The sequence below is a fragment of the Lates calcarifer genome, linkage group LG11 (assembly GCF_001640805.2).
Source record: "Lates calcarifer isolate ASB-BC8 linkage group LG11, TLL_Latcal_v3, whole genome shotgun sequence".
NCBI classification, from domain to species: domain Eukaryota; kingdom Metazoa; phylum Chordata; class Actinopteri; family Centropomidae; genus Lates; species Lates calcarifer.
This window is the reverse complement of record NC_066843.1, coordinates 21,618,682-21,670,957: the sequence shown is the minus strand read 5'-3', so window position 1 is coordinate 21,670,957 and position 52,276 is coordinate 21,618,682. Positions and strand designations below refer to the sequence as shown.

The window sequence follows — 52,276 nt, the reverse complement described above, 5'->3', positions numbered from 1 at the left end:
CCGACTTTCTGAGGAGTAATTGCCGCAGTATTTTTCCAATTTATTACCTAGAATATGATCCTATTGAAACTTCACAGCGCCGTGTTTTACACTTCCAATAAAGAGTTTTCTTCTGTCATCTGTTGTCTGCGTGGTGAGATGTGAAAAAGTCACATTTTTCCACCAGCTTCCATTCGCTCTGGACAAGTGTCCACACATCCCCGCTGTCAAAGCCAGACCACTAAATTAGAAAGCCGTGAAGGCCTGTTATCGGGTCATTCCTGCAGAATACACACACCGCACAAAACAACACGCTGCCTCAATGAACGTTAGAGACGCACGCGGCAGTGAACCACACCGACAACGACGCATCAAAAAGTGGACCTCACCTCTTAATGCATCACGTCCTCTGCGTAAAATCTACACTGATGAAAACATCTAAAGACTGGAGAGAATGGATTTGACAGTAGAGCTCGTGCACACTAAGGCCTCTGTGTATATGCGATGTTCACGTTCTACTTAAGGAGAAATCTTCTTGCACCGAGTACTCGAGTATTTATACTCACACATTCTTTTCACCTATACAGGCCTGAGCCACAAAAAGGTTAATGTCCTTAATGTGAATTTTGCACCAGGAAAAATAAACATTTCCTGGCAACCTATAGATATCCTGCACGCCTGTGGGTTGTTATTTTCCAAGGCCTCAACCCTTCCTCTTCATCCCCTGTGCGCTGTGAAAACGACAACTGCTTCACATGTCAGGATGTTCTACAGCCGAGTCAAAAAGTGCCCTAATCACCTCACTTTTTCCTCAAAAAATACTCAATTTAAATACAATAAGAAGAGAAACATGGCGAGTTTCTCCCCCCTGAAAGAGCCCCTGCATGTCAGTCTTCCATGAATGCCTGCAAAAGCCTCGGGCGAGCCCTGGTTTATCGGTGGAGCAAGTCCGCCATCAAGCGGTCGGCCGCAGTAAGTCCACGGAGAGGGGGAGTCGGCCTCGCAACTTGATGGTTATTAAAGTCCGCACATAAAGCTAAATAAGCTGTTTTAAAATGAAACTGCATGTTGTAATTGGAGGCGGGATGAGAGGATGTGAGGGCTGGTTTGGGACCTGTGGGACAAAAAACAGTGAAATGACGGGGGTACAGGTCTGTTACATCGAAATGTCTGGCTGGAAATGGAATGGGAAAACAACCCAAACTCTTCTTTTGCTGATACATTTAATGCGTTTTAAACGGCCGACTGTAAGACAGGCCAGTCCGAGCTGTGCTTTAGAAGCTTTAAAACAGCTAATTAGTGGACAAAGAATGGAGCCTCCTCTAAAACTTCCTGTTCTTTCTATAATATCAAGCAAATTAAACCAACCGCATGAAACTACCATGTAACAATAGTAGTAGTGTTAGAAGGTCAGTTTATACTCTTGCTTGTAAATTGTAGTCTGTGTAAATACACAGGGCCAACACTGATAAAAGACTATTGTATAACGCTTTTTATATTTCAAGTATTAATATGACTATACTGTGGGCTATAATAAATATTCTCGCGAGAAGTGTTTTTGTGTTTGTTTGTTTGTTGTCATTTTTTGTGTTAGTTTTAAACCATGTTTGTTAGCTACCCTGCTTTTATTGTTATATTGTTATTAATATTTTTATCATGTAATACCAGGGACGTGGCGCCCATCGGGTATTTTTATACAGATTTTTATAGAATAGCATTATTTAAATGATTACATAGTTTACATATAATAATAATATATATTTTTTATAATTTTATATGTTTATTAATACATTTTATTTTTAGATTAAATATTAAATTATTATACCATTATATATATATATTTTTTTTTTTTGTATATATATATATATATATATATATATATATATGTGTGTGTGTGTGTGTGTGTGTGTATATATATATATATATATATATATATATATATATATATATATAGTAAGCCTACTTTATCTGATGGTAAACTATTGGTCAATATTATAATATATTATAGTGTAACTATGTATATTATTTGCTGCGTGTTTGTTATCACAGATGATCGTTGCTTTTATGTTTTTATGTGTGTGGTGTGTGTGTGTGTGTGTGTGTGGTGTGTGTGCAGGCTGCATAGTTGCAGGCTGTAAACAGTCTGAAAAAACGGTTGTTACCATCATGAGAAGACACTCCAGCTCAGATCCTCCGTGTCACCCCTGTGGATATATGAACCCCTGTCAGGCACCATAACGGTGAAAACGCAGAAAGCAAAGAGCGCGAGATTTGAACGGTTTTAACTCTAAAACTTGCAGACAGCCGCTCCGGAGGAAAAACCCTGCTTCAAGGTTCCTCCGTCTTTCCACAGAAAGATCCTCCATATTTCAGCAGAAGGTTCAACATCATGTGAACATGATGTCTTCATGAGAGGACCCCCGCTGTGCCCTGTAGGCCGGAAGGACAGCACACCCTGTTCGACGGAGTCTGCTGTCTGGGTGTTTTTTGGATGTTTTTGGGGAGGAGGAGTTGGGGCCCCGGCTGTAAGGATGCATCTGAGAGAGACAAAGGGAGTTCGGAGAGGAGACAACAAACACACATACAGGGACACACAGACACACACACACACACACAACCGCCCGGCAAAATTACCCCCATAGAGCCAAACGGCTACAAAACCATAAAACTCCCAAAGCTGAAAAGAACAGGAGGAGGAGGAGAGACTCGTCCTCTCTTCCCTGCTGCCACAAGTAACACAAAATAAAACGAGTCCCACCACGTTTTTTAAAAAAATCTCTAAACACACATTTCTGTCAGTTCTCTGCAGATTCCGGCCTTCCCATCACCCCGCTGCCTCTCTCTAGTCTAAAACGTCCATACTTTTGTAAAGCTATTTGGAGCTTTCCGCTAATATTTGCCTTCTCACTCTGTCTTCATCTCCTATCAATCCCATTATAACCTCCAAATAAATTATCAGGCAGGGGAATTTGAAACTTTTCCTCCAATATTTCCTCTCTGAGTGTATCTTTGCTCGCTCCCCCTTTCTCTTTCTCTCGGCGTGTTTGCTTTACAGCCGTTTAGTTCTTAACCTTCAGAAATTTATACGCTATAAACTTTTATTGCCGTCATATTCTTTTATTGCGCCGCACCGCATTGAATCCTCTTTCTCTCCCCTCTCCTCTTTTTTCCGTCTTCCTCTTTGCTGTTTTTACGACAGTCGGCGGCGGCTTCTTTCAACCCGCGTGCATCCGCTCCCGCATCCCTCATCACCCCCCCCCCCCGTTTTTTGTGTCTTTTACCCGTTAGCTCGAGACACCCAGTGCGTGCAGTACATCCTGCTCCTCTCGTGCTGTTTGTTTCCTTGTTTCAAAGTAGGCTACGAAGTGTGCAAAACAACTGACGTGAGAAAGAAGAAGAGGAGGAGGAGGAGGAAAGAAAGCAACTGGAGCTTTATTGGCCCAAAGGGAGAAATACTATCAGATTTTTTTTTTTTTTCACAGCAGAATAAAATAAAATAAACCAAACAAACCCCGGCGGCCTGTTCTGACCGGCAGATTCCACTTGTGGTTTTACAATCACAGAAGAAATAAATGCAGGAAGCCTCATCTCTCCTGTGAAGCTCCACCGGGCGATTCACTGCGAGAAATCAAACGTGCCTGAGATTTGTGGCTTTGAAACACAACTACTGTGAATGCAGATGGATGTGAATCATTTGGAAGAAACGGAGCGATCGGTTGTTGTATACGCTGCTGCCTTAACCGTTTTCAAAGTAATGGGCCAACGGGGGCGAACTTCACGCCAAACAAATAATATGAGTCTCTTACAAGCTATATATATATATATATATATATATATATATATATATATATATATTATATATATATATATATATTATTTTTGCCACCAGTAACAAGTGCACATAGCGTTATTAGTTGTGGATTTCTGGATTTGATGTTATTATTATTTTTCTGCCCAGTCAGAGGCAGCTGTAACATGTGCAGAGCAGCCAGCAGCATTTGGCTTGCCGTCCAACTGTTAATGAGTCCAGAATGGCTGATGTGATCTGATCCATACAGCCGTTTGTATCAGCGGGACCATAACTCTCTTTGAGAAAATTTATGAATATGAATGATATTCTCTGCTGCTTGATGAATTATAGAAGCTGTGCTGTGTAAAACAGCTCATTCAGTGTGGGGGACAGGGGAGAGCTGCTCTGTGCCTGCTGCACTCTAACATCCACCCTGAGTGTGTCAGTGAAGCCAGTTATTATCTGTGGACTCGGTTTTAATATGAGAGGATAAAGTGAAGACATATTGAATTGGCCACATTTGTCTGGTTTGAAATATGAATTTTGCCAGCAGCAGCACGTGGTTTGTCTTGTGCAGCCAATTTAGTTTTCGGAAATATCACTGAAAGGATGAGACCTGCACCTACTTCAACTCCTCAGCTAAATCACTGCGCAATGAGACAACTTGTATTTTTCCATTGCTTCACAGTTGGGATATCCTTACAGAGAAAGGGAGATGGGAGTTGGGGGGTAGGGTGCAGTGGCTTGTGTGTCTGTGTTTCGGTGACTGTTTCTGCAACATAGCCACCTCCAACAACTGACTCCAGACCAGTGATCTGCACATTTCAGGAATGTTATTAGAAACAGACATAATAGAAAAGGAGTTTTTTCCTGATCCAGGTTTCTGATGGTGCAAGCTCCAGATCATATTACTGACAGATGGCAATTTTAGATTTGTTTAATATGTAGATTAGCAATATATGGATCATTAAAGCAACACTGGGCAGCGAAGCTCAGCATGATTTCTTTAAAGAGAGCCATTGGAATCCGAGGAAATGCTTTTCTCTTTTTAAATGACTTTATCTTATTTGTATGCATAGATTATGTCTGACAGATATTCACAAATCTTTCCAATGCATATAAGAGTTTAATATTTTTTTTTGTTTGTTTGTTTTACAAGCATAAATCTCCCCCTCTGTACTACACCTATAACTGGTTCTGTATCTGGCTCACACTTGCAAAAAGTAGAAATACTACTAGCTCTCACTTTACCCATAATAACAGCACCTCATTCTTCCCACTCCTTTAGATATGACCATGATGTCCCCCTGGTGTTTCTCTGCTTCCTTAACCACACATCTATAACCTGATGTGAACGTGTGTTGTTGTGTGAGGCTCCCGCTCACAACATTCTCCTCTCCTCCTTCCCTGGGACAGCAGGCTGAGGCTGGAGGGAGGCCTGCAGCAGAGAGCAGGGCTTCTGGATTTAATGAAGCTCCAGCCCTGCTAGACCTTAAAGACATATCACAATCATCTGCCGTAATTCCACAGATGGTTTATGGGATGGCTTTGTTGGGGCCTGAGCCTAAATCTGCTTAAATCCTGTGGCCTCATTGGTTGGGCCCAGCACAGCAGGGTGAAGGAAAGAGGCAGTGCTGAGACTTTGTTTGTCATCACATTTCTACCTCTTTATACCGAGGCTGTTTACACTGCTTTCACTGTCAGCACACTTTGTTTTTTCTACTAGTACTGCTACTGCTACACATACAGTTACAAAAAATGTATTCTAACCTTACATGTTACATTTCAAATCTAAAAGGATTATAAACTGAACTAACCATTGGTTTATAATACGTATATTGAACTTTTACATAGTTAGCATCTATGGTGTAGTTGTAAGCAGCACTTATCAGTGTCTGTACATGTCAACAACTTTAACCCATCATGCAACAGTAACAGTTAATGAATGACTGACAACTTAATAAATCATAGTTGTGATCACATATGATGATTTGCTTTGAATGATTTGTTAAGGTGTGGAAACTGTTAATAAATGCTTTATAACACACAATCATTATTTATTTATGTGTAAGTGCATGCTGTTAACTGTTTACTGATGCTTGATGGTAGGTGTCATAATTGTTGATTATTACACATGTGTACATTAATAAAGACTTGCATTTGTTTACAACTTTGTAGTGTATTACAAGCTTTTTGACTGTACTGCTCATAAATTCTTAATAGGGCTGTTAAGATTGAGTGTTACAGAGAGAAGTGTTAGTGCCAGTCTTACTCTATTCATCCAGTTTACACTACTACTCCTGCTACTGAAAATACATGCTTGATTTTTACAGCTGTGCTGCACTGATACTGAAAAATGTATCACAACTAGTCTTGCAACAAGGGCCAGTATAATCACTAAGGTCATGTCCTCAGGAGATTTCACTTGAATTACAAATTCTCCAATCACACATGGCAGTGTTTTAGGCTGACTCTGATTTTTAAATGTAATTTATTTTGAGAGGAAAATAAAAAGTGGAGACAAAGTCTGCAGAAAATATATGTTAAAGGTTTAATGAATTTAATTTGACAAATAAATAAATACCAGAAAATTTTCAGACATTTTGGTGGCTAGGCAAAAACATTTTTAGGGGGGGGGTGGAGTTGCACCATGAGGAATTTGGACCCATGACCTCAACAATTCTAAAATGCTAGCTACAACCCTGCCTGCAACCACAACTATGGCAGCAGCAGCAATTGTTGAAAACTCAAATAATGTTCTACTCGCAGTATTTGCAAATGATAACACCACAAATTTCACTAGGATTTTTACTATTAGTGTTACTAGAAATACTTTGATACTAGTATAAAAACAATGATCCTCTGCAATGGCAAGCAGTTACTGAAACTTCCTCTGCTTCTGTGACTGCACAGTTTAGAAGACTGGGCTTCTTTTGCATTGATAGCAACAAAAGGCAACTTTTACCACTTGTACTACTACAACTTTATTAGAACTGCATTATTATAAATGTTTCCACATCATGTGAGAAGCCGGGGAGGAAATAGAGATCCTGCAGACTCTGTGTCTATCAGAGTCATTTGGTGCAGAGACAAACACAGGAACCTCAGCGGCTTCACAAGCTCCTAATGGACGGATGACGACGCCTCTAATGAATGCACTCATCATCTGTGTGTGGGGGGTGGTGGTGGTGGGTGTTTAGGGGTTTATGACAGTCTTTTGGTGTTGCAGCCAAACAGACGCCCTTCTCCTTTAAGCATCAGTGTACAACTGAAGAGACACATATTTTAAACACATGCTGGCTCCTCCGTCTCCTCCTCTCCCCTCTGCGCCTTTATAGCGACCAAATTCAATCTGGAGAAGTATGAAAAGAAGAAACCAAAAGGAAAGCTGCGCTGCTCTCCCTCAACTTTCCCATGGAAGCCAAACTGACACCAGAGAACAACAGAAAAGTTCTGTCTATAAAAGAAATCATGTAAATGGCGATTTCGATAATAAATCACAAAAAATCCCCCGCCATTTCTCCCAGATAGCCTTCTATTTAATTAGCAGTGTGAAGCGGCAATGCATTCAAATGAAGCATGGTTGTACTGTAAAGTCAGTTCTTTAATAGGAATCCAGCATCAGCAGTGCCATCGCACAAAGAAGAAAAAAAGAGACAACAACACAGAAGAAAGAAGAGAGCAAAACATACAAGAAGGGACTGGAACATCTCACATGGAAGAGCGGATCAGAGTGACTGGAGCTCGCCCGCTCGTCAATAAGCAATGAGACCTTTACTGCGGCCACATGGCTTAGATTTGTCTCATTAAAAAGCGGAGGGAAAATAAAAAGTCTTGTGGAGCTGTATCCATATTTATATCAGAGACAAGAACTCCAGAAACTTTGCCCCCCCACCCAGTCAGGAGAGTCAATACTGAGACAGGAAGGAGGTGAAAGTCATAAGAGCAGAAAATAACACATTCAATAATTAAAATAAAAATGATAATTTATATAGAAACATTGCTTCGTTTTAGTCGAACCTTTTCGTCCTCTCTGCGTCGATGCTTAGCGGCATTTCGGCTACATCAGCAAAGTCCAACTCATTACTGTTCACTATTAAACAAATCATAGACAAAAAGAGCTCATCGGACTGACATCAGAACAGATCATTCAGACAGTCGGCACAACATGGAGAACAGAATCTAAAGAACATGACAAAAAGAAAATTCATCTAGCCTATATTACAGTAAAGATGCCATGTCCCAACAAGACAAAACAATATTCAGCATATTTAACTCATTCCAATAAGAAAGACGAGGTTACTAACATTATATACAATAAATTAGAAATACTTCCTATTAAGAACTTCTACTTAATCTTTTTTTTTTTCCATGAGCATTCCCCCCAACAGATTTAACACACAAAGAGCTAAACGACGAAATAACGTCTTCAGAATGACGACTGACTTGAGGCATGCGAAAACTATGTAAACATTTTTACTCCTAAATAGAGGATTTGATGCCGCTTATCGAGAAATTGTAGCGCTTCTCTGTTAAAGACTTTGCAAAAGAGGCTGGTTGCAGACCCGTTCACTTCTGCTTGTAAATTCAAAACGAAAATAATAGGAACTAAACTTGTGTGTGTGTGTGTGTGTGTGTGTGTGTGCAAAATATATACATATACGAGTGTTTAATTCTTTAAATGTTGCAAAAGCAGCCTTTGAGTTTGCAAGCCGCAACGTCCACACACACACACACACACACACATGCACACACACACACACACACAACGTTGTAAACGCTGTAAAGCCAATGTGTTGTTTATGATCTGCCAATAAAACTGCCATCGGACGCCATTTAACTACGCCGACACTTCAAATAATGCCACGGCCGCTCGGCCTTCCAACACGGCCTTTTTAACACCCACGTCAGTAAAACTCTGTATAAACTCAACCTCTGATCAGATAATACCCAGAACTATTAACTGTAGACACGATTCCTAAAACATTTGGCGAATAAATCTGATGCTGTTGTGTCTGCTGATATAAAATTGTAACAAAAACTTTCGTCAAAAATAAAATTAATCCTGAACAGGAGTTCGAAAAACTTGTCAGTAAATATGGGAGCACATCCAGGAATTTCGCTCTAAATTCAGTCACAGGTTATATTTGGACACCGTCGTTGCGCAAACTATCTGTAGCCTATATTTCCTGAAATGAGAGAGAAAACCGCCTTGCATAGCAGATAATACACAATATACTGTATCTATAAAAATAGAGCTGATTCATTAATAAAATGCAACACAAGTTCCACACTGGATAAAGACTGGAAGATGGTGCCAGTGAAGATGTTGTTCAGTTTTCTTTGTTGCGCACCAGAATCTGAAATGAAGATGTAAAAATAGCAGCTATGAAAGATTGGTTCCGGTTGACCAGTCTACTAAGACTAAGACGCGTATAGAAGTATTTTAATGTTGTCTGGGAGTGTGTGGTGCGGAAGCATGCAGGGTCAGGCAATTTGAGAAGAAGCAAGCGAACCTGTATCTGGGTAATTTACCGACTAATTCAGGTCAGAGTAGTGGCTGATCAAGACCGCCTTCGCCTGAATAAATCTGACTTGGATTCACCCAAAAACAAGTCTTGCTTGAAGCCTAATTGAAAGACTGATGGACATGATTAAAAAACCAGGTGCTTTGTGCTGTGTCTCCTCTCAGATAAACCCTTCTAGCTCCAGGCTCATGTGACGCGGGAGGGACGACTATCGATAACCGATACAAGTCGTAGATGAGCCGCCGCCGCCGCAGCATATAAAGCATCTGGAGACGTAGCTGAAGGGTTGGGATCCACAATATCGACAGCAGCCTAATCGGATCCCCGGTTGCTGAGTCGGGTTAAACACCCCTGCCACCCCGTGTCTTCCCACCCTCCTCCTCCTCCTCCTCCTCCTCCTCTCCCGGTATCTTCTCATTACTTGGGCCGACACCCGGGAAACAAACGGCGGCTTGCTGTTTGTATCAACGAAGACCATCAGGCGCCTTCTAATCAAATTCGGCCATCAATGAGAGAAACAAGAGAAGAGGAGAAGGAGAAAAAGAAAGATGAACATGTGTGTGTGTGTGTGTGTGTGTGCATGTGGGTAGCCCCCACCCCGCTCCCCGTGCTTATTAATGGCCGTGTGAAACCCCGGTTTCAGCACCTTTGCGCGCCTCCGAAGTGACGGAACAATAAATAACTAATAAAAGGAAGAGCAGTGCTTGAGAAAAAAGAAAAACCTCTCTCTGTGTCTGTCTGCAGTTTGCAGCCTTCTTTCCTTTCATAAAGTGGCCAAATATCAAAGCCCCATTAATAGCACGATATAAAACTATGAATAGATAGGACACACAACAGCTATCATTTCATCAAACACACAGTACAGTCCACTGTTTTATATGGAGTCCGAACCGTTTCATGTAGAGGAAGTCCAGGAAGAGAAGTGATGTTGGTCTGTGAGATTTACGCATCGTTCTCCATTAACGCAAAATCAAATGATTCCAAAGTCCCAGCCTCTTTCAGTCTTACTGAACACCGTTCGCTCTTAAGACCTCAGTGTTGACGTGGCAGCGCCCTCGCCATTTGCTCGTGATCAATAAAGCAATTGATCAGTTGTACAGATCGGTGTGATTGGACTGAAGCTCCCATGGTAGTGCCTTGAGGGTTAAAAGAAATTTGAAATAGCGGATCTGTGTGTATATTTTTGCAGTTCTTGGGAAGGCCATTTTGTGTAATAGGAGACTGTATGTTGGATACACGAAGTGAGCGTGCGCGCGTGTGCGTCTGAGTGTGTGTGCGCTCGCGAGTGAGAGCTCCGCTAGTCCTTGGGTTGTTCCTTGCTTTGTTTCTTCATTTTCATCCTCCGGTTCTGGAACCAAATCTTCACCTGCCGTTCCGTCAGATTGAGCGCGCGCGCCACCTCATGTCGCCGGTCCCGCGTGAGGTACATGTTGAACAGGAACTCCTTCTCCAGCTCCAGAGTCTGGTATTTGGTGTACGGACATCGCTTCTTCCTGGAGGAGCGAGCGTGTAGCCAGTTAGCCGAGGGGTCATCTGGAGAAAAAGAGAAGAGGAGGAAGTGATTAATTAGAAAATAAAAACAAAACCACGCGCACTCTCTCTAATTCTCTTTTGACGTGATTCAAAACATTAAAATGACAGAGCCGACCACTGATATGTCTGTGCGTAAAAGTTGTGCATTAAAGCTTTGCTCGAAAACATCTGACTGCAATTGACACTTTGGTGCGTAAACTGGGTTTATGGCGTCAGCAGGACCGCAATTTTGACTCAAGTGGATCCATGGCGGTCTTATTTGACACCACGCGAAAGACAGACGGCCCGATCCATCCAATCTGCAGAAGGCAGAATGGACAAATGTAAAATGTAGAATTTAAAAAAGTGGAGGAAAACATGATATAAACAGTCTGATCCGAATAAAGATGATTGGTATTTTTGAGCTTGTAGGGTCATTCTATTGGAGAACCGGCCCAGACCTAGCTTTAATAAGCCCTAAACCAGTTTAAGTATCAATTTAAGCAAAAGTATTTAAAAACGTAATAATTCATTTTAAATTCGCCAGTGAGTCAGCTGTTAATGACTGTTACAGTAATAGAAGACAGGGAGATATTTCTGGGGGGGTTTCCATCTGAAGGTGACCTTCAGCGGAAAATTAGAAGATGCTGTGATCAAGGGGGGACATTGGTAATAGGAAAGTAATGACAGAAGATAAAGCGAGGCTACAGCTGAGAGTTATGGGTGACAGGATTGGGTGCGTTCAGTATCTGTAGCTAAATTCCACTTTGTGACCAAAAACGGAAGCAGAAATTTCTCCCACGTGATGACAGCAAACAAACAAAAACACATCAGAGGGGATGTTTTACATGGCCGGTGCGTCTTCTTCTTCTTTTGCCTCTCTTTCTTCTTCGTCTTTTTTTGTTTTATTTTTTTCTTTTTTGTTCGCGTGAGAACGATGGTCACGTTGCAGCTCAGCACGCTGTCACTGCGTCTCTCCTGATTGCTCCTAAATTAATAAGCGTCTGGAAATTTATGGCCCTGATGGGATTAGAGAAAAAATATTTCTTGTGTTCATCCCTCGCATTTCATCACGCTTACACAGAGTCAATATGAATTTAACACAGTCCACACAATAGGTTGCATGAACACTTATGGAACAGCACATTTTTCATAAATAGATACATAAATTAACTGATAAACACCCAAATTCTCATTACACAAAGTTTTGCAACGTTTTGTAGTCGACGTTAATGAGAAGTTGGTGTTAGGATAAAAATAAAGAATCTCTCTCGACATTCTGCTCCATTTTACCACTTCGGAGCCGTGGTGAGCTTCTTTCACTGTGGAAACACGTCTGAAATTCTTAAATGGGATGTTCTTCATTTTCAAGCGACAGAAAATTATATATTGTCTCGATTTTTTTCTCTTTCTGTTCCTCTTCCTCTTTTGTATCCTTGTTTGCCAGGCCACCCTTACTCCTACACTCTCCTCCCTCACCTCCACCACCCCACCCTCTTTACAGCCTTCAGACCAATGTAATTAGCAGAGACTTTTTGTTTGGGACGCATGGTTCTGGTTTAGGGCTGAAAGCTCTCTGCTTTTTCCCTCTGCAAAGCAGCAGGCATGTCAGCAATGAGGCAGCTTGCTGAGACTCTTAGGGATCTGAAGCTCTTTAAAGGAGAACTCTCTCTTTTAGCTCATTTTGTCCTTTTAACATTGTTTAAGTCCTGTGTCCTGTGAAAGCACAGGACAAAAATAAAACTGATCACAAATACCTTAAGTTAAACATTTCCATTTAAAAACAAAAACAACTATCAAAACACATTCAGTAACGCTATGAGAGGCGAGAGCTGGTTGTGGTTGACTCCCACTTTTACATCTTCTAAATAAAATCTTTGCCCGAGAGCATTCAGGCAGTCAATCACAGCTCAGCTAAAGCTAACAGACTAGAGTCTATAAAATGGAAAAAAGAAGACTATAAACAGAGCAGATAGGACAAATAAAAAATGTGTTAGAAAAGTTTGAAGATCATCTTTGATGATGAAAAGCAGTGAGGAGCAGAAACCAAGAGCACACTGGAACTGCTGTCTTTAAAGCTGCTGTTTCTCCATCGTGTTTTATCAGTGACACCATCTCAGTCAGCAGTGAAATTCTAAGTCTGGTGTACAACCAAAATGTGACTCCAAGAGGAGATTCCAATCTGGATGTATTGATTTGAAAAAAGTCAGTTTAAATAGAGTCACTGTTTTTGTTTCACTAAAGCCTTCCTGAGGCGATGGAAGTCAGACTGAATGAAGCACAGCGCAAATGTAGCCCAACCATCACAATCAGTTTTGGACTAAGCCCCATCTAAATCATTTTGTGCAGCGTTAGGGCCAAAAAGCTTCTCCTTGTTGCTATTTGACTCCAAGAAAAAAAAGGGAGAGATTTATCCTTGCAGCGAGGAACAGATCAGCTCTGCAGGGAGAGAGGTTATGAGGGAGATTTTTTGTCCTCATGTAAAATGTAGCCACAGTCCTTGGGCCTAAAATGGCAGAGGGGATGATCTTATCACTCACAAGTCATGGGGAAAGCCTGTGCTTCAGCACCTTTTGACGCCATGCAGGGAGAATTCGAGAATTTGTGTTTGTCCCTCCCTGACAAGCCAGTCTTTTTCTTAACTGATGCTGGGTGGAGGCTTCGTCTGTCTTCAATTTCACTGGAAATATTTTTTCCCACCATGACAATCATGCCTGCGCTAATTTGCCGAGGCAAATCACACAACAGCATATGACATTCATAATAATCTTCTTTTTTTCCCACTTATGAACAAAGAGCTGTTTAGTGTGGCACCATGGGCAATATTAGTTTATGTTTGATTCAACTGTCCTTTAAAATGAAATGGTTTACATGCAATTATGCAGTTTTGAAATCTTATTGAACATCAATTCAACCAGGGAAAAAAAGATTAATAAAGAAATAGTGTATATGCTCATGATGAGATAATATGTCAACATTTTGTATTAAATTCTAGTCTTCAGTTTACATATTATAATCTAAATTATGTGAAAGTAAGTAACTGTGTTAGTAATTGAAAAGTATGAGGTAATTAGTCAAAATTGTTTTTCACTCAAAAAGTCAATTATGTAACTATCATCATTATTTGAATTGAGAAATGTATAATCCTCCCTTTGTGTATCATCATTTTGAGAGATTAAGTTAGAGTATTTTAGTTTTGTCATTCTTGGTATTTCATTTCTGTTTTCTATTTCCTGGTAGGGCGACCAGTATTCTTTTAAGAAAAGACAGATAAGTAGCAGCAAAGCCATCGGATTACTATGGTAAAATCTAAGTGCACAGTTTACCACCAGTAATTTTATTATTGTAGTTCCTGTAGGTGGTTCAGTGACAAAGAGCAAAGGTTTAGAAAGACATGATTGGAAGTCATATTTTGAAGCCAGAAAATCAAAGCCAATCTACTGTTCATCACAGGAATAGCTGCCTTAATATCAATCAGTTCTCCTCCAGGTTTGCATTTCTGATGAAAAGTAAAAGCTTGTAAACACATCATGAACACTACAAAAGACATTCTCTTGTAAAAACCCTAGAGGTGGTTTCATCACCAAAATCTAATCCACTGATCAGTTGAGCCAACACAACAGTTTCATAACTCTTTTAACTTTAGGCCAACTCAGACAAGAAGTCCCATTTGAAATAATGGATTAAGAACAATGAGATAAACTCTTTTAAACCTCAAAAGGATTTGAGTTTGCTCTTTAAAATGTACAAAAAACAAGCATTGCTGTGAGTAAATTCATGATAAAAGTCTTACCCACTCAAAAATGTAGGAATAGGAACATGTAGGAACATGTGGCTGTTGTTTTGTACTTGTTAGCCAAGACACTGATTTTTGACTTTAAGAATGAGATGAGAATTATTTTGCAAACATTTCTAATTGGTTTGTTGGAATAAACATAGCATATTAGGTGCTATGACTGTCATACAGGCTCGGGGTTTGGAACTCGATTGTGGGGCTGTAAGATGGCTGCCAATGATGTGCACTGCATCACCCAGCCTCTGTCCCTGTGTGAAAAGAAAATAGCCTCTCTTGTGTTGTTCCCACCGAATTAGTCAGCGGCCATCATCAGTAAATACGTCCTTAATACCCTCTGGAATCAATTTCCTTCAACATGGCCAGCATGTAGAGGATCGATTTCATCTCAGAACAAAATAATGCCTGGTAAAGAGGTGAGGAGAGGATGGAGGGCTGAGTGTGGGGTGGGGATGTGCGGTGCTTTTGTCACACTGTAAAGTGGGCGCTTTGCATTCCCTGGGTGTCCAATCACCTCCAAGACCATTCATTACCCGAGAAGCTGTGCCACGACCGTGGCTGTCACCCAGGATGACGAACCAGCCGAGGGGTGGGGGGATGGGGATGAGGGAGGAGGGTGGTGAATTGGGTGATGCTCATGACACTGGGTGGTATACACTCTTTCTCTCAAGGGGTGGGAAGACAGTAAGGATGATGACAGAAAGAAAGAATGTTATTGGCGGTGTAGCTTGTATCGTCCTATCGTGAAGTTCTCTCTCTAGGCTACATTCATGTCACTGCAGAAGCAATGTCTGGCCTGGATGTCACATGGACAGGCACATGGATGAAAAGATAAATATTCCCGTAAAGCTGCCTACTATAGCCTATGGCCCTGCAGCACGATGTGTTCTATTGTTGGCCTATTGTGTGTGTGTGTGTGTGTGTGTGTGTGTGAGAGAGAGAGAGAGAGAGAGAGAGAGAGAGACCACAGTGATGAATGCATGGAAACAGTGACTGAAATGGCTACAAGACTAATATCACATCTCATCTCTTTCTTTCTTTCTCCCTCCCTTTGCAATTTCACCCTAATAGTTCCAGAAACTGACCTCTCATATATCCCAAAGGCACGTTATTACATTTCCCGAAGTCGTATTTTATCCCCCACCCACCTCAACCCTTACACCCCATCTCACCCAGCCACCAACAGCAACACGCCAATTAATGGGGTTGTTCACCCAGCGTTATAACTTAATAAACTTCGGGGGTAATAACTTTCTTGCTCTGCCCGGCAGCAGCAGCACAAAGACTGAAGTGTAACCTTGTAGTTTATTCTGGATGGCCGCCCAGCACCAGTAACACAAAGAGAATCTGTAGCTTGAAGCTGGCTTTAACTGGATGTGATATTTTTAAAGGTAGGATTCTACTGATGTTATCCCCACAGTGGTCATTCTGAATACCTGGGGAAGCAAACTCACACTCGTTCTGTAGTGCTGCCACCTTCCAAGATCATGCAGACACTGATTTCTCAGATTCCCCTGTTTGAAAGTGGAACAGTGACAACTGACTTCAGAGCCCAGGTTAACAGTTTACCATATTTTAGCCACTGACATATGCTGCCACATCCTGCCACAGAGCCAAGTTGGTAATCTTGGAATATGGCCTTTACACTGCCACTATTTGATTGTTTGGACATGGGATAAAAAGACACTTTTAGTGTTAGTGGCATCCTCTTAGGAATGTGTCCATCTTTGGCAATGCATAAGAGGTACCAACTTATTTGACTAGAACTCCTTAAACACCAACTGAAATTCCTTTATATTATCAATAATAGCAAGGACTTCCAGGAATTCTGCCATGTTGTAATATTTATTACAGTCAAATCTCACAAGTCAAAGCTCTCAGAGGAATTTGGCTACTGTTGAATGCAACATTGTGAGGCCACTTATGTGAATATGTCCAGTGGACACACAGTACAAAATATGTCTTTCAGACAATCTAAAACCCAGTGTGCCAACAGTGGACCAAGGCAACGATGATGCGGCTCACATTTTCAGTATGCCAAAAGTTTTCGTTCACTGTTGTATAGGTTTATGTTTCTGTTCAGTCTATATTTAAATTGTCATGCATTCAATTCACAGATATTAGTCACATGGCTGATATCACATAAACTCTGGAGAGGAAGTTTTGAATGAATATTTTACCCAAATTATTTAAATATAGACACATGAGGAAGCCTTTCTGACTTTGACTTAGCAAAACCAAGAACAGAACCTTACTGAAATCCTACCCCAAGTTAATGTATCACACACCTTAAAGGAATAGTTCAACATTTTGGGACAGTGCTTATTCACTTTCTTGCCAAGAGTTAGAAAACAAAACGTGACATTTTTACATTTAGTTTATTGCAAGTGTTAAATGAACAAGATATAATGTGTGAATTGATATGCTTTAGATGTGCTGGAAGGTGGACTTTGTTACATTTGGTGAGAATCAGGTTACCTGTTTTGTCCTGTTTCCAGTTTCTAGGCTAAACTAAGTGGATGCTGGTTGTACATTCATATTTACTGTATGGGCATGAAAGTGATATCAATCTGTACATCTAACTCTGCAAGAATGTGAATAGGTATGAAAGTACTCCTTTAACTTTAACCAGAATAAAACTGCCACAAACATCAACCAGACACCTGTGAGGGCAAGTTAATAATAATTTGAATAAGATACAGCTTGTTATAATAGTTATGTAATGGAAAATAATTATTTGTAATATCAAAACATAAAACTTTTTAGGTGAAGGTAGTGTCACTCTGTCACTGCAACGTAAGAGTATTATATGTATTTCCAATAAAATTCCCTTGATGGTGACATATGTACTCAGGAGACAGGTTCACATTGTCTGATTATACTAGCAGCTACAAACCTGACGCTGCACTGACCATCCTGTATTGAAGCAATGATAGTTATGGCCTGCATAGAGAAATGCATGTACATATTTGCTCCTATATAGTGTTCCAAATGGCTGCCAGGTGAACAATAGAAATAGCATTGCATTGCTCCAGTACAGCTCCCACTACCTGCTAAACTGACCCACTGCAGACAAAAACAAACCACAAGAGAAACTGCTGACGTTCTAAAACAGCTCAGAGACACTTTTTTAAAAAAATCTACAAGACCGAGGTTTGCCAGTTTGAACAAACTATGTTTCACCACCACCCAGCCAGACTGGGACACACAGTGTTACTGGTGGAAAGTCTAATAATTCAGACTGGAGGCTGACGGGCTCCATCCAGCCCTTAACCAGCCCTCCTGTCTGATGGATAGCACACTCAGTTGCAGTAATAAGGTGACTGAGTGTGTTTTCATGCATGTGTGTCTGAGAGAAAAACAGGGAGAACGAACTGTGTGTGTGTGTGTGTGTGTGTGTGGTGCCAGTGCAGTAATACAGTGTGTATATGAATGTGTGTAGTGTTCGTAATATTTTTGAAAATGTCGGTATGGGGGTGGAGGCCTCCCTTATTCTCTTTCTCACCCACGCGCGCACACAATGCACGTACACACGGATAAAACGGTCACGCGCTCAGACACAAGGCTCAGACTCCTCTGGCAGAAATGTAGATTTATCTGGCGGGATTAGAGGCGCGAAACAGAGCCCGTTCACATTCCAGCCTCGGTTAAAAAAATATGAGAAATAAAATGTAAAAAAAAAAAAAAAATCAAATGAGAATCTTTCCAGGGAGCGTTTTCCTGTAACGCCCGAAAATAAGTCAAGAAGCTTTGGAAAAGAGCTTCAGACTGAGCCAACCCCGCCAGCACATGATGGATTAAATGTTGTTGTTAGTGCGAGTGATGATAGAAAAACAGAGCAAACCCGTGTTGTCCTGGCCAAACCCTCGATGGCTTTATATCAAGATGATTGCGATTTCATGACAGGTAAAATATTATTATTATTACAGGGTGAGCAGATGAATAAAACAGCAACTCACATGCGACTGTACGACCAGCAGACTACAGACCATAATAACATCCAAACAGTTGTGCCTGATGTGAAATATTATGGAGTGAATAGTCAATCAGCTGCATTTGCTCAAGGCACTGAGATAGCTTGAATAAATAATCTAGGCTTGCATTTTATAGGCAATAACTTTGAGGGCTGATATACGATTCTTAACAATGATTCTACATTTTGATTGGTAATTTGTTCAAATTAAAAATAATAATAAACACAGGAAATATGGCATAGTTTTTCAGATACACCCTCACAAAGTGGTACTGTTAAAGTGATTCATGTAGTCTACAGATATATGTTCCGTCGCTGAAAGACAAAGCTCACTTCTTTTGTCTCCTGCTCATCTTCTCGTTGGTCTACAGACTGAAATACCATCAGAGGCCGCTGTGGGATTTATATGATTCTATGTAGATTTATACATGCTTTTAGAGTCCAGAGTTCTCGTCGTGACTGTCCGCTCGGATGTGAGGGGTCCTGAGTCCCGCACATCACAGTTAGTCCACGCTGCAGGCTGAGTTATGAGGCGTCTGCTCTATTGAGAACTAATCTAGCTTGCTCTGCGGCTCCGAGCCGCCGGGTCAGTGATGGACGGTCTGACTCCTTTTATGGTTTTTATGATTTTTAGAATCAGGCAGGCCGTGTATATGGCTGACATACAGATGATAATTTCAACTGATGGATAGAGAGAGAGGACGGGGGCGGAAACAATCATTGGATTATCCTTATTATTATGTTTACAAGTCGGATGGTAGAGAAAGGTGAGAGCGATATTTGAACAGAAATATGACAGCAGAGCACCATCACAAGTGCTTTAAAGCTGATGGCTGAGGAATTCATATCAAAGCAAAGTAGACAAGAGTAAGACTCTGTGTGTGACTGGCTTCCCTGAAACATAACACTGCATATCATGTTATATGTAATTATTATGTAATTGGCTACTTTCGCATGTATGGAGCTCATGTTTCGGCAGTGAGGATAGGAGGTGATTGTTGATTAGTGCATCAAAACTGTGCAGTGGGCGGTAGGATACAGAGCAGGTCTACAGTATACACAAGTGTGTAACAGTGCCACATATATATATATATATATATATATTTATGTGTGTGTGTTTTCATTCTTTGGACTGGTCGATCAGTCGGACTTGTTGCATAATGACTGACACGATGAGCTTTAAGACGCAATGGAGCGCAGACGGCAAGACGCGCACGGGCGCCAATGTGAAAAAGACAGAGAGAGATGAGGAGAGCCGTACGATCTAGAAACTACCCTCAGTAAAAAAAAAAAAATGTCCTCCCATTTCCACGGACACAGGATTTGATCATTCTAACCTTATATCTTAAATCTAAAGCACCAGCCACTTGGTCCTGGGCAGAAGTGCGCATGTTTCGACAATTTGTAACATTCAACAACAATCTAGAGGTTATCCAAACTCAGCAACGTTCTCTGATCACTGTCAGAGTGATAGATTTGAGGAGGAAGAACAGCAGGCTAGAAAACAATGAAAAATCTGTCTGCTACATCCCTTTTCTCTTTTCATACTTTGTTTGTCCACTGGAGCGTCTGCTGTTGCTTCATAACCTTACGACTCGCTCACTTAAATTTTAAAGGTTTTCAGAGGCAGTTATAATCTTTCGTTTACAAGCCTCTAAAATAGCTTTTACTTGGGCTATTGTCAGGTAATCCACACTAACAATCCTGAGTACTTTTAGTTACTTTCAAACTATACACAGAGATAAACAGCATCAATGTACATAGACAGATATCATCTAATCGCCCTTTTTGATTAAAGCACTTTCAATTTTTGTTATGACTGTGTGGTGTTAATCCTGCCATGTATTTTTTTATTCCAATTTTATTATAATTATCAAGTTTTTCATACTGTTATTCATATTGTTTTGTAACCTCCTTGGAGGCTATTGGAAGTAAAAAAAAAAAAAAATGGAGAAATTATACATGGCCGTTGGTTTTACGGTAACGTCGCAGAATACAGTTATTAAGCATCTTTGGGCGGGTTAGTAATCCGTTCCTACGGGAGCCGGCTGGTAACACGGGGATGATACGGCTAAAATATCACAGTAAACGTAGAGACGTAGAGAGCAGAAGGTGGGGGCACTTTGGCTCCTCAGCTCTTTGTTCTTGTTTTATGGCGGCATTAAAAGCATTTACAATCTCTCACTCTCCGCTCCCTCTCTCCTCTATCTCGCGCTATTTCCTGCTTTAATAACTTACTTTGATCCATGCTGTCTTTGTCCTCACTCCCTTCACAAATGTCCTTATTTTCTTCGAACCGTGCTCCCGGGATGGTGGCTGGATGGTGGCTTAGCTCGCGCACAGCCGTGGATGTCGACTCCAAGATGTACGTGGTGGTCTCGTGCTGGTGCTGTCCGCCGATTTTGGGTGCGATTTCCCCACCGAGGTGGCCGAGCTGAGGCTCCAGCTTAACCTGCCCTGTCTGGCCCTGCCCCGGGACAGACTCGGAGCCGCGCGGCGCGCAGTCCAACCATGAGCGAAGGTACCGTGTGTCCGCGGCGGGCACGTGCTGGGCCGGGATGTAAGGGTGGTAGACAGTAGGCAGTCCACTGGCACCGTGGTGCGGACTGAAAGGGCTCCAGGACGACGAGAAGACCGGAGGCTTCGGCTGGAAACTGCAGGATGGGTACGACTCGGGATGGGGATGCTCTGCATGCGCAGCGCCGCCAGGCTGCCTCCCGCCCGCGGCTGTAGCGGAGCTCGCGCCGGAATACTGGACGCTGGGAAAGCGCGCCGGGGTTGAGAGTTCATCGCTCTCGTGACTTATGATGGAGTCCACGTAATAGTTGCTCAAAGTCCCAGAAATGGACATTCTCGGACATTATCTGCGAAACGCCGCGAGTTCACAAAATAGAGAACAAGAAGAGAGACATTACGAGATTTTTCTCTCTTCCTCTCTCTTTCTCTTCCTCTGTTCTCTCTTTTGCTAGCTCTCCCCCTCCCTTCCTCTCTCTGCTCTCTGCCTCTCTGCCTCTCTTTCTCTCTCCTCTGTCCCCCTTCCTTCCAAACAACTTGCTCACTATAGTGAAACAAAGTGCTACAGCCTACAGTCTCGCACTGTGCAGGGCTTGTGTGTGTGTGTGTGTGTGTGTGTGTGTGTGGAGTGGGGTGGGGGTGTAGGGCGGGTGGGGTGGGTTGCAGGGACTGTGAGCGAGGCGCAAACTGATTGGCCGGACTTTTTCTTCGAGCCTGATAAAGCGTCAATGGAGCGTAAATCAACCCAGCATACCCCCCGACCTCCACCACCCCCCTCCCCCCACCTCTCCCTCCTTCCCTCTCTCTCTCTCATTAATAGATTGCCCCTCTTCTAAATAAATTGTCTTGTTTATATGCAATATGCAAAATGAACAGTTCGTGCGTATATCGAGTCTGTGTATCTATGGCCGCTGTCAAGCTAGAATTATACAACACCGTATATGCTTTGTCTAGACAGTTTGTTTGAAATGCAGAGCGGAGACAATGGCTGACAAATAAGCACCGCCGTCATTTATATTTATTTATTTATTTATTATTGATTTCCTTGATCAAAATAAATGCGCGTTCATTTCAGTGTGAAGCGCACGAGATGCATTTACTCTTGCTGAACTATGTACAAGTTATCACTTAAATCAATCTCAGCATCAGGGAGTCTGCATTTAAAACACCATTAGTATAAAGGCCAATAGGCTTACACTTGAGGCTGCCAGCAGCAGAGATATTTTCTAGCTAGATAGTGAAATTCACACCTAGGTGTGTTTAATTATTTACCCGCTCTCTAAATCTGCTCGGAAGGTTTTCTGTGAGCTGCAGAGCCGCCTGACACTGTTTTATTGGCAGATTAACAGTCATTTTTGTTAACGAGCGCCATTAAATCGGGTCCTGCGTGGTTATGCCCCTCGTCTTAACAGCGCAAACTACTTCAACTACTTTTTTTGGGGTCCGTTTAATACCATAATAAAATCTTACATGAGGGCGGCTGCTTTGGTTTTATAGGGCTGATATATGGCCTGTGGTGGTGCGGACCGTAAACGCGACTGAGGCTGTTGCAGCCTTGCTCCCGGTCGGGTAAAGGGAGCGTCTCACTCAGCGGTCAGACTGCCAAGGGTGAACACAGCTAGGAACCGGAGTTCGGTGAGGGTAGCGGGGACTAAGGCTGGACGCCGGCAACAGCTTTCTTCCGTGATGGAATAGGAGGGCGCCTGGCTCTGCTGCTGTGTGTTGGAGCTATCCACTTCTGTCCACTTCTGTCCATACAGCAGCTACTGCGCGATACGATCGCTCATTTCGCTTTCAGTGAGGAGAGTGATGAACAGCAGCGGACTGTACTGGCTCTGAGTCCGGACATTGGACTTCCTGCTGACCTTTATCAAAGTCACCGGGATTGCAGGCCGATGTGTTTATTCTTTATAATTATTACACACGTGCAGTCTGAGAGTCTTTGGAGAAGGCATGCTGCCGGTCGAGGCTATAAATCTGCGCTCTGCGTCGCATACACGGCTAACATCGTTATTTATGACAAATAAATATGAACTACGCATTGCTTATAGGGGCTAACGCCGTTATTTACGGGGATGAAGGTAGGCCAGGCGCAGCTTTCAGATCTGCTGAGGAAAAAGGTTGGGTAGGTTGGCCCGGAGACAGACTGGTGCACTTTCAGTTCAGGAGCAGCAACAAAAACCCAAACCAAGAGTCCTCTAGACATGAGTCGCGACTCTGGCGCCCAGCTTTGGCCTTTGAGCTTGAATTCACCACATTCCTCTGTCCTTCCGTCTTAAAGGACCAATTTCCAGCTCATCCGGACAGCTTCCGCTGGATCACTGTGAACTAGTAAGGACCAGACTGAGAAGTACAAACTCCATTAAATGTGTAATCTGTGGTAATGATGTAGGTTTCTGCAGAAACGAACAGCTGGAATTTTTAGATACGACCTGGATGATAATGCTAGTCATCGCCAGATGGATAAATAACAGTAACATTGTTGTGTGCTGTGGAATAGTGTATATCTTCACTTTAGTAATGCAGCATAAAATGTAATCACAATGAAGTGGTCCAAAATCCGGGTATCTCGCATTTGTCAGTTCAAATGATAATGGAACTTGTTTTTCAGTAACATAATCCCAACTCCGTTGGCAGTGTTTCCAATATGTTTAGGGTAGAAACAGACTTTGTTTTTCAGTCAGAGATGCTCGGGATATTTTTCAGTCAAAATGGCCTCTCCTCAGACCGCAGGCTGTGGGAATTTTAATTTTCGGAGGGCCTCCGCCCTGCAGGCTGAGCTGCCAACCAGACAGCGCGTTAATTAGAGACACTGGTGCTGAAAAGGCTTGAAGACATTATCTGCGAACCACCTTCATTTTCTACACGTTGCCTCACTGCTATAACAGAAGTGACTTGGACAAATAACGCTCTCCACACACACACACACACACACACACACACACACACACACATACACACACTTGGTTGAATGTGTGTATGTTCTATGGGGTTAAAACATGTAATATATGTAATCTTGTGAGTATGGTTTTCTTTTTGCGCTTAACACTATCCACATGTTTTTAAGCGTAGCTCCAATATCACGAGGTTAAAATAGTTTTCCATCAGTCCGTACACAGGTTAAGGCAGAGGAATCCCGCCAGTGGGAGGTTATTTATGGCTAAAAACGGTACTTTTGCTGCCAGTAATGAGCACTATAGAGCCCATGTAGATCACAGCCAGGTCAGTTCACTCACTCGCAGTTGTTTTATATCTCCCCAGACTTTTAGCTGGTAAAAATGTAACCATTTAAAGCAACACTAATATAAGTTTATTTAAAGTGAATGATTGTGACCAAATCAGTGGAGTAAGGACGGTTTGGGTTTACAAGCTCCCAATAAAACTGTTTACAGTACAATAAATGGCGTTTATATTAGGCTATCTTCTCTCATTTTCAAGCATGGATGTTAGTTCCTCTAAACTATCTGGGTAATTAAAAACAAAACATAGAGAAGAGCTTACGTTACAGCATTGCATACCCCCCCCCCCCCCCCAACAAGATTTAGAATAACCGAGATAACCCTGTCAGAGAGGATGAACTGAGGCCGCAGTCCTCTCTGCTGATTTGAAATACTGACATGTGAATTCCAGGCGGTAATTTGCTTTTCCTGGAGCGAGAGCCTTCATTTCCACCAGCGGACCTGGATTTAGAAAGCATAAATTTAGACTGTATTTCTAATTACACTTTACGCACATCCACGGTGTATTTTATTTTGAAAGTGAAATATTGTCTACGAGAAATCACAGGATGGAGACACTGCCCTTTAAAAGAATGTATCATGTTATAGTCAGATAAAAATCTCATTTTAGGTTTACAGTTTATTCAGCTGAGCTGTAGCATATTGTTGCAGAGTTCACCTTCATTAAAAGGTAAAACTGGATAAATGCTTCTTAAATATTCCAGTATTTTCACTGACAAAGAAAACTGACAGATTTTCTTCGATAAACAAAATAAATTAAAAACCTTTTTTTAGAATCAGAAGGTGGATCCAGTGTGTGATGACAATTTAAACTAGCTAATTCCCAGACAGTCAAGTCCAGACTCATTCACTGCTGCAAAGGGGACTATTGTAAAGCTGCTGACTTCATTATGCTTTAAACTCAAGGCAGCGTACAAAATGTAATCTATTACAAAACAATGTGTTGTATCCAAAGATTAAGATTGATCAAATACCAGAAAATGACGCTAACACAAAAATACTTCTTAAATACGGAATATTCAGGAAGACAGTCGGAACAATCCCTCTTTTCTATGTGGTGTTTTCAACTTCGATCACTGCAGTGCCTATGAGGTAGAAAGGACTATTATACTAAAACTGACAAAATAGCTCATGTATTTATAATGGGGTGATTTTTGATCACAGTTTTACCAGATTATTTGTTTCATACTGTTATATTTTCTTTTTATATAAAACACACACTTCACTGCTGTTTAAGTTATGAAAAAACATAACGAAAGGCTCCGAAGCTGGTTTTAAAAAAATCCATTATTTTTATTTCATTTATCTAAAATAATGGAGGATGTTTGAGAAAGGTGAAATACAGTCTATATTTAAGGCAATGAAGGACGTGACTTTCTTTGAATGGTATGCGAGTTAATTCCGTTTAACAATACGAGTAAAGCAAAAAACACGAAAGGGCATATGTAGAGTATATTTTAACCTAAACGTTTCATTACAAATGGATATTTTTTAATAAACCTTCAGTACACTAAGACATATCCAAAACTGGACACAGGGATCTTTAAAATACATTACAGACAGGGATGTCAGATACAAGCTCTCTCTTTATTTCTCGAATATAACTGATTATGTATCTGGCAAAGATTCATTCTACCATCCCTATATCTTCAAAATGAACATGCACTCTTGTGTAATCTAGACCGGCACTTAGCGCAACAAATACTAACCGTTCTGTAGTTTAAAAACATATCATAAAACAACATCATTTGAAAAGACTGATTTACATTTATTTCATTCTATTTTGATGAAAACGTGTCAGTAGATACCAACAATAATAGCAACTGAGCACGATAACCTGTTTGATTGATACAAGCTATATATTCTAATAACAGCCACTGCCGGGGCCTCGTAGATCATGTGCAGCAAAACATTTCTCAGCTGAAAATCTTGAGGAGGCTCCAGGCATTCTCCCTAAGCCTCTTTACGGCTTAGATGGTAAAGTTGTCTTTGTAAACGAAGTCAGTAGAGAGTTATTAACTGACTGCCCAAGACAGCAGGGGAAAGTTAAAATGTATCATGATGTGGTATGGGCTCTCAGCAGCAACAAGAAAAGCCCTGAGACACATCTTATTAAGAAAAATCCAGCTGCTGCGGACTGGACTATATATATATATATATATATATATATATATATATATATATGTGTGTGTGTGTGTGTGTGTGTGTGTGTGTGTGTGTATTACCTCCACATCCCTCTTGAATATCTGTTCAAACGTTTTTGCACCACTTTGCTTCAGTAAAGTAATGAAAGAGTCTATTTGCTAAAAATCTGTGAACCTTTTATGTAGAGTGATGTCACTCTCATACAAGAAAATATGAAGATAGCACAGCTACACCTGTCTAACGCGTATGATGACGTTACTGCCGCAGTCCCACCATATTAACCATCAGATACAGTTCAAGATCCTGTCCTCATTTTAATTACTTGTGTCTCTATTTATGTTTCAGACAAGACATGATTTATTCAGTGCATACTGTGGTGTAGACGCAATTGATTGTGTGTGTGTGTGTGTGTGTGTGTGTGTGTGTGTAAGAGAGTTAAATTGACTTTTGAAAGCATGTATGCACTTCTGCATTTGTTCTATGTAACTGCCTTACATAGAACAAATGAAAAAACAGACTCTTGATTACACGATCTTGATACTACTCTCAGATGAGTTCTTCAACATAACGCTGTAAAAACATCACCTGTGGTATAGCGACATTGGGGAATGGGGTGTCAAAAAGGCGAAGGCTATTGTCATTAAAAAATGTTCATATTATTAAAAAAAAAAAACAACTAATTTTAACCTCAATTTGAGTGGCACTGAAAGCCCCGATAAAGGTGTAAGTTTCTTCACAGAAATTTGTTGAAAGCATCTACTGCATTAGATTTAAACAAGTGTTCAGAGAATAAATAGATAACTTGGGACAATCAGACTTTTGCGAAAGAAGTGTACGTTCTTCATTTTGCATTATTTCTCTTCTAATTCAGTTTGGGCTCATTTCATCCTGTAAAAGCTTGACGCTATTTTAATTAGCTGGCAGTTGCAAAGGTTTGAAATGAGCTTCCTTCACCTGTTAGTGTTGTGCTAAATGAAACATTAGAGAACGTAAAGCTAGCACTGCATTGGGTGGTTCAACTTACTGTAAATAGCAACACATTTGATTAATTATCTGCCTTCTCTTTGATATTCGTGAGTTTATATGAGGACCTGTTTAGTTTGGTTTATGTTAAAGGCTGCATTTGTTGATAATAAGGCCATTTTAACCACTTCAGTGTGACTCCTGTGGATTGTACATGTACCTTGGTGTTTTTACATACATAACAGCTTCATTCCGTGTACAAAGATGCAGAAACCAACCAATAGTCATAGGCTGAGAAAACATTACCTGGTCTCATAGTTTCTGTCTGTCAGTTAGTTAGTGTTCTTTTGTACGCATTTGTTTTGGAGTACGCACCATGTGAGCACAATACAAACTACAATAATATAGATCTTAGAACTAGATTTTGACATAAATCTTATAAGATGGCCTCACCATGGTTCATATTAAACTTTTGCAAATTCAAAGCATGTGGTTAATGTTAGAGAAACACCATGGTTGCATACTAAAAATGTCGGTGACATGTTGTCAGCATTTTATGCACTCATCTACCCTGGTGAACAAAGCTCTCGTGATTCCAGGAGGCACACAGCGGTAAAGCAAAGAGAAATGATAATGGGTGGGATGAGCACCTATACTAGTCAATCAGTTTAGGACAGTACATCAGTACAATGACTGTGAACAATGAAGTGGTTCCATCTTTTTCCATCATCTCCAAATATAACTGCTTACACAGGAAAGTTATTTAAAAAATGATGATCTGACACAGTGTTCTTGTGTGCTCCCCTGCACAAAAAGCATGCAGCAATTCTAATGAGTGCTGCACTTATGATTTTGATAACCTAAATCAAGACTATGCAATATTTGCTGAGTAGCAGCAACAGTGTCCTTCTCTGGACTCTGAGTCCAAGCAGTTACTGTAACCCCAAGAAGCTGACAGCCAGTGGACAGAAACAAAGCTTATCAATCACTCAGGAAAGAAAAAAAAAAAGAATTACTGTGCTGGCTTCTCCTGAGTGTATCATCGTGCTGTAAAGCACGACACTCTTGACACAAGCACCTACGCACTTCCCAAGGGAGAATGTACCCTCTCAACCCCAGTTACACTGTGTGTTAAGGATGTGGAGTGGGGATTAAAGAGGAGTCATTCTATTACAAGTCAGGGCATCATCAAAATGATTTTGTTGCTGTTATTGTTTTGTTGTTGTTGTTATAAAGTACAACACATGTAGTCTCATAATGTCACTTTATGCACCTGTACTTTCATTTAAAAACATTTTTGAACGTGGGAATCTTCTTTTGCTGTTGCTTGTCAGTAAAGAGTCTGAATATTTCTTCCTTTAGTGGTCACTGATGACTTTATTTAAGCAAGTACTCCAGCAATTTAGAACTGCACTACCATAAGGTTGAGAGATGTGCAAAGGAAAGATAGCAAAGGAGACTGTGCAGCAGAAACTGAGATATCCCCGACTTTTATTCCCAATGATGGGTCAAGTTCCAGCATACTGGAATCTACATTTCCCATAATGCTACTCAATGGCATCTTTCATTAGACTCTCCCTCTAATACAGGATTTCTGTTGACATCCATGACATTATCAGAGTTGCTCCAGAGCCACAGAAAACATTAAAACTGTTTGGGCAGGCTGACAGTGACCCTACAATATCAGTAAACTGAAGGCTATGTGTTAAATTGGTAGTGTGTTCTTTTAAGTTTATTGTTGTCCTATAATGTTCCTAAGGTTTTCAACTACTCATTGTACAGTCATGGTTCATCTCCTGCAGATGTAATTGAGTTCACAATATTTCTAAGAAAACTGCAGATGATGATTCAGTATGTTATATATGAGGAGGAGATGCTTTAATTTCATGAATTTAAGTGGTGAAACAGGAACTCATGACTGAAGCTCTTACAAACTTATCTACATTTATTGGGGTCATGATTAAACATTGTGGATTTCAATGAAATGCACCATGACTTTTTATAGTGAACTGTGTCATTTACATTCTGTATGTCAACAACAATTGACACCCTGTGTTTGATGTAATGTTGAGAGAATGAGGAGCTCATGCAGGCGGCTGCACCGGTGCCAGACAGTGAGCTGTGGCTGTTAAATGTTAATGTGCTATTAAATGCACTGCAAATTATACAGAAACCCTCTGCCGTTGACACAGGAAAAAAGAGAGAAAAGATTTACAGCTTCATGGCGGCACGCTGAACTTCATAAAACATATTATGTTTGAAAATGAACAGCCAGGGTTCATCATCATAGTACTACAGTGGGTGCACCAGGAGGAACAGGGAAAACCAATTCCATCTAATCCCTCCCTGATACACACACACACACACACACACACACACACACACACACACACACTTTTCTTGGGGAATTTACATGGATTAATTAATTTAATTAATTTACATACATTTCCTCGGAGACTTACTCTAACCATAACCACTATTTCCAAAACCCTAACCCTCATGCTATTGTCAACCTAACCCTGAGCAAAATGTTTAAAATTTGGGTTTTATTGTTGAACTGTGTGCAGACTGACAGTGGAAGACAAATTTTGATATTCTGTTACAAATATAGGTCCTGCATTCAAAATCTTACCATAAGTATTTTTTTTGTAGAGTAAAGTATCAAAAGTAAAAGTACTCATTATGCAGAATGGCCCATTGCAGAACATATGTTATATTACTGAATCATTTATTATTAATGAATTAATGTGTACATCACTTTTATATTATACATTATTTATAACAAACTCAATCTAGGGTAACAGTTCTTGTATTCTTGGGTGACCCTGGTTCCAGAAATAAAAGTTCCATTCATTTTCCATATTGATGATGTTAGATGAATCACAGTTGGAGCGCTTCCACAGTTTGGATCAGCATGAAACTCTCCCACTTAAATCATCAGTCCAAAAGATTAATAAGTGCTCTACAGAATATCAAGTCCTTTGATTAAAAGGTAGAACATACAAGCTTGTGTACATAAAAACTCTGAGGCAGACTTTGAGTGACATGTGCCACAGAAGGGAAAGATCATGCTATTCACAGGCTCATGGGTAATGTGGTATGTGGAGCTGTGTGCCATACCAAAATGAATGGATAAAATAAGATTTATAAATCAGGTGGAATAATTTAAACTGGTGATAAACCTATGTCTGTGATCGTTTGGGACAATCCTATGTTTCTAAGTTATGCAACACTGAGGATATTGTTGAAGGAAAAAGCTCAAATGGGGTAAGAAAATGAAGAAAAACAGTCTCCTACTTTGCAACTGAACTGGTAAAGCAGTTCTATAGGAATAGAACTTGTAGCATGTTTTGCTTTGGAGAGATTGATTAATACTGTATTGTTAAAGGGAAAGAACTGTACTTGTTTATGAAATTTACATGAAATGTACTCTGAAATCAACGCATAGTAACAGTAAAGCAACATTGTTTGGAAAGTTTGCCTCAAGACTGTTGCAGGGGCTCCCATAAATGTATAGCACTTTCACCTTCTGTCCAGTTCATCCCAAACCAGCTCCATGGTGTTAAAGTCTGGAGATCTTCATCTTGTTGATGAGAGAGTTGGATGTGAATGGCCAGACTAGTTAGAGCTGACAGAAGGCTATAGCAACTGTGGTGAGCAGAAAAACAGAGTACACAAGGTGTTGATGGGCTACAACAGCAGAAGACCATGTCAGGTTCCACTCCCATCACCAAGAACAGAAATCTGAGGTTGCAGTGGACACAGTGGTGGTGATGTAATGATGTGGGCAATGATTGGGCCCTTAATACCAATCAATCATTGTTTGAATGCCACAGCCTATCTGAGTATTGTTGTTGACCATGTGCATCCCTTTATAGCCACTGTTTCCTTATCCTCTAACAGCTACTGCAGCATGATAATGTCCCATGTTACAAAGTAAAAGTAATGTCAGACTGGTTCCATGAAAATGAAATGAATGGTTTTCCCAGTCAACATCAGAACACTTTTGGGATATGGTTGCTAGCTTCCACTCAGAAGGTGGCTTAGTTTGCTAACACTGACAGTGTTTCCCAGTTGATTTTCCTCATTCCTCAACAGTTGCAAACTCATCAACAGCTGCTACACACTCAGTATTGTGTCTGTCCTGCGTTGTAGAACTGGAGAGGAAGGCTAGCTAGCCTTCTTTCATGGGTCCAGATAGACCACTGTTAAAAATTACAGCAGTTGGTAGTTCTCCAACTTTAGCACCCTGCATGTTACTCCTGATAATATATCATCACAATTTGACATGATATTAAAAATGTGTTGTTGGAAAGTAATATTGTATCAGTCAAATTCTAGTATTTACACTGGCAACTGGAACCAAAATTTCGCACCCCCACAGGAGATCAGATACAATGGGTACAGTCTAGAGGAATAAATGAAACTTGAACCTGGAATAACAGATTTTCTGGCCACTTGGGAGTAGAGGAAACGTGTCGTGAACCAACCTGGCATCGCAGCAATTAGCGCTCGTCATTCACTGACATTTAGTCTCTACTCACTCATATTGTGCAAAGAACCTAAAGCCTACCTGATGCTTAATTTGTGAATCAGGAGGTTCCAGGATGGTAGGAAGGAAGGATGGTGGGTAAGGCCAGGTTAGACTGGGAAAGAAGTTCAGTCCTGGACAAAACTGCTGGGACACGCACTCCACTCTGCATGTTTCAGGTGTCACTGAGTGACCTGAGTGATTGACGTCTCTCTCTCTCTCTCTTTTTCTAATCAGAATCTAAATGCATCCAACATAGGCAAACGAGTGATTCACAGCTTCAGTGGGAAATCAAATAATGTTTTAATAAATAACATTAGAAGTTACACAAGATGGATTTATAGATTTGATAGGTGCCGGATCACATAATGTGACAGCTCCTGAGGGAAATGTCTGCTATATGCTCCACTGTGTTCCCCAGCTAGTTGTGACAAATTAATACAAATCATAACTGAAATGTCATCATATGGTGAACTGTCAGCAAACAATTGCCTTATACATCCAGCAGTTATGCAACACCATTATCATTCATGATGTGATGTTTGTGTTGACTTGAAAATCTACATGTAAATTCAAAAGACGAATGCTTTTCAGACAAATTTTGTTATTCACAAAAAAAAAAATCTTTACTACATTTTCACAGATACTTTTTGAATAACAGTAATCTTAACACATCTGAAATTTTTGTGTCAATTACAAAGAGGGACCATTTTCACATTAAAATAAATAAAAAAAATCCATGTCAAGTACAGGGGGCAAAAAGGCTGCCACAGACACCAGGCTGAAAATATAGAGACATTTGCAGGCACCTCGCTGCAAACAAAGACAATATTCATTGAGGCTTCTGATGCAGCAACACATGAGAAAACCACCATGTAACCATTTTCAATTTCACATCAAAGAACATGTGTTTTGAATTCATACAGGGCTTTTTTCAAAATCAACAAATCAGAGAAGGCTGCAGTTAGTTTTATCCATCAGATTGTCCATTTAGCAGCACAAAAAAAGCAATTTGACTACTGAACAAAGTACACAGAACATAGCTGACAGAAGTGGTGAGCTGGCTGTGCTTGGTTTCCTCCTCTCCTCAGTCTGTTGGTGTGCAGCTGGTGTGATTCAGGCAGTTTCAGGTTCCTGTGATCTTAAGCATCCAGCCCAACAACTTGAAACTACCTACATCACACAGCTCCTACGAACCCAGCAACTCTTCTCATGGTGACGACGGACACATGGTAGCATTTTCAACAACTGTCAGCATGACCTGACCTGGAATTAATGTTCTTTTTTGAATTGACTGTAACAATAATGCTCAATATGAGCCACTCATTGTTAGTGGCATGGTCTGACATTCCCACACTGGGTTCAATTAGCCTACTTTGGCACAAGGGATTGACAGAAAATAATGCAGCTATGTTATCCAGTCTTACTGTTTCTAATCTGGTCTCCTTAATATCTGTCTTACTGTTTACTGTTCATACTCCTAGAGCTGTATCAGAACTGGATGATCAAAGATGGGTTTCCAAACAAGACAGTTGCTTTGTTCATTTTGATATCATTAAATGAGTTTGAAGTATGTTAGGTAGCCCACACCACGTGCAGCATGATAACAGAAGTCACATTTCATTCAGGTTGAACAAATGACTAATGCTTCTTGTGTCTCAAAACACTGACAATCAAATATAAAGACAAAAGGCTCTGTGTGCTTTAAAACCAAATAGGCTTGCTCTTCTTATTAGGAGTGTGAGTGTGAATGTGTTTCATGCAAAGGCAAAGCAAATTTGCAAGGTTTTACTGTTTGTGTGTTCTGTGTTTTTTCCTTAAATAAAATTCACCTTGCATTCTATCTGGACACACAGTGCAAAGTCAACAGGCACAAGAACGTGTGAGGAAAACTGAGGAAATGTTTTTATTATGTCAAAGGTTATTGATTTTACAGAATAATGTGGTACACACTCTTTGTAGTGTTGTTAGGTTCTATCTCTCTCTCTCTCACTATACACATACATACACACACGCGCATGCACACACACACACACACACACACACACACACACACACACACATATATATGCAGCTTTGCCTTTTTCTGGTTATAATCAAATAATTAGAGTGCATGTGACTGAATCCAGCAGCAGGAAGTCAGCCTATTGCCGTAAATCATATCTAACAAGTAAAATCCCTTCAGCACCAGGTTTTTGCTTGACTTAATGAATGAATCCAACTGTGTGACCCTGATGTAAAAAGAAGTTTAGAAACCTTGCGACTTGTTCTGCCATCATCTGACACAGTAAGGTGATGACACATGATAAAAGTCTGTGAGAAAATGGAGATGGCCTGAGGTCAGTTGGCATTCTGATTACATAGAAGAATTTAATTTAGGAATCATGTCAACAGAGGGTTTTGTAGATGATGCATGCCTGTGAACAAGAAGAAATGCTGTAGCTGTTCAGTCTGGTTGAATCAGCCATGTGCATTTGAAAGACAAAGCTGATCATCAAAAGAGACTGAGACAGACAGGAAAGACAACAAAGGAGGCAGACACTCTGGGAAGCACAAACCTTCTTTGCAGTATCTTTTGTTGACCACCAATAGTCAAAAAGGGGCAATAAGGCTGCCATAAAACCATTATATATACCACTGGTACACCCACCTCCTCCACTTCCTGCAACCACCAATAAACTAGTTGGTCAATTACCCCTGTGGTAAAAGTGAAGGTGGGAGAGAGAGGGACAGACAGGAAAAAGAAAGGCAGACAGGACCGATATGAAGCAGGAGACAGTGTGGCGCTGCAGAAATGTTGCTGTCTTAACATGGCGCCTGCAGACCTGCAGCCTGGAGACTAAGGCTGTCCTCCCTCCTCTCTTTATTACTATTTTCTCTCTCTTTGTTGTTCCATTTCCTCCCCTCGTTTGTTTCCCTCTGTTTTCTCCTGCCTGTCCAAGTCAGTATTTGTATACTCTGTATTTGCTCTATTTTCTCTCCACTGAATTACAGTCAGCACTGGCACTGCTTCCCTTTACTGCAGCGTCTTCTTTTCCTCTCCTCTCCTAACAAACAGACAGCAGCTGGCTATTGCAGCAGCAGAGGAAGTTCAGCCATGTGTTCCTGATCAAAGCTCCACACTGAGGCCCTGCGGGTCACTTCTCATACGGCATAATGACTTAGTGTTGCGTTTAGCCTGCAATCAAACAGAGTGATGGTCAGGTTGAAGAACATAGCTCTATTGCTTACTCACTGTCCTGCCACAACATGTTAAAATTTCCAACTACAGCACAGTTTTATTACCTTACCATATATGCATGCACATGTAGTGCCCCCAACAACTCATCTCAACTCAGTAAGCTAATTAGAAATGTTCTGTAAGATGACACTCCACTCTTCAACCACTGTCTTGAACCTCTACCCCATATCATTAGGAAATAGGACAATAGTTATTTAGTGTGTCTATAAAGAGAAAGAATGAGACTACAGGAGCCATTTACTGGAGCTCTTTCAGTGCATCTGATACTGATGATACTACTAGAGCCTGATGCCATGGTGAATTTGTACTACAGATAGCTCTGTGATGCTTTACAGAGGAGTAAAAGACCTTCCGAACACAACCAGAGATCATGCTACTACTGTGATTGGTACTGATGCTGCAGTCACTACTACAACTGATACTACTGCAATCTTTTCAAGATACCGATACAAGGATTAAAAATAACTTGTCCTCCCTATCCATATATATATATATATATATATATATATATATATATATATATATATATATATAGTCCGTGCACTGTCTATGTTGTAGGCCTGAAAAAGACAATGGAATGTGTTTGTGTTTTATTGCTGCCTCTCTCTGTCTAAAGGAAGTGTCCTGCACCATCTGTATCTCTTGCTTTTTCAACTCAAGTGAACAGGAAGTGGAACTCATCAAAATTCAGAAATAGAAATTAGAAAGCTCTCACAGGATACATTACATCAGTAGAACCACTAACATGTTTCCCACAGACTGGAGTGACCTGGAAAGAAACCCAAAAATCAAAACTACAAGTCAGAGGAATTCTGATTCCAAGAGATATTAATATGATATGAATCAAGGTGGATACTGTAGTCCTGCTGACAGCCATCATTTTACAACTCTACGAGTATGACTGACTCTAACTACCACTGTGTGGCTCCTATCACCAGTACTAATGTGACTACTTTTCCAGTGCATTGTCAGTTCCATTTGTGTTTGTGTTTCCATTGCTAACACAAGTTGTTACTCTTGCATCACCAACATGTGTTACTAAGTCTTCTACATATTTCATGTGTTTTTTGATTTAAATAAAAAATAAAGTCTTGGAAAAGCCAAAATATATACCTGATTGTTAAGTTTTCTGTTTTTTTTTTTTTTCTGGTTGTATATCACAGTTAAACCATCTCTGATGTGCCGAGTGGTTTATTTTAAGGAAAATTACAGCTGCCAATTTTGACTTAGGAAAAAAAAGGAGATGACAACCATAAAGACAAACTGAATACATAATTATAATATATCATAATTATGGAATTTCAGTGTGTTTAAAAAAGGAAGCACCTAGCATTAGCAATGCTTTTGACATATCATAGTAATACACTCTATAGTTCTACATTTTATTTGAGAAAAAAATAAGTATCACAAATTATAATAGTAATTGTAAATGTAATTTATGGAACTTGCTGTTGCAATAGAAATGAAAGCACTTTATTAAAACAGTATGTCATGGTAAAAAACAAAACAGAAAAAAACAGAAGCTTCAGCCATGAGGACAGGAGAGCAGCTTTACAGACTTAACACAAAAATCATTATGTTTTATACAACAAAAGGATTAAACATATGGAGGATTTAGCTCTTCACTTGCAGTAGATAGTCCTTACCGTAGGTCTAACGTTGAGGATACTGAGGTCTGTGTCATTTTTGGTTTGTTTATGAATTTGTCAGTTTTAGCAATCATGGGAGGAGAGAGGGCGGGAAGAGTGTGTGTGTGTGTGTGTGTGTGTGTGTGTGTGTGTGTTTGGGGTGGGGGTATATACTTCATTTTGCAATAGACAAGTTTTGTCATTTAAAATGCACTTTTGATTGTTTTGTGATTATATTATTTACTAAAATATTCAAATACGTGCTACTGAGCAGTTGTTGTGTTGTATAATTGCTCAGTGTTAATTTAACTTTTTAAATAATGACATGGTTTAATGGAATGTATTTTATTGTCTAAGCTGCCTGCTTTAAAAAGCAGAGTCCCATTTTAACAGAGAAGCTGCCTCACTAAACCTTAAAAACAAGTGAGGAAAATTTGTTTTAAAGTTGTCAATCATTTTTAAATAATAATGATTTAGCTTCAAAACTATAACTGTTCTACAAAAAGTAGCCCAGTGTTACTGAACAAACATTTTAAAAAGGCCTTGACCCACTGTACATTAATGTCAGAGTATAAAATTTGAAAAATTCCAGTTTAGACTGTTGAGATTTGCACTGTGACCTCATTCAATCTAAAACCCTGTTCACACAGCACAGGCTCCTTCACACCATTCTAACTGAATATATGAACGAATGATAAATAAAGCAGTGATTACAAATCTACAGCCAACAACCTGATGCTTTTTATTTAATAACCTTCTGTCGTTATGCACAGAAAAGAAAGACACAAACTCACCATGAGATGAAGACAGGCAGACTGAGTCCCAGTAGCTTGGGTGGGAATTGAAAATAAAATGGAAGTGAATATAAACTGCTTCAGATTTGTATTTGAAAAAATAAGTGGAGGTATGCACTGGAAGAGCAGAGGAAGCCATCAAACAATACGATGCTTTTGATTTCCATGATAATATCACAGTGATGTCCCGTTCCACTGCCCTCACTCCACTGTTATCTCCAACAAATACAACAGTGTCGGATATGATAAGGTGATAAATGACGGCACATTTTTAGTCTTTTACCCACTGATTGATCTCATGCCAGCCAATAGCTATGCAAGTCGAGCTTTGAATGTAAAATCTGTGTCCAGAGTGTGAAAGGTTTGTAAAACTGCACCAGCAAAGGGTAGACGTAGCACGTTCAGTTAACTGCAACTCACAGCCTCCTCTTCATCCTCCTCTGTGTGTGTTCCAGCTTCATAGAATCCGAGCCAGAAGGTCTTCTCCTCAGTCTATCAGATGCTAAGGTACTGCGCGGCCTAGTTTCCCTGCTACGTCTTTATCTTCGTCATTCGGTTCTGGGATCCAGATCTTTACCTGGCGGTCGGTCAGTTCGGCGTCCGTGTTGATCTGCAGGCGGCGCTGTGGGGCCAGGTACTCGTTAAAAAGGAACTCGTTGGCCAGCTCCCGGGTTTGCTGCTTGGTTTGAGGTCAGCGCTGCTCTCAGCCTGCTCTAGCCGACAGCCAGGCGCCGACGGCCGGGCGGGCCCGGGCGCTTCCCGACGGGACTCATCTGGAGAGGATCGGAGGGAGACAGACAGCGATCACATGGTGATACATGAAGGAAAAGTAAAGGAGTGTCTTCTGCAAAGCAAACTGCAATATGAAGAATTAGTGGGGGAAAAATTACACACAAAAAAAACACAGAAAGAGAGAGAGAGTAAGTAAATACATTAGGCGAGTACTACTACTATAAACGACAAAATAATAATAATAATAATAATAATAATACAAATAATAATGATAACAATTACTGTTGTTATTATTATTATTATTATTATTATTATTATTATTGTTATTATTATTATTACCAATTGCTGTTTTGTTCTAATACATTTCCGTAATTTCTCAAAACTAGGAAATACTGAAAGTGTGTGTGTGTGTGTGTGTGTGTGTGTGTGAGGGAGAGCGAGAGAGCGAGTCTTTTATGTTCTGTATGTTCTGTAGCCTATGAAGAGAATGTAAAATGGAACATTTTCTTTACACTTAAACTGCAACATTGTAGCCTAATGTAAGTGTTAGATTTGATTTTATAAGCACTGTATTGTAGCTGCTATGCTCTATGACTGGACATGCAGTTCCTCCTACTGTTGAATAGGGTTTGAACTCCACATATCTCAGCCACAGCAGTATTCTGTGTTCTGCTCTGTGTATTCAGAGTTAAAGTTAAATTCTTCTGTTGGATGTGGCATAAACACACACTGACTCTTCAAATAGACTCTGACATTGAACAAGAATTCTGAGGGCTTGTTAGCTGAAACACACCAGCATATTTACACACACACACACACACACACACACACACGGATAAATAGCAGAACACCTACAACAAAACGTCTCAAATATCGAAACATTTCTAGACATTCTCATTTCTGATGTTTTGCCGCTTTGAAACTGCTGAGTGGAGAGAGAGCAGTTTGAGGAGGAAGCTCAGTAAAAACAAATCAGAGAAACCGTCTGTACTTATCCAATTATCCAAAGAGAGCGATTTGTCGTAGGCCCACATAACTGCATTTTTGCGCCATCTTGAGAGCCAACAGCGGCCTTGGTTTACTGACGTTAGAGAAATGCATCTTATGGCATTAAAGAGTTTGATTTTGACGCAGCTCTCTGCACCTTTAACATTCTTAGAAGCCGTACAAAGCAAAGTGTAATATGTTTCAGCGATGCCCGGCCTCTTTATCTTTCACAAAACAGTTCCTGTAGAGCAGAGCAGGCTCACAGCTGAGAGCAGCAGCGCTAACATTATACCTCACTTTACTCTTCTTTGTGTTTTGACAGACTCTGGTCGTTTCAAACTGGTTTAATAATCACAATTTATACTGACTCAGTCCCATCCCACTGAGCAGATACAGCAAAGCATCTCTGCTCGCTGTCTCAAGCTGAATTAAAGAATGCGACTGTACAATATGCACCGGAAAATATCACATACACATAATTTGTTTAACTCCACAAAGCGTCTGCTTATATTACAGTTTACTGAGCTGCATTTAGCCCAGACATAAGATAAAACCATATATGAGTTCTGAGCAGCTTCCAGTGGTCCCAGTGTCGTCAAACAGAGAGAGATGCTATGAGTTAATTGTTAGGGTTTATTGTTAGGGTTAGGGTGAGTTTTATTCATCGACATTTCTCTCTGGATGTTGTAGGCCTACATGGGCCACAGAAAACGAATAAAAACAAAATAAAAAGAAATAGAAAAAAGCAGCTGCGAGGTCAGCAGAAAATGTTGACCTCAAAAAATTCTCCACTCGTCAGTGAAGCTTTAATAACGCGCAAAATGCTCAGGCCTGATTTGAAATGCATTGAGTCATTTAAATACACAACATACAACAGAAAACGATTACAAAGTTCAGGCTTGTCTTTAAATAAAGTCTGTTAGAAACACAAAAAGCTGATTTTAAACTACAGGTCAAATTGTCCTGTATTAACAAAATTCATAAAAAAAAAAAAAAAAACTGACTGGGCCTTAAAGCTGGAGATAAACACAGCTGCACACAGACAGAGGACCAGACAGAGGCTGGATCCAGTTTTTACAGTTTGTGAGGAGAGAGAGCAAAACTGTCTTTTTGTTGTTTTATCGTGAAGAAGAAAACGGAAGTGGCTGCAATGTCATGCTTATGCTTTTGTTTATTCATTCATTTTGTCCATGTGATGAAATACAGCTACCAGAAACCGTCTGTTACAATTGTTAATTTAAGAATTAGTTCCAGTCTTCATTCAGCGCCTGCTTTTTAAAAAGGAGTCAGTTAAATATTCCCCCTGCATGCCCAAACAGGTAGACAGAAAAGAATGACTATTTTGGTTTATGTCAGGAGGGGATACTATAGCTTGTCACCACAGCATGCAGGCCCAGCCGCGGGCCGGCTTCCTCGGCCCTTCCTGTCCGGCTGCTGGACACGGGAAAAGAGCAATTCAACCCTGATGGAGCAATAAATTCATTTCAGGGAGAGAAGGAGAGAAGTGGGGGGCAAAATGACTCTCTTTGTCTTTAAGAGCCCACCATAAAACGAAAGAAAGACAAGACAGAGAAAGAGTGTGAGGCAGACAGGAAAGAGAGACAGAGGAGTCACCTTGTCTCGCCTCCAGACCAAACAGCCTCCCCCTCCGGCTCCTGCCATGGCCGAGCTCCCTGACATTACTGCTCTGTGTCCACGCCGTCTGCTGCTGCTTCTTTCCTGTTTATGCTTGGCTACACCGTGTCTTTTTTTACAGTCCACCTCCATCTGTTGTTTTTGAGTCTCCTCCCCTTTTGTTTTCATCTATCCTTTCTTCTCTCCATCCCGCCTATTTCTGCTCTCTCTCTTTTCTCATTTTCTCAATTCTCATCCTCTGCTTCTTTCCGTCGTCTTCTTCATTCACTTTTTCCCTCCTCCTTTCATAGTCTCTGCCTTTATCATCCCTCATCCAACTCCTCTCTGTACATCTTCTCCAACTCTCCTCCTGCTCCTCATACCTTGTGTCTGAGGTCCCGGTACTGTCCTCTGTCCCCCGACCAGGCTGTCCTCCGTGCTGCCGTAGCTGCTCTCGCTGTCCCTGCGACTGATCTGGACCGGAACCGAATGACATCCTCTGTTGCTCTCTTCCGTTGTTTCCTCTGGCCGTCTATCAGGGACCATCAACACCGCTGTTTTCCCTCTTCCCTTCTTCCCAGCTGCCACCGACCTGGTAACAGGTCGCTTTCGTCCATGGGAAAGCTCGGAGTAGCCTGTATGAGGTGTCGCGAGGTGTCCAGTGTAGAGAAGGTGTGCACGAGGTGCGGTGGGTAATGGGGGAGGAGGATGTGGCGGAGGAGGTAACAGTAAACACGTGCGTTAGAGCATCCAGACCCTGGCTTGGTGCGCTTTGCTCCATTACCGATGCTCGGTGGAGGCTCTGAGGTGACGGCAGCAGCGCGTGCCCACCTGGCGGTGGCTGACACTGAGGTGTCATCGGCTGCAGGTTGCCGGAGCGGTGGTGCTTTGACTACCTTTGTGTGTGTGTGTGTGTGTGTGTGTGTGTGTTACTCTCGGACATTGCTGGGGAAAACGAGGGGGCCATATTTTCAGTTGATGGGGTAAAGACAGACTTTGGAAACGCTTACTGTTCGGCGGCCAATGGCAGTCTGAGGTTCATGGGCAGGCCACGCCCCAGCTCTGACGGCTGCTGCGTCTTTCTTTCTGTATTTCTTGCGTTCTTTCTCATTTATAACGGGAAATCGACCACAGTCTCCATTAAAACAGCCTCTGTCCGTATTTCACCGCCGCTTCAAATGAGAATAATGCATTTTTCAGAGCCTGAAAGCGGGCAGGAGGTCGAGACGGGGATTGAAGCGGCTTGACTCACAAGCTGCATCCAATTACAGAGCAGCTCAATGCAGCAGTCAGCTGAGGAATTTCCCCTCCGATTAGGTCTGTACACGTCTCTATAGCGGATGCTCTATGAAGTATTTTATGTTCCCGAGGATGCACAGATCTCATAGAAACACGATGGAGAAACACAACAAAGCCACTGAAGTAAAAGAAAAAAGTTGTGTGGACGAACAGATCATGGGACGAAAAACAAAAGCGCACGAAACAGCTTTGAAATGAAAGGCAGCTACATCTCAATTAAAGGCCACTTTTTCTGAGTCTTTGTCATTTATTTGCATATACTAAAAGCAAAAGTAGAGTTTTATCTTCTGTTTTACTGAACAGCGTGAAAACAACCCAAAACCCGTGGCCGTGTACAGCCTCTGTATCAGAACCTTTCGATTCTACACCACATTAAAATGAATGTGATATTTTTTTCTGAATCAAATCAAGCAAAAAAAAAAAGTTTCCAACATTTGTTCTAATTGTTTTGTTATATCCGTGTTATATTGTTATATCCATAATCTGTTTAATCACTGTTTAATGTAATGACGGTGGCACAAAAACACAGTGTAAGATGTTGTGTTTAATGTTACAGTATTAACGTTTTAGCCGACATGAAGGGCTCTAATGTAAGTCCTAAAGTATGTGCACATCATCAGATATTATGAACATCAACATTGTTACACCTACAGAATGAGACTCTCTCAAAGTTGGTAAAATACATTCGTCTCTAGATTAATCAATCTCATTAAAGTCCCTCCTGAATAAAAATCAGTCAAACATCAGAGGGTTGGTGGATTAGAGGAGATCTGGGGAAAGATTCCAGAACTAGAAAAGAGAAGAGGAGCATGATGTTTCTGACGGCGTCTCAGAACAGAGCAATCTGCTGCTCTCGTGTTGCTCGCTGGACCGGGAATGTGATGGGCCGGATACAGTGCATGATTTCTGCCTTCAAGTGTCGCTGTTGTCTCTGACTTGCGCTCTCATTTGTAAACACACAAGAAGCATATTTTAGAAGAGCAGTATAAATGGAAGAAAAATGAGAGGCATCATTTTCTTGGCTTCTACACCTTAGACTCATTTCTATGAATTTAACTCAAAGAGCTGTCAAAACAGTTCTGACTAAAATCTGTTTTGAGTGTAAGTGCTTTGTTTGCTCCCATTGAAAAAAATGTTTGAGCTGCATAGTAGAGAAGTCGGAAGTACTTAACAATAAGAGTAAAATACACAGGTAATGCATCATGCATGAGCCATGAAGATTTAATGTTTTTATGAAGGCAGGTATCATGAATTCCTGATGCTTTCTATAAAGAAATGAGTCAAGTTTTAGAGGTTATATGATTAGTTCCTTCCTTACAGTTGAAATCCGTAAACATGTCTGTCTGTTCTCCTCTATCTGTCAGCTAGTACCACACCTGCTACAAGTTTTTGGTTTTAGTGCACCATACAACAAACAAATACAATGACAAAAAAGAAATAAAGTCACATTCCACCCTCTAGCTTCTAAGTGTGCTATAAAGCCTCCTCTCAGAGGCTGATCACTTTTCTATGGAACTGGGTCATATGGTCTCTGTTCAGAGGATAAATGCAATCAAGGTGGCTGAGCCAATTCTAGTGAAATGTTAATATAAAATAAAAATACACAAAATGAAATAAAGGTTAATTCCAAATTCATGCAGTTCCAGTTTGAAGTTGAATCCTGTCATTCAGTATCTTACTCTCATTATGATCCACACCAAAGTGAGGAAGAAGAAGAATAACAATAACTGCGAAATCACTTAATTTCCCTTTCTTCATATATTCTTTATCGTGTCTTCTGACCTAATTAAGATATAGAAACGCACTTAACTGATTGCAGTTGTCTTCAGCACGAATTGAACCTACCCATTTCATGATGATAAGAAATGCCCATAAAGCATTGTTATTACACCACATAATGAAATATTTCATGTTTGAAATGTTCAGCGGCTTACACGTGAACTAATCTATATCTGTTTGCCAAAAAGTCACTGACAGAGAAATGGGCAGTTTGTGATGTGATGTGTCTTGGGTCAATTAGACCACAGAGAGATGTCCCTCCCTTGTAGACCTCCTATTAAAAACTGTTATAGAAATTCGAATAGAAATGGGATCTGGGAGGAGTAGTCTTGTGTAAAAACTACTGTCAGTATTTAATCAAGTTTTACGGAGTAATGTGTCGTTTTCTGTCGCTTTAGTCCCAAATCAGGTTTACAAGAAATTCTGCTTCAATTAGTAGACGTCACGTTAGGGTTAATTTAGTTCATTTAGTTCTGTCTCCTAACTCCAGTGGACCGCTGGCATGATCACTACGGTGCTCATTAAAACAGCAGTTGATTATCACATTATCGCCGGTCCCGGATCTAACTTGTTAAAACTAATTATTTGCTGTTTTCTGAGAGGACGGTCGCCAAAAGATCCCGCATGTTTTTGGATGGCGCAAAACTAAGCCGAGCCTCAGCTGCATATGAGTCCCAGATGGATGTTGGGGGAAAATAGGCTGTGCAGATCTACGGTCTGTGGATGGGCGCACATATGGTGTCCAGATAGGCCTTTAACGCTAATCTTGTGCCACTCTCGGCACTGGTCAACTACCTCTTTAACTCCGCGATAATGAGTCAGACCTGTCAGCAATGGGACACTTTTCACTGCCTTACCGAAGAGTTAGTAAACCACCAGATGTCCAACAGGATAGTATTGCGGTTACTTGTTTGGAGGGTAAAATGGAAGATTCCCCCGGTGCCTGCAGTCAGCAGAGACTCACCGTGTTTGGAAGCTGCGGGCGGGATGACGCAGGACGCACGGAGCTGACGATAATGGAGCAATATTTTCTCTTATTTGTCTGATGTTTGAGCTGTCTCCCTTTCTATCAGTCACCTAGGTGTTGATGAAATACGATACACACACGTTCTCTGTCTGTCTCTCTCTCTCTCACACACACACACTCACACATCCTCTCTCTATCTTCCTTTCAAACCCCTCCACACTCAACACACACTCTCTTTCTTTCTCTCCCACTTTCTCCATAATTATAAACAGAGGACGAGTTGCCGACAAACACACACACACACACACACACACACACACACACACACACACACACACGCACACACACACACACGCACACACACACACACGCACACACACGCACTCCTGCAAATGGTTGGACCCCCTCGCCCTCCCATCCACATCCCCGGTCAAGCTCGTATAACCGGTTACCATGACAACTGGGCCCCAGATCGCTATAAAGTTTTACAGCACAGAAAGAGGCCCGAAACTCCCACTGTGCCTCTTTTTTCCTGTGTATGTGTGTGTGTGTGTGTGTGTGTGTGTGTGTGCGTGCGTGCGTCACTGGGAGGAGTGGTAAGGAAGAAACGGAATTCATGTCCAAATAGATTGGAATCTTTCTCTTTCTTCCTCTCATGCCTTCAGAAGTTGTAAAACGAGTCGCGGGGGAATTGAAACATTTTTCATTAAATCGGGCCAGTCAGCGCATTAGGAGAATTAAAACATATTAATGGAACTGGATTTGCATTTCTTACAGGCGGGCACAGACGGCCCACAGTGACCTTGTGCATGTGAAGATCGAGGTCAGTTTGGATTAATGTAGTTTCACTGCTCTCTGAGTAGATCAATAGTGGGGCCCGCTCCAGCAGTCGTTTTATTACAGTTAATGCTCTCTTTGTTTTACACCTGGGGGATGTTGGATAAATTAGACAAAGTGAAGGAAAATCAGACTCGTTTATTCAATGAGCAGTGACACTCAAATGATCATCAGGTGTAAAATTCACAAGTAAGTGACAACACTTGGTTTCAGTATTTCTGAATAAAAGCTCAGAGTCTAACACAGCCTGCTAATGAATAAATAAGCGGTTACCTGTCATAATGAGCACACTTCTCATCAGGTTTTAATCTGCATATAAACAGACAACATCAGAACCTCCAGATATAGAAACTTTTCTGAGTAAACATATGACACTGGTGGAAGAATCAGTGCGAACATTACAATATCATGAAATGATATGACTAGTTACAAGTAAACTAGTGAGGAACGCGTCAGAAACCACCTGATAATTGCTGGATAAGTGGTTCCAGAATAACTCTGAATCGATCAGTTGTTTACTGTTTCACCACATGACCTGAGGCTGCATGTTAAAAGCTCATACTGAAACCAAATGTCTTCTTCTAGACATATGGTTTGTCTGAAAAAGCAGCCACAATAGCAGAAATATTTGCTGTTCTGCCAAATATGTCTCCTCTTCAATTATTTAAGCATTTTCAGAAGTGTGTGTGTGTGTGTGTGTGTGTGTGTGTGTGTGTTGTGGGCGTTGGGGTAGGGTGGGGGATATGGGGCTGGATCAGTCAGCAGATCTGTTAAGGCATCTCCCACACAGTGAGTTCATTCATTTTCAGCACCTCTGAGCCACATGGTGCTCTGGTTCACGTTTGAGTGCAGCTGTACACAAGGCATAAATGTGTTACTGGTCCTGAAACTAATTTTCTCTAATTCATTCACTGAGCAGTTTGAAATTGTTCTGTGAGACACACAAGTCCTCCAGCCTAGATATACTGTATATGGAAAGAAGGCTATAAGCTTCTTCAGGCTATCTAACGGTTTTTAAATGATCTGTGTTTAAATGAATCTGATTGATCTATCATCTTATTCTTATCATGTAGGAATATCAGAAATAATGTCATTTGAAATATTTTAATTAATCAGTGAGTTGATTTTTGACCTTGGTTCCTCTGAAATCTGAGAATTCATGCTTTCAGATTACTACACGTTTCGTCCAAGAGGCAAATTATATGGTAAATATTTGGTCATTAGGCTTTGTTATATGTAACCTGACTGTGAGATTGTCAATGTGCTTTTTAAAATGAAATGCTCATGCAGTATTCATATACGACCAGGAGATGGCAGTGTGATACGTGTAAAGAAAAAGAGTGAGAAAGAAAGAAAGAAAATGTGTCAGTTTAAACTATCACTTCTTAATCAGTGTAATAGAACCAGTGACACAGTAACTCTTCACTGAGTCAAAATGCTGGATTAATTCATGTTTTGTGTAATTTTACATGATCCTGTTTCATGTGCATTCAAGTTCTAACCAGTTAATTTTAAAATGGCCTCTGTAGGAAGGTGGCAGTTTTCAACTGTTTTATCTGGAACATCAGCAGCTGTATGCAAAGACACCTTTTACTGAGAAACCTGAATGATTGGTTTCATGTAGTCATTTCCTAGCTGAAATGCATCCAATAATTTAAATTTTAAGGTGAACGCCTCTTTGTCTGATCGCTTCACCATCCACCTCTAACCCGGTGTTTTATTCATTTCCATCTCTCAGGGCGCACCGCGCTCCGGCCTGCAGCTCTTTTACGGTTGTGTATTTCACCGGGTCTTTTATTGCCACCGACAGACAATTAAAGTCTGCTGAACACACGCCTGCTGCCCGTCAGCAGGCTGCGGCTCCATAAAAAGCGGCTTTCTGTGAAAAACGAGCGGCCGTGCCATCACGGGGAGGAAGAGTAGAAGTAGATAGAAAATCCACAGTGATCAGGGTTTTATTCTGAGCGCTGTAAAATCAGGGACCCCGCAACCCCCACCCCCACCCTAAACAGGTCTTATTTGACCTTGGTACTGAGCCAAAGTGCAGCTCCTTTCTTTGCTGTTTTCTCCTGCATCACACCTGAGCTGAAACATGGCAGCTACTGTCTGAGCCGGTGTTCTCCCACTAAAACAATGTCACCAGGGAGGAAAGTCACCAGATGAATTCATCCTGAGAGCACGGGTTTCCACTCTGAGAAAAACAGTGAGACATGATTTGATTGTTGTATTATTACCCCCATTATAATCTGTAATCTGTGATCTGCATCGGTCATTTACACCAGGCATTAACATACGTTTATCATATCCAGATAAAGTATCCAGAGCCATTATCACATGTTAACACCAGGTGTAAATGGTGTAGTTGTGTTGTACTTAACATGGGTTGGTACTGTAGTGACATGGCTGAATATTTGTTCCAAAAACTGCTCTGTCAGTCTTGTAATACTCACTATAAAGAGAACTGAAACTGTCAGATGGATAAAAAGTTGAGGATCAAAATTCATTTTTGATACAATGAATGTCTACATTACATGACAGTCCACCCAACAGCTGTTGAGACAACTCATCCTGGACTTCAAATGTTAACCTGCTGGTGGCACCAGAGGAGTCACTAAAGCTATTAGGATCCATCCTTGGGCCACCATGGGCATCAAACTCCCTTTCCTTTTGTGAATGCCACAATTCTGAAATCTCTGGATAATGTTCAATGCCAATATTTTTTTGTAAAATTTTTCTACTCTGTGACATTTTTGCATGGCAGCTGCTCTAAGTTTAGACAAAGACTGTGGTACAGGAAGGCTCATTAGTCCCACTTGCCCCAGTGCACATTGCAGTTACTACTTATGTGTGGTGTATATATGTATTTTATCATAACTTTTTTTGTGCTTACTTTTGTATTCCCATGATGTTTATAGTACTTCTAAAACGTACTTATACCATCTATGTGCTGTTGTATTGCTGCTGCTGTTATGTGTCAATGCAAGAATTAAAAGTGCAGACTTAAGTGTGGCCTTTGTCACTGAATGTAACTCTTCGTGGATATTATTATTGCAAATGCTGCACTTGGAGCATAATGTCTATTATAGTTTTATATAATGTTATTCTGAGATCTTTGAGCACCATTTGTATACAATATTTGGATTACCACAAAAGTGAGTACACCCCTGTGCAATAAATGTTGATGATTCAAAACTGTACCACATTGCAATAATTGTATTATTTTTAAGATGAAGCACAGAGTATTTCATCTTATGTGGGATTAAAAACAAACAGGGTAGACAGACTACACCAGGCCCCAAAATGATACCTCAATGTAACAAATGTGATTACACCTCTGATTTCCAGTTAAAGCTAATTGCATGAACAAGGATTAACTGTGAACACCACAGCTTCCTCAGTGCGAGGCTGGATTCTGTCTAATGCAATATGGTTCCACATGGTAAGAAACTGCCTGAACAATTAAGAAACCAGATTGTGAACAGCGGCAGCAGCAGTTAGGTGGTTTAGAAACAGTCATACTATCAATAACAAGGTGCAGTGGCAATCCTCAAAAAACACTGTCATGCACGGTTCACTATTTACAAAAAATTGCGCTGAAAAACAGACAGGTAAATACCTCTGTCTTGGTACAAGGATTATCAGTGGAAACTGGTGTTTCAGTGTCAGATGAGACAGTGTGAAAACAGTGCCTCTATGGTCGGCATCCAAGAAGAAATTCATTGCTCACAGAACGTCATGAGAAAGAGGCCTGAGGAATATTGCTGCACATTCTTTGGTCACATGAAACCAAACTACATGTGTTTGGACCAGATGTGGTCCAGCATACTTGGCATGGATCTAGCCAGGACTTCCATAGTGACTGCCCAGTGACAGCTACCCCTGGCTACAGTTTCCTTTGGAGGGTCTGTAAACGATGAAGCTATAAGTTCTTATATGAGAGTAAGAAAAGGAACAAAGGAAGTAAACTCTAAAGAATTTATTATTTAGACACAAAGCTCTCTGACCACAAAAATATCATAAACTAACCTCTGTACAGCACCATGACATGTGGAAAAAAACTGAACAAGATGCTAATTTCTGAGCCACCCTAAAGTGAGTACTGGTCACCTCTCTGAAAACTGACAGGCCACTGTGTAAATGGAGTGCAGGAGAAGACATTTAATAATTTGATACCAGTTTGTCATAATGAATGAAAAGATGACACATGGTCTTAAAAGGCTTGGCAGGAGAGGACATTTCCAACTGCAACTTTTTTTTACAATCACTTCTTTGATGTGAACCTTTCATTTAGCGTTTTTGTACTTTAATTTGTCAAAAATTTCTGTTTTTCAAATTAATTTGACTCATTCTTCTTGAGCTTTGGCTTAAATTGACAGGATTTGTACTTGTGATATTGACCTGGGGTGTGTTCACTTTTGTTGGATAATGTATATTAGCAGGTAATCATATAAATCTGTATAAATGGACTAGTAATGCTGCTTTGCATGTTATCTGCCACAGCACTGTTTACTAGTTATACTGCATTTGCTACTACATATTTTTTTCTAGCATGCAATGTACTTTGGGTTTTAATAAAGGGCTGTTGTATGCAGAATTATGCTGAACCTGTGCCAAGAATAGTGTAACACTCTATATGTAGTGTCATATTATGTTTGTGGTCTAATGCTGCTTTTGGGGCAGACATAGTGTAGCAATATGCATGTATTGCTACTTTAAGGATAGTCATTTGATTAATTGTGTTTTGACTCTTAAATTGAGTTCTGTTAGAAGTGTACACCCACTTAGGAGCACCTTATTCATGAAATCATTCAATGAGCCAATCACGTAGCATTAATGCAATATAGCTTCAGTTCATGTTCACATAAAACATCAAAATAGGGGAAAATGTGATCCCAGAGACTTTGAGCATGGCATGATTATTGGTGCCAGATGGGCTGGTTTAAGTCCTCTCCACTTTAGGAGCACCACACTAATACCAGGTAGAACCTCATTTTGTTCATAACCACTTCAGTTATTTTCTTGGCTTGAATTCCGACAAGATGTTGGAAACACTCCTTTGAGATTCTGCTCCATGTTAACATGATTGCATTAAATAATTTCTGCAGATTTGTCAGCTGCACATTCATCTCCTGTTCAACCACATTCTCATTCCAAAGATGTTCTGGATTCAGATCTGGTGACTGGGAGGTCACTGAAGTACAATGAATTCATTCTTATTTTCATACTAGTCTGAGACTTCTTCAACTTCTATTTTGTGACACAGGGTATTATCATGCTGAAAGTAACCAGAAGATGAGAAATTGTGTCCATAAGGGGATGCACATAGTTAGCAATGCTAATGCTGTTGTATTTCAACAATGATTTAGTTGGTGTTATGGGCCCCAAGTGTGCCAAGAAAACATTTACCCACACCATTACATCACAACCAGCCTGGACACAGGGCAGGTTGGGTTCATGAATACATGCTGTTGACACCAAATTCTAACCCTATCATTTGCTGCCTTAGCGCTAATCCAGATTCATCAGACCAGGTTAAGTTTTTCCAGTCTTCAACTGTCCAGTTTTGGTGAGCCTGTGCCCACTGCAGCCTAAGATTTCCTGTTCTTGTCTGACAGGAGTGGAACCTGACATGGTCCTCTGCTGTTGTAGCCGTTGCTGTGTGGCTGTTGAGTTATTGAGCACTCTCATCAACAAGGCATTTATGTTTGGAGAACTAGTGCTCACTGCATACTTTTTGGTTTTTTGCACCATTTTTGAGTAAACTCTATTCACACTGAAAATCTCAGTATATCAGCAGTTTCAGACGCACTCAAACCAGCCCATCTGGCACCAACAATCATGCCACAGTCAAAGCCACTGAGATCACATTTTTCCACAGTCTCATGATCATTAACTGCAGTGGGTGTTGCAGCCACGTGACTGGCTAATCGGAAAATTGCATGCATAAGCAGGTGTGCAGGTGTTCCTAATAAAATCCTCAGGATGTGTATGTCCGTGACCTGTTTTTAAAGATTTATGTCTTCAGTAGGAACCAATGGGTTTGGAGTTGAGAGGCATAGACAGGTTGGGCAAGTCAGGAAATACTGAGACATTGTTGGTTTGGGTGTTTCTATGTAATTTGGGGAAAAATATATAATATTGTCAGCCTATCATTTAATATTTCCTACAAAGATTTTTGTCACCCTTAAATTTACATATAATAAGGGTCAGATAAGTACAGTATTTTAGCTCTATGATCAGCTCTGTATGGACTGCTCTGTATGGACTGGTCAGATCTTTCACTAACTAACAGATGGCTGCAATAAAACTGCTGTGCCCCAAGGAAATGCCTTGTGTCTGTAGAGCAATATAGCTACCCCCCCAGCAGCAGGACTAGCTTCGATTAGCTACATTGTATTATTAGTCAGCCATTAAAACTAAATCTTTCAGTG

The 52,276-nt window shown here is 40.8% G+C and overlaps 1 protein-coding gene across 1 annotated transcript; it reads right to left on the bottom strand.

The window, feature by feature from the left end:
- Nucleotides 1-7,352: 7,352 nt before the first annotated feature.
- hoxb9a (homeobox B9a) lies at nucleotides 7,353-21,709 on the bottom strand. The gene is made up of 2 exons (XM_018698466.2): nucleotides 20,814-21,709; nucleotides 7,353-10,830 (listed from the first exon to the last, which is right to left on the bottom strand). Exons 1-2 carry the CDS (start codon nucleotides 21,424-21,426, stop codon nucleotides 10,595-10,597), a joined length of 849 nt encoding a protein of 282 aa, XP_018553982.1. The 5' UTR covers nucleotides 21,427-21,709; the 3' UTR covers nucleotides 7,353-10,594.
- Between the last annotated feature and the right edge of the window lie 30,567 nt (nucleotides 21,710-52,276).

Bases quoted from the DNA above. Each gene is read 5' to 3' on its own strand.
- hoxb9a (XM_018698466.2), bottom strand. From the start codon at position 21,426: ATGTCCATTTCTGGGACTTTGAGCAACTATTACGTGGACTCCATCATA. The intron at 10,831-20,813 runs GTAAGTTATTAA...CTTTTTCTCCAG, and splicing joins CAAAGACAGCATGGATCAAA to ATGACCCCTCGGCTAACTGG.